Source organism: Chroicocephalus ridibundus, chromosome 3 (assembly GCF_963924245.1).
Source record: "Chroicocephalus ridibundus chromosome 3, bChrRid1.1, whole genome shotgun sequence".
Lineage (NCBI taxonomy): Eukaryota > Metazoa > Chordata > Aves > Charadriiformes > Laridae > Chroicocephalus > Chroicocephalus ridibundus.
The window spans coordinates 110,383,072-110,455,160 of NC_086286.1; the positions used below are offsets into that span (position 1 = coordinate 110,383,072).

Genomic DNA, 72,089 nt, shown 5'->3' on the forward strand with positions numbered 1-72,089 from the left:
CAAGCATTTCTCCAGTAATGCATGACCACCCCAGAGAATTATGAAGCCAGTGAAGGGAACAGAATTTCCAGACACGTCCCCAGAGCAAAGAAGTTAGTAGTGGTTTGCTTGTTTGAGCATTTTCCCTTCAAATAAGCCAGACAAGAAGTAACACCTACCCTCTGCAGTAGAGAGCAGGCAGTTGTGCAAAATGGCCAGCAATGACCTAGAAAACGCCTGGAGGCTTGTGTCCTCCTAATAACCTTTGTGAAGTCCCTAAAGCTAAATTTAAACCTGGCCTCATCAGTGAAACACTTGAGTGCTATTTTGCCCTAGTCAGCAAAATTGTACTTGCATCAACAGAACGGTCTCTTCTGCAAAACAGTGCCAAATAACTGACCTCTGTGGATCTGTACTTTTGCAATGGATTTCCTCCTTTTCACCAGTCAATTCTAAATTCGAAGAGATTTAAATTGTCATACACATTTTCCCTTTTATTTTTTCCTTTTAATTTGTTACTCTTAGGTTGCCACCAAGGAACTGCATTCAACTGTGTTAAGTGGTGGCTAGGTTTTCCCACCTCACTTCTCATTTTTATTTCCTTTAACCACTGTCAGCTGTTCACATGCCTCCTTTGCTCACAAAAGTTATGAAAAAGAAACAAAACGAAACAAAACACTGTAAATTGGCCAAACTACCTTTCCAAAAGTTAATGACTTCTGAAAAATTAAGAGACTTTCAGTTACTGTTTTATTTCTTTCTTCATTTCATACCCCACTGCAAGGTATGAAAAAGTTGAATAGATGTTCAATAGTAGAACGTAAAAAATGGAAAAAAACCCACCAAACACAGAAAGGCCTCTTAAAAAATATCAGGCATGTTTCATATTAATAAATTCAATACAAAAAGAAAAAAAAATACTTTAAGAAAATTTTCTGAAAAATATTTGACAAAATTATCAAGTGTTATGAATTTTTTCTTTCATAAAATTATTTACATGTCATTGTTCGCTGTTCAAATCACTGAAACTGAACAATTGAATTGTTCAGGTTTCTTGTCACCAGAAACAGAATTAAAATTACCTAACAGTCTTGAGGCAAACACAGTGACTTTGTAATGAGTAAATGGAAGACGCAAAAAAGATAGCAATGGACATGCAAATTATCTATTTTGCTTTGCACTTCCTTTTTTGGTTATACATATACCATACATAGAATCACAGAATCATAGAATTGCCTAGGTGGAAAGGGACCTTTCAGATCATCTAGTCCAACCATCAACCTAACTCTGACAAAAACCATCACTAATCTGTATCTCTAAGCACTATGCCTACCTGTCTTTTACATACCTCCGGGGTATGGAGATCTAGTTTAAAAAATTTTGAAAGTATCCTCTCTTTTGGAAAAACACGAGGAAAACATTCATGCTGAAACTCATCTGTGCATAGGTTGAACAGATCAACGGCTCCATGCCTTCTGCAGCACGCAGCAGCTAAGACCTCTGGCAGGTTCCCCAGCCAACGAGACAGGTCCATGTCTGTTCTCATTCGGGTGGGAAGAGTTCTTACAATACCTGAGTTCCAGTTGGGCCTGTCTCCTCTGCAGGTAACAGAGAAGGAGAGAGTTTCCCACCTTCCATATACCTACAAAGTTGGTAGGCAAAACAAGCGAGATTTGTCTTACTCAGCTTCACTATTTACAGCAAATTTTATTTTCTGCTGTACTTTAGTGATGGTACCCTCCTGCTGCCAAAACCTTGCCACATAAATCTAATTCAATACTCAAGTGAGAGAGTGACTTATTGGATGCAAATCATCCAATGTATTTCAGATATTTACTTTAGCACAAAAGCTGTAGCGTTTGATGAATAATATCCCAGAAGCATCTACTTCTTTCTACTGACTATTAAAATACCCTCAGTAACTACTCAGATGGAGACATTTATACGGCGAATCTCTAAAATAATTAAAATATATTCTCAGAAGTCAGGCACTTTCTACTGAAACATTTTCTTCTCTCAACTAATTCATCCCTTTCCAATGGCCTGTTCTTGATAGTATACTTCTAGATGCTTTGTGATGCTTAATTATAAATGAGATGATAGGAGTTTAATCAATTCCATTAAGAGACTATTTCATACTCAGATTGGTATCATGTTAAGATTTGCCTTGTAAGATCTACGCTAAATATTCACCTCGTTTCCCACACTACTGTGAGCATTTTTTTATGTAGTGTAGTTTGCACAGTTCCCTCCTTGAAGTTGCCGAGGGTTTTCAGGTCTTTATGGACCAAGAGACCTAGAGAACAAAAAGGAAAGTAGCCGGTCTGCTTTTCTGTTTCGGTGTAATTCAAAATTGCACTAAAATGACTATTTAAAACTTCTTCAGAATATGAGAATGATGGGTCAGGACTTCAGGAAAACGAGTCAAGTTTTTTGAGGGAATTTGCAGCACCGCAGCAAGAGTCAGTGTGCCGCTGGAGCTATCCCCTTCACGAGACATAAAACTGAGATCCTGGTTTCTTGGGGCTGTTGAAGGCTCCAGAGCCTTTTCTCCAAAAGTGAAAACGCTAGTGGCAGTTTTCCATACTGCCCAAGTAAAGCAATAGCATTCTGGTGCAGCATACATCTGAAGCGTCTAAAATGACTATCAAGGTAAGCAAAAAGATCGTGATTCTGAATTAAAAAAAGGATGGCAGAGAATCTGTGTCTTAACAGCAGCAGGAGGAAGATTAAAGTAGGGTGTGTGTAGCTAAGAGATTTCTTTGCACGCTGACGGTCACATGCACATCTATCATTCTGCAGACAACACACACTTCGTGCTCATACAAGCTTTTGTCACCTTCTACTCTTGTGTGTAGGACAGTCTGAGCTGCACACTATGGGTGGTTTTCTTCAGTGGAGGGGCATAATTTGGCAGTGGAATTTTTTTTAAGGTAGGTAGGTATGTATGTAAACCTGTTCACAGCCACCAGGTGAGAGGCTCCATAGGAAAAAAATGAATCAATTAAGACTGATTTCAATTACCTTGGGGTTACACTTTTAGAACATAAAATCTTTGGCTGAGATGTGAAAAAATTGTTTTGTACCTAAATAGTGGAGTTATGATGTTTATGAACCTCACTTCTTTTTATTAACTTCAGTTACCACTAACTTTTAGAGACAAAGATTTGCAAACTAGGAATTATTGCTCTTACAACGAATCATTATTCTGGATTACAGCATACTCTGAAGGACTGTCAAGCATGTGACAATTTTCATGGTGAGTTAAATCTTTCTATATTTAACCCTTTAGTAGTTTGCTGTAGCTGTAACGGTGTCAGACCGGTGTCAATAAAAGGGTTGTATATAGATGTAATATCTTGTATCAGAACAGATAATACTAAAACAAGCTTTCTGGCATACAGCCTCTGAGAACTGAAGACAATGTCAAAATTTAGTTAAATCATGGAAGTCAATATAATTTACACAGCTACATTGGCTGCAGCATCAGCATTGCCTGTTCTGCAGTGTATTTTGGGGACTTCTTTCCAATAACAGCACTGGCCAGCATAACTGTTGTGCAATACATTATTCTACAATATCTATTTGGAATAGTTTGTTGCAATTTCCTCTGTGGATAATATATTTTGGATGACAGGCTCTTTTTTTTTTTTTTTTATCGCTTGATGAATGTTGTGAATGTGACAATTATACCGGAATAAAATAATTTCTATTCTAAAATACATTGCCCATGAAAGGAGGTATTCCAAAGTCGCTACAGCTGATTAATTTATTCCACTAGAGTTATCCCAGTCCTTTTTCTTGCATGAGAAAAAACTTCTTTACGGTGAGGGTGACAGAGCACTGGAACAGGCTGCCCAGGGAGGTTGTGGAGTCCCCTTCTCTGGAGATTTTCAAGACCCGCCTGGATGCAGCCCTGAGGGATGTGCTTTAGGCAATCCTGCTCTAGCAGGGGAGTTGGACTGGATGATCTCCAGAGGTCCCTTCCAACTCTGAAAATTCTGTGATTCTGTGATAGACAAGTACAGAGACAGCAGGAACGAGTTCCAAATATTGTACCCCAATGTGCTAAATATATTTTATAGCTTTAATCAAAGTCTCCTTTCTGTCTTTTTTTTTTTTTTTTCAAATGAAACATAAGACTAGGTCCTTGTCCTGGGATTGCTTCCCTTGGGCTAGCAACTTGTTGTTATATATTTCATGACATTTCCCAAGAACTGGTGTTAACGTCAATGTTTTGGACAGATTGCAATTCTTGTGATTATATTCTACTTCTGTAAATTAGAAGTTTCCTGAAGCTTCAATTTTACGTTATCCATTTTTCTTCATTATTTTAAAATACTGGGCTTTGTTTCTACGTACTGTTTATACAGCTGAAGTTACCTGTCCTGGATTCTAGTAGTAGGTAAGGTGGTTTAAATAAATACAGCCTGTCTTAAAAGAGTAATATAGAGATTAACTATTAGACTGCTACTTTAAGGTCATCAGATGAAAGATGCAATCGTAGTACAATCTGTTACTATGTTCTCCATCGCACCTTTTCCACTTAAGCACAGCCCATAGAAGTTTACCCTTTTCTTGAGAAAATGCTTTTCTGCCTAAAACATTCTCCCCAAATGTTACAGCAATAAGGTAGGGAGAGAAAAGGGACAATACCCATCAGAATTTAACAGCTTTTCTTGCAGAAATGTTTTTTAATGCAGAATCAGAGCTGCTATAAGTCATGCTGATGATTGTAGATTGTATTGTGGTTGACTCTTTTTGCTATTTCCTAATTTCTGGACTAATGCCTATAGGAGAAGAGAATCTTCCCCATGAATACTAAGAATCTTCTCAACTGAAGAGTTATATCTCTTTCAGTATATATTGGGATGTATTCACCTGGGATGTATTCACCTGGGATGTATTCACCTGAGATGTATTCACCTGAGAAAGAAGAAATGGACTGGCTTGAGCCTTTGCAAGTCACAGTGTTTTACTGCAGAGTTGGACCAGTGTTTTGTAGATAGATAATTTCACCTTCCAAATTTGTTTCATCATTCTTTCCATGGCAAATTTTTTGTGTTGTTCGGTGTAGTAACTGCAAAAGAAATTTGGAACTGGGATTCTGGGTTTAAAACTACATCTGGTAAAAACTAGCAGTGGCGCAATATCTCATCCCTGTTGGTTGCCTCAACGGAATATAAGGACCAAAGGTGAAATCCCTCCTAGAAGACTAGATATTTAAATATCATTTAATTCTGGTTTTGGTGCATGGGCTGTCTTGACACAACAGTGAATTTTACCTCTAACTAAGAGAGGGAGACTAAATGGTTCCCTAGCGAGCTTTTGCAGAGCATAGCTGACGCATTGGCCAGAAAGGGAGGAAACGTGCACTCAGGTGATCAGCATTGTATCTCTTCTAAAAAGATGTCACTCGCCAAACCTGTCAAGATGCCCACAAACACAAAATCCATTATTGAAAATAAGTTCCAGCCAGCAAATAATGTCTTCTGTGGATGAAGGAGTCAAGAAAGTGACAATTGTAACTTGTGTTTTCTCTTGTTTTTATCTCATATTTGTGCTATCCAAGGGCAAGTAAACAGTCTCCTTGGAGAGTGATCAGCTGCTAGAGAGCCTTGTGTTAGCAAGGTGGGACCGAGTGAATTACCTCTGCCGTGTTTTCCGTTCCAACAACAGCAGGACAGAGGTCCTGAATCCGTTCCCACTCTTTAGGCTCCCCCTGGTTACTATGTGAGCAGAGCAGCGATAAGGAGAAGATTTTAATTCAAGATTAGAAATTTCATGCATCGACATAATGGTTCTTCAATTTGCTGTTCAAAACATGAGTAAATGGAGAACTGAGGGAAAAACAGACCTCTAAATTAGGTCTCAAGAGGAAGAAAAATTTAATCCCTGCACGTTGTAAATAAAGCCATCTATTCCAGCCATTATATTTGCTAAACAAAGGAAATGATAACACACACTTCATACACAACTGACTGAGGCATCCCGACTGACTCTTCAGAGCAAATGCTTTGGGTCTGCGCACAGACATTTGATGAGTGATAAGGTTTTCTCCTTGGCTGTGGTACTGTTGAGTTTCATGAACTTGTATGAACTTTGCAATAGTATCCCTGACGTTTGTTTAGGGCTGGAGGCAATTACTTCCCCTCCTTTATAAAAAGAATTTTTGTATTGACTGTGCAGTTAGCAAAGAGGATATCTGCACTGTCCTGGTTCATTTTCTAATTACAGCTCAAGAGGAGCTGAATTTAAGAGAATTTGAACCGCACTTCAGAGAGGACTGATATGAAAGCTGCTGATTTTACTCTGTAAATTTTCTCCAAGCAAAAGGATGTAAAAATTACAACAAATCCAAGCAGTTTATTTGGTGCGGTTCAAATCACAACATCCTTGCATATCTACATTATAATCCTTTTTGGGTCCCACGTTGTTTGTGGCTTCCTGTTCATCTTCTTTCCCCCTCAAATTTTCATCATTGCTTGTAATTTTCTGGCTCCATCACGACTCTTTCTGACAAACCTTCTGTTGCTGCAAGGTGCACAAACATCCATATGCAAGGAAAGAGCACGGAAGAGGCAAGCATTTGTCAGAAGTATGCTAATTGCTCTACTTAATGTATGCGCTATCTGCTTTCACATTAAAAGCATAGCGCCAATCATTTAAATTCAGGTAATCAGTAGGATTGTGAGAAAAAAATAAACACCTGGCAAGGTAGTCCATCAACTATTTTTTTGTTTTGTTTTCCAAAACAAGAAGATGAAGGAAGGGAATCCCTGCAAGGTCACCAGCTTAGGAAGAACTTATAAAATTTGATGACAAAATCCACAAGAAGAAAAGATTAAACACTTAAAACCACAAATTTTGTTCTGGGCTTGCAACATTTTCCTTTTCTTGGCTGCTGGTCTCACTCAGCTAAAACAACCGTGTCAAACATATATCTCAGTGCTGGCAGTTCGGAGGCTGAGTTTCCCTCCCATGACTAAGTGAGCGAGCGAATGGCAGCGAGTTTGTGAGCCTTTCCCAGTGGGAAAAAAGAGACGCTGGCTTACCACATTGGGAATCTGTGGTGAATTGCTTACTGCAGCTCTGTTAATTATTCCGCACACATTTGTGGACTTCACAAATGAGAAAAGAATGTAATTTTCTTGAAAAACCTGAATGGGATCAGTTAGTGATGCTCTCTCACTCTCCTTATTTCTTTCTCTCTCTACATATGTATATATGTATGCATGTTTATATAATTGCATGCCCTGAAGAGGGCTTCTTAAATACACAGTTAAAAGCTTGAAAGACACAAACGAAAATCAGTCAAAACTTTTTCGCAGGAATTTTAACTTTGATAGGAAGCTTGACAGCTACTTTCGAAAAGTGAATTTTAAAAAAGGATTATTTAAGCAAAAAAGTATCTTTCTTTTAGGGAAGGCAGCAAAAACATTTAAGTATTTCCTTCAAGGTTCTGTTATTGTACATTTTAATTATAACCTATTTCAATTTATGTCTACTGAAAAATGTCTCAAACTCTGTGAAATACTCTTTCTTCTGTGCAGATTTAATATATTTAGATACAGTAGGGTTACGCTTATTTTGAACTGGAGGAGGGCAGGAGGAAAGGAGAGGGGAATTTGGGGAGGAAGAAATTCAAAAATAAGACCTTTAAAATAGAATACTAAATATTACTGTATCTTGATACAGACTCCCATCCTTAAATTTCATGTACATCATCCTTCCAAGATAATCACACATTATCATACAAGTAAGATAATTTCTTTTTGTCCCCACTGTAGAACAACTGACATAACGAACCATAGTGGGAAATGCTAAAAATAGATACTGACCAAAAATGTAACTTGGTGCTTTTTCTTTTCTTCTCACTTGTCTTGCACACACATGCCCTTTTCAGTTGCTTGATTATTTTTGCTTGTTGCTTTTTGCTTGATTATTTTTGCATTGTTGTTTTTGAACAGCATGAATAAAGAAATGTTTCCATGGCCTTACTTTACATATACACGTGTACAAACCCACACATATGTATATATTGTAAATAAATAAGTGCTAGTATCTCATTATCGTCATCACAGCCCTACAATAATATATATTCATAGAGAAGGAGAATAATGCTTTGACAAAAACACAACAAGAAGAAACTCTAGTATTCAATCTGAAGGGCTCGGTTGCTTATTATAAAGAAAGCCAAGGTTAAAACAAATATTACTATTGTGATAGTCTTTTTATATCTGCAAATGCCATTATTGGGCTTGGTCTCCAAAGGATATTTCAGGATCTTACAGGTTTTGAGTAAAACTGATGTGGAAGAGGGGGTGTGCAATGGCATTTAACAGAAAGAGCATCCTAAATATGCAGCTGCCTAAAGAATCAGGGTGGGGACTCGACTGTTGTATATATGAGAAAAATGTCATACATGGGCAAAGCCATAACGCTTTTTGGCCATAGAATGAAAATGAGTGGGATTTTATACTACAGCAAAGAATGTACCTTCCATCGGTGCTGTGGAGTAAGAGTTACCCGCCGCATCACAGTCAGACAAGAGTTTTGGAAGCAGACCAAATACAACTTATTTGGAAAGGGTGCAAATGTCTAGAGAGTTTGTTTTCATCATAGCACCCATTTATGCCATTACAGAGCCACGATTCTAGAATAGCTGATAGGATGCCATCGTCCATAATGAATTTGTTGTTTTCGTACCCTATAGAGAAACACGGTCTAACCTCTCTGGCAACAAAAATGACTCCAAGAAAGCACAGGTTTGAACCCAGCCCAGCTCCAAGGCGTAGGCCACCTCCAGTGAGCCATGGCATTTGCCCCAGCATCTCCTGGTTCTGCCAGATCCAGGGGCAGCCTGTGCTGCCCACAGCAGCAGCTGGATGTGTGTCCCCCCCTGTACCCGGTGGCAGGAGCCACACCTGCACTAACCTCCCAACTGCTGAGCAAAGCCCATTTCCAGACCAAACCAACATAGCTGGTAATTGGGAAGGCGACTGTTATAGCCAGTATGAGCGCCGAAAACCATCCATTGGATTTTGGGATGTGCTGACGTGACTTTCCTCTGATTTATGCGGCGTGCATCTTTAGCTGCCCTTCCCCTGACAGATGAGTACTTTTAAAACTAAACAAACACACGATGTGTCCGAGTATGTCGTCAAATGACCTCCTGCTACCATTATTGATGAGTTACACCTGTTTGCCAACAAACACGCTCCTTATCACTGTCATGTGAGTAATCAGGTAAATGCTTGAGTAAACAAGCCTGCCCAGCTCGAGGCCCTGGCAGCTATCTCAGCCGGATGCAGATGAAGACCCTCTACAGCTAATGCAGAGGTAAGGCTCCCCAGAGACTTAAAGTGGCAGAGAAGCTCATCACTGGTGGTCTTACCACATTTCCAAAGGGCTACTGTGAGCACTAAGTTAAATTTGGAAACCGGACTTTCCAGGTCACAGTCATCTCTAATTCAGATGCTGGCATGGCACGAAGGAAGAGACATTTTCCCTCTACCCCGTATCCATGGCCATCCCAGCAATGTGGTCCCCGAGTAGCTGGGGCAGGCTGTGAACAGCAAGATGGATTCAGAGCCCCCAGGCCTGGTCTGTGAGTACTCTGTGCTGGCACGGATGGTGTTAGGGCAACCATAAATGAGTCCTTCTGCCTCCATGGGGAAAAATGCACTCATGTTTGGTGTTCACTCACCTGTGAGGGTACCTGAGGCATGGGAGCTTTACAGCTGTCAGGGCATTCCCTGGAAATGCTGTGGCTGGAGACACTGGTATTTATTAAAGGACTGTCTTTAGTAGGGTCAGAACTAAGGGGTTAAATAATGTTTGTATTTAGATGGTGAATGTTTGTCATGGATGCACAGAATAAAGGAAGGACTTGAAAGCCCAACTGAGCAAAGAGAGGAGTCAGGGTTTGGCACCTCCAAGGAAACACACTCAGAAAGAGGGTGGGCAAGAAAAAAGGAGTAGTGGGGCTCCTTCCCCACCCACCCCCACACACCTCAAGAACACACAAAGGAGCAATCTCTGTCATCACAGGCACTTTGTGCAGTCTTTTTCCAAATATTCCCAGAGGAAGTATGGCTCTGCCCTGCCCCTGCTTTAGCCCCTGTCTAAATAGCACCATTTAGCATAGCATAAGCAGAGTCAAGGTTGCTCTTTTTTTTTTTTCCCTTTCTTTCTCTCTCTCTGCAAATTATTGCCGAGTTCACCACTGAAAATGATACAGCGAAGTGTTTGTTTTGCTTACCTGCTCAAAGAGCAAGTAAAATATTATCTGAAGTTCACGCCACAAATATATTTTGTTCTTATCTTTAGTAAACATTTAGTAACAGTGAAGCTCTCATTATCAACAAGAGCTGTGTACCTAAATCCCTTCCCTCCCACCCCTGATGTCTTTTACTCCAGAGCTGATAAAATGCTTTCAATTACAGAGGTCTACTCGCAAGAAAAGGCACAGACACGTGAAAAACGTGTGTGTCGGTTGTGCGGCAGAGACGCTGTACATTACATTGCATTAGAGGGCTCATAATAAAAATTGGTATGAATGATTGGAATACCGGAATGGGAACAGCTTAGAGGCTAGTGTTCATAATTGCAGCATCTGCTGGCGCTGCTATAAATAAAGGTTTCTAAACAATTCCATATTATGAACCCCTAATTTCAGGAATTTATAACCTAGATGTGAAAAAAAATCCCTCTCAGTTGACGTTTAGAAAAAGAACAGATTTGGATATAAATGCCTTTACTGAGTACATACTCGGACAGATATACAAAATCTCTGTTTGTAAATCCATAGTTTTATATTTATCAAAAATATTGGTCGTACTGTCTTCAGAAACTCTTTTTAAAATCAGAGGGAAGACACTTGAATTTTTAACTGATGTTTTTAATAGGAAAATCCAGCACTGGACATTTGTTTTGTTTACATATTATGTCATGGTGTCGTGTTTTAAAAAAAACAAAACATTTTCTCACATCTGAAAACCTGGAACTCCTTGGTACTTGCCTTGTAGCTCACGAGTGAAAATGAGCCTGTCCGCTCTGTTTCTGCGTTAACACTGGAAACGAGCTGCACAGCGGTAACCGGGTGTTACCCTCCCTGCGAGAGAAGCCCAGGAGTGTTATTATTCTCTATACTTAGAGATTTGGTGCTACAGAAAAGGTATGAACATTCAAACCAAACCACTCTCTTTAAAAGTAAGGGGCATAATTGAATCTCTGGATTTGTGTATCTTTGTCTGTTGTTCTAAATGAGGCAGAGCGTCTGCCGTAAGGGACGTGGCCGCGTTATCTCTCTACTGACTGCGCAGAAAGCCAAGGTCTGTCAGCCCAGGCAGTGGTGGGGACAAACCCTTCTCCGCAGCCTCTGGTAACAACACCTACGGCAGGTGGTGGAGGAATAGGGTAGTCAACATCTGCTCAGATTTCAGACCAAGAAGCCCTTAGTCATTGTGTGGATTGTAGTAAGATCTCATGAGAGCAGCACGCATCCCCAGAGATCTCGGGAGATGGTAGCTACCATGCTCGTGTTGTCTCTTCTCCTGTTCCTGCCTGAGCTCCTGTTTGTGTAAATCAATCTATCTTTGCCACTGATTTCACAGGGATTAGCATTTCATCCTCTCTTAACTACTGCCTTCTCAGCCTACTACCTGCATCCTGCTCAGTAAATTCAAATTTTAAAAAATGGGAGTAAAAGACATACTAAAAAGGTCATTTAATGGCATTTTGATTCACTAGGTGCAGCAAAGGATGCAATGGATTATACAATAAAGTGGTGCAAAAGGCAAACGGATCTCCTGCAATGTTCACTTCCCAAACGCAATGAGATTTTTCTCTGTTTGTGTCTTCTCTTGACACTGGAATCCAAAAACTGCGAGGAACAAGTGTCTGTAGCCTGATTGACCTGACCCTCAGGAAGAGAGTATCAGCAAATGTATGAGAATCATTTCTAAAATCAGCACAGGAATTCAGACAAGTTACTTCAAAATTGGATTGTCTCAAACAAACAGTATGATGTTTCTTTGCTTGGAATTATGTGAGTATTTTGGGTGGCACGTTTTTAACATATCAACTATTCAGAACTATTATTTAGTGTAAAAAATATTTGGCTTCCTGCAACCTTTTAATAAATAGTAAGCAAATCAGGAAAATATTTGCAGTAAAACCTAAGAAAAGAGGATAGGCTTAATAATTCTCTTCAAACTGCCAAATAGCAACAAATCAGTGGGTAGAAAACAAAAAAAAGAGTAGACTGATTTGGGAAAAAAAAAAAGCTATATCAATATAACTTAATTGTTGAAATCCACCAGGGGAAAAAATGTGGTTTAGCCACTAGAATTAGAAGTGCCCTTCAGGTCCCATGTGGAAGGAAATACCTGTGACCCATCAGGATGTGGAGGGTCAGGCGTTCTGATTGCAGATAAGGCTGAGCGAGCCAACGCAGGGTGCAGAAGGTCAAAAGAGGGAGGCGTACTTAGAACTGCACGCTGGTTTAAAGAGCTGCTTGTAGAGGTGTCGATATAAATGGTCCCTTGCTTTTCACACGCCGTCTCCATATCCTGCCCCGGTGCTGGCAGTAGCAGAATGAACGATTTTGTGGGAGGGGAAAAAATGGGAAATGCAGGATTTGACATTGATGTCTATTAAACAACGCAAAGTTGCTTCACAACAGACAAAAAAAAAAATATCTGTGCATTTTACCCACAGATGTCCAACTGCAGCTTTAGTCGTACAGTCAAGGAATATAAAAAAATGATCAGTCGAGCATCCTGGCGAGTCTGAATGGTATGCAATTCAGTTAGGAATGCCATATAAGCAAAAAAAAAAAAAAAGTTAGCAAATGCTAAAATAATGCAGATAAGGGGAATCTTTTCTGGCTGAATCACAAATTCCTCAAAAGCTAACATTTATCCAACGTTTTTGGTTCAGAAAATAATATTGCTTGACCAATTCTACTTTTCATGCTTAGCTTTCAGAGTTTTAAAACACTTTTCAAAAGACAGCCACTTTCCTATACCTCGAGCAGGGTCTATTTCTATTTTGAGCATATGCTTTCCTAGATAACACAGAAAAACTCCTCACAACACTCAAAGCATTGTATTTTCCTGAAAAATGGTTTAAATTAGGAATTGTTCCGCATAAATTAATACAACTACACAGGCAGAGCCGCAGCTCGCATCTGTGTATTCAGACTACATATTACGTTAAACAGTTCTGCCTTCTTCCTCTGCCTACTAGGGGAAGGCTCAAACTAGACATATCTCTACAAATTTTATGCAATAAAGATGGAAAATTTAGGGGAGCAGATAATGAACTGCAGCGTTTTTTCAGTTGGGGTTATGATAGCTTCTCAATTTCCTAAGCAAAGAGGTACAGATCCTATCAAATATTTATTCCTGCTCCTTGTACTTGCTGTTCATCACCTAATAAAACAATTTGTAATAGAAGAGTATTTGGTCCAATGATCATGAATTTTGTATCAAAGTTATCAGTTCATAGCTTTAATGCTCAAACAGTTGCTCTTAGGGTTCTCAGCTAATTGGAGAAACATTTTCCGTTTAATTTAGAAAACTTGTGATTTCTATGACAGCCTCAGAAATGTTCTTTTGAGAAACGGGGCTGTTTTTGAAGCATCAGAGGTAAGGGAAACCCTGTGGCCCAGCAGCTACAGAAGCAATTTTAGGCTGGATAGCATCCCCACTAGCTGGCAGTTTTCTGTGTGCTTTGCAAAAGGGAATTCTAAAGAAAACCAAAACAACAAACAAAAACAACCAAAAGTAATGGGTGCTCACATGTACTCAACACAGGAATAGGAAATAAACTGGGGAAATAGAGGTAAGGAAATTCAGAGTAAGGGTTGAAACTCCTTCTCCATCAAATGGCGTAAAGTTGTTACAACCCCAGGTGAGCACTACTGCAAGACAGCAAATGAAAGCATCCCTATGTCCAACATCTCTTTACTGCAGCATCCCTGTCGTTGCGCAGGATGGGGCTCTGCGATTGTTCCACAGATGTGTGCTCCAGCCAACACAAATCACAGAATCACAGAATGGTTTGGATTGGAAGGGACCTTAAAGATCATCTAGTTCCAACCCCCCTGCCATGGGCAGGGACACCTCCCACTAGACCAGGCTGCTCAGAGCCCCATCCAGCCTGGCCTTGAACACTTCCAGGGATGGGGCATCCACAGCTTCCCTGGGCAACCTGTTCCAGTGCCTCACCACCCTCACAGGAAAGAATTTCTTCCTGATATCTGATCTAAATCTACCCTCTTTCAGTTTGAAGCCATTACCCCTTGTCCTATCATTACACTCCCTGATAAAGAGTCCCCCCCCATCCTTCCTGCAAGCACCTTTTAGGTACTGGAAGGCTGCTATAAGTTCTCCCCAGAGCCTTCTCTTCTCCAGGCTGAGAATAAATCAGAGCACCCAATAATACCGTCTTGTACCATCTCGGTAACCCAAGCTGAATGGGGACGTGAATAACCATCAAGTTGATGGCAATGGGAAGCTCAGCCTGAACCAGTCACTCCATCCTCCTCCCGCTTTGCTGGTGTTACTGGTTGCTCTCTCTGGGTGTGCTGGAGAAGAGGAGCTCAGCGAGCACTTTGGCATTCTGCACATGCCCTGCCACAGGGATTTGGCATCTGGTCGTTTGGCTAACAGTGTTAATGTTAGTGCAGAATAGCGCAGCATGAAAAAAGGTCTGCGAAAATATATGACTATTGATTTGGTAAAGGAAAGTGAGCATATTGGTTAAATAGATACTCTGGTATGCATACTTTTGTGATAACAATCATTACTTATCCCTGAGACTTTTATGGCTTCTTTAGAAATTTTATTGTTGTATAAATTCATACTTGGGCACCTTATAAAAGTAGAGTTTTGACAGCGTAATAGTCCATAAAGAAAACACAGTTTCAAGAACTGGACTACGGATTTTGTGGTTTGCCATCTTAATGCAGTGCCATGCAAAAAATACCCAAACCAGGTTTTGAGACCTTGAATGGCCTTTCATGATACGAAACCAGGCCACCTTCCTTCCTAAAAGCACTCTTTGAAAGTGGATCATTAATTTGATATAAGGTTAATCCAGCTGCTTCCTCTCCATATATACATTTGGTGAATGTGAAAGCCTCTCTAAAACATTACCAACAGAAAACGCACTGTGAAATTCAGAAGATTTCCAGTACGGAGTTTCAGCTCTGCAATTTTTACCCTCAAAGTACAAGAGATAACGTATTAATCATTTGCCAAATTCCTATTTTCAAATCCAAGTTGTTTATTTTTATTTTTTTTTTAGTTATTTGGTTGCATGAGGACAGAAAACGTCTTTTATCACTTTCTAATACACTTCATACCTGTTTAAGATAAAAAGCAGAGCAGGCCAAATGTTCAGCAAATTAGAGGAAAAACATTCGCTTTCATGTTGTTTACAAGGTGAAGTTCAAACCTGCAAAGATATTTTAAGGTAAAAATACTGTCATTCACTTATACCTAGTAAATAGCCCAGGCAGACTACTGTAACGAGATGGTTGTGTATCATTTTGAATAACGTATTAATAAAGCCAGTTGTAAATCGTGATGGTGGCTGTGCAGGATAATTGTGAATCTTAAGCACTAAGACAATAATTAGTATTAAAAGGAGCTGTGGCTCAGAAGATTTACTACTGCACTTGTAATTGGTAGGTAGAGTGTATAACAAAATAATAATAACCTGAACTGAAAATCCACAACAGTCTTCATACTTAATCAAATAATGCTGCACTAATTATGTTTGTCATAAAAAGTTCATTCCTTGGAAAAGCGGTTTAATGTTTATAAAAAAGCATTATGAAGACAACTTCTTAACCTTATAGCATTTTAGTCACCACTAATTGTTGAGTTCTGTGTGAAACAAATATTGGATATTTAAGGGAATTTCTTATACCTTTTCCACAGCGCTCCAAAGTGAAATTGCTGCTGGTAAGATCCCATTAAGCTTATCTGAAATATAGCGACGCCAGCAAAAATACGTGTTTGTGAGTTTTTAGGTACGTGTAGTTGTGGTGTTAGGACCCTTCAAAGAAATTCTTTTTTTTTTCTTTTTTTTTTTTTTCATTTTTGCTTATGCTCCATTTACAAAGGGGCAAATGATTGAATTTGCTTCACTGAATTGAACTTATACAGCTTCCTGCTGGGTTCTGGGGAGCATTTATGGAACACCACCTGGAGGGCAGCTGCTCTTTTCTCCTAGCTCTGAATATCATTAAATTTCAGCAGCAACATGACACACTGTAGAAAATTTTGTTTTAAGGCTGCACTCTTCTGTGCTGTTGTTGTCAAGAGCAGAGAGAAGCAGGGGGGAGTTTCTGGAAAGAGAGAGTGATAGATTTCATTCCTTGTCAGCCAGTGCCCACAACCAGGAAAAGTAGAAGGAATGGAAGGATAAAAGGGACTCTTTTTTTTTATTTTTTATTTTTTTTTTAGGGAGGGGAAGCCACTTGGAAACATGATTTCAAAACAGTACATTGTCTTTGTGTAAATAAAAGTATTTATGGCCTGTGCTGAAGCGTTCACTATATAACTCATATTTGGGCTGCAGAATGTCTTTGCTTGGAAAAGGAGAGCAATTGCTAACCTTATCTTGCACATGTGGGTGACATTGGAGCTGCCCTAAGAACTCATTTTCTCGTAACTATTTGCTTAAGCATTTCGCTACCAGATTAAGCCTGAAGACAACGTTGCAGTGAAACGCCGTCAAACCCTGCTTTATGCCTGTGCCTTCCAAAGGGGCAAGTAGCTGTGGCTCGGACCCTTTACGGGATTTACACCTTTTGAACAGGTTGGTTTTTTTTTTTTCATTACAATTAAGAAACCTTTTGTATCAAGAGAAGAGTAAGATGGGACCGACTTATGGCAGCTGACCTCTATTGCTGTGCTTCAGGTTTTTTGTCCCTCCTCTAGTTTCCAGCCTTTAAGTGCCAAACCCACTATGGAGAGAGGACTGCATTCCCCTGGGAATTATAGCATATGGCCCAGCTATCTGCATGCTTCCCGTATTCCATGAAGTCCACATCAGTCATCTTGCCGATGCTAACAGGAAGCTTGGCACAATGATCAGAAACAACAATCTATATACAGTAAATGTTATCAATGTGATTTATCTGCTCAGTGCCTTGTTTTAAATATTCAGTGTTTTTTCAGTGGAATATGACAATTAACTCCTATTTCTGCACATTTCAACCTCTGCGTTCGCTCCCTCTTTCCAAGTTGCACCTTTTACCCTCACTCTCTTTGCACTTTGCATCAGCTCCCGATTCTCGTCTCTTTTCTCCTTAGTTCACCATTAAAATACTTAATAGCAACACTAGTGTGGTCTCCATAATGAGCTGGAGTGTTGTACAATTGGTCACCAATTAATATTGTTGTGTAATATGAATGATTGACACTCTCTTCTCAAAGAAAAATCCAGAAATATGTGGTTTTGTCAGAATCATAATGTTACTCGAAAAGCATCACTTTCAACAGCAGTGAGAATTTGCTGTTACAAATGAGAAAATCTCAATAAAGAAAATCTGAATAAACTTAAAATTCACATTTCTTGTTGATTTAATTTAAAGGTCTGTTTCAAATAGAACAGTTGACAGAAAGTTGTATCACTTACTTTCAAATTGAAATATCTATGGTCTCACACTGACATTTCTAAATCAGAAGCTTTCATAATATTCTTCGTGAGCAGCATTTCAAACAGCAGTGCCAGTTTTGTCTGGTACTTTTTCCAAATGTGTCCGAGTACTTCTTCCAATTTCCACAGTGACTACAAGTATTTGCACTCTGTGAACAATGAAGGGCCCCTGACCTGGACCAAAGCGTCACTTGTATTACCCAAAGTTTGAACAAGACAGAGGCACCAGGTCATAGATATTGGGACCAGTACTGTTTAATATCTTCATCAATGACATGGACAGTGGGATCAAGTCCACCCTCAGCAAGTTTGAGGATGCCACCAAGCTGAGCGGTGCAGTTGACGCACCTGAGGGATGGGGTGCCATGCAGAGGGACCTGGACAGGCTCAAGAAGCGAGCCCATGTGAACCTCATGAGGTTCAACAGGACCAAGTGCAGGGTCCTGCGCCTGGGTCGGTGCAACCCCCGGTACCAATACAGGCTGGGGGATGAAGGGATTGAGAGCAGTTCTGCTGAGAAGGACTTGGGGCGAATGGTGGATGAAAAGCTGGACATGAGCTGACAATGTGCGCTTTCAGCCCAGAAGGCCAACTGTATCCCGGGCTGCATCAAAAGAAGCATGGCCAGCAGGTTGAGGAAGGTGATTCTCCCCCTTTACTCTGCTCTCGTGAGACGCCACCTGGAGTACTGCATCCAGCTCTGGAGCCCTTAGCACAGGAAGGACATGGACCTGTTGCAGAGGGTCCAGAGGAGGGCCACAAAGATGATCAGAGGGCTGGAGCACCTCTGCTATGAGGACAGGCTGAGAGAGTTGGGGTTGTTCAGCCTGGAGAAGAGAAGGCTCCAGGGAGACCTTATTGTGGTCTTTCAGTACTTAAAGGGGAAGGAGGGGGACAAACTTTTTAGTGGAGCCTGTTATGATAGGACAAGGAGTAATGTGTTTAAACTAAAAGAGAGTAGATTTAGACTAGATATAAAGAAGAAAGCTTTTACAAAGAGTGTGGTGAAACAGTGGCACAGGTTGCCCAGAGAGGTGGTAGATGCTCCAGTCCTGGAAACATTCAAGGTCCGGTTGGACGGGGCTCTGAGCAACCTGATCTAGTTGAAGATGTCCCTGCTCATTGCAGGGGGGTTGGACTAAATGACCTTTAAATGTGCCTTCCAACCCGACACATTCTATGATTCTATGATAAATATTTTGGGCTCCCTAGAGAGATAGTGAGAGAGCGACTGTACCTAACTTGGCCTAGGTGGCTTAACAGTGTAATCAGGACTGGTTTTCCCTCATGACCACTGGAACTGATTAATGCTAAACTTTCATACAGGAAGAAAATTTTGTATTTGAAACAACTTTAACCCTTGAGTATTAGTTGAAGGATGTGATGAGGATCAATGCTGGCAGAGCAGCCCTCATCACTGAGATTACACTCAATAGGACTCCTCCAGTGCAGGACCAGCATTTCCAGTTGATTCAGGATCCTAGATTGAAATATAAAAATATTTTGTTTTCTCATGGGAACTAATATTGGCCATTCTGAAAGCCAGGAGGGGCCCAGGTAGAAAAGAGGCAGATTCCAAGCAGGAGGTGAGGGTGCTAAAACACCCACTGAAAACAAACCATATTTTCCAGAATCGGGCCCACACTTTCCAAGCTCAGTGCTCAGGGAAACTAGAAAGGCTTTTTCTATGTTACAAGAAAACTCATACTTAGTGAAGCCATTGAGTTTGTCTATATTTCTTCTGCCACAGCAATCTTGCTGGAAATGAAAACCTGCATACGATGAACACCAAATAATGGATTTTCAAACTAGCACTGAAATGAAAAAGATCTTTCTGGGTAAGACTGGTGTCTAGGTAAAATGTAAATTCAATCTCTCTGCAAAGCAATTCCGAATAATCAGAAATGCATACAGTCACTAAAATACATTACCAGAATAACAGAGAAATGGAACAACATGACAATGTATTTTTTTTTCCTGCTTGAGAATAGAAGTAGATGGTTCTCCCAAATAATTATCTATTTCAAGAGAAAACTGTTCGCATGCAAAAAAACGCATGCTTCCATTTCATATATCTCGCTCCTTGGGTTAGCTCCAATTCTGGTCTTTGCCCTGGTCCAAAATGGGAGCAATTGCTTTGTACAAGCTGTCTTTTCAAACGTGACTTCTCAGCGTACTTATTCATTTAGTCTCAAGACTGTACGGGGAAGAGTCCACGGGACTGTAATGGGGAGAATGTCAGGGCTATTCCTGTTCTGCCGGGCTTATTGTGTAGCCTTAGATAAATTACCTTAGCCCTGGTTCAGATCTTCCTTTCCTGCTTTGGTTTGTTTATGCCTAACCTGCCAGGTGACGAGCTTGGAGAGCACTCCGAATTTGTGTGTAGCTGGTCACCTGCCCCACTCTTCTCTTGCAGGTTGGGAAGTGAAAGAGAAAGGAGATGCAAAGGTATGTGGAAGGGGTTGAGCAAACCTCCGTTAATCTTGTTCATGAGATGATTCTTTACAGTGAATTTTCCCTGCAAGGTGAGGAACACAGTGGACTGAGTTTGTAGCTGAACGAAGGTTTTGGGCATGCACTCAGGACCTGGGGCAAGTCTGTGCTTGAAAAATGGTTCCCTCCATACACTGCTTAACTGGCAGCGCAGATATTGCTCTGGGTCACACAGCCAGTCACATCAATCAGGCTTTTCCAGGTAAAGAAGAAAACAGAAATCGGGAAGAGGTTTCTAGCTCCCTGTGCCATCCTTTTCTGACCAGTAGTGATGGTATGGGGAGAACTCCAAAACTGCAGCTCCCTTCTATAAATTACTGATAATAATTCCTTATCTCAGACTTCGCCTTGTCGTGAGATACCAACTGCTGTGCAAATCGCAAGTACAATTAATTATTAATTTCTGGTTTATTATTGATTGACCATTTTGTCAAACAAACTATATGATAAGCTGCAATAAACTCTTTTTGTTTGCTGCTCCGACTCACAATTCCTAGTGCGGTAAAACTGAAAAAAAATAATAAAATGAGATCAAGTCTCAGCTGACTTACAAAGATCATTAGTAACCATGTCTTGTATGCAAGAACTGGATTCGGGCCATGCTGACACAAGACAATCAGTTTTCTATACTTGCAGGATGCTGTAATGAAATGCCTGATTTGATGAAGTTAGAGGCGTTATGATATTTTCATCATTGTGTAATAAAGCATCAGGAAGCCTTCAAGCCTCTAATGTTATTGAATACCTTGGTGGTGTTAATACTAAGAGTGTACAGTTTGCAACGTAAGGGAAGGAGAAGGAGGGAAGCGGAAGGACAGTTTGGGCTCTTGGTTTAAGGTGAACAATCTTTTCCCAAGTAATGTGTTCTCCACCATCATTAAATGACTGTCGGGGTTTTGCAGGCACCTGGAACCTCGTGGCATATTCATAAATAAGAAATAGTGGATGGAATAAGTAAATTTTTCTCATTTTCACCACAAAGCAAAGGTTATTAGAGGGAACGGTACGCTGGTTTCTTTGCAGTTACGTATTTTTTGTGAATATTTAGTAATATTGCTGGATATTCTTTCAGGAACCAAAAGAACGCAAGGTGATTTTCATAGGAATTAGCAACATACTTTTATATGCATATACATTTGCAGTTCCGTAGTGTCTTTTATTTTAAGGTTATTATCCAAATTTACAACAAATTAATAAAAATGAAAAATTAAAACCAGTATTAACTGAAGTGTTGCTTTCCCAGAGTCCCAGTCACACTCAGCATATTTAATTCATTGCTGGGAATTCAGCGGGGCTTTGTGTAGGAATAAAACAAACAACATTTCTATGTGCCTTCATTGTTTAGCTACTGTACAATTTCTTGTGACTGCTGATATTATTTATAGCTAGGAGGTTTGTTTGTTTGTTTTCCATTTGGAAAAAAAAAATAGGCAATGAAACATTTGTTAAATTTATTTCTTTTTAAAACAATGGTAATAGAAAGATTTACATGGGCATAACAAAACAAGGACATAAAGAGCTTTGTAAAGATCATCGTATAACCTTTTTTTCTCCAAATATATACAACCAATAGGAATGTTATGTGGTTTGCTGCTTTGTTCAGTAATGAAGCTCTAATTTCCATTTCCACTGTACAGCTGTTGCACTTCTCTCCCTCGGATTTTGCCAGCGCAAGCCCAAGCTCAGGATTGCCAGCAAGAAAAGTCTGCCTAGAGGGAGAAGTCAGGGCAGCCTAAGAAGCCCGCATCCATGGCTTTTCCAAGCCCAGCTCCACCAAAAGCGAGCAGAGGTAGCTGGGATGGGAAAACAGCCAGGGCACCTGGTGGATGCCCTGACTGGATGCTCCACATCGTTCCTGCCTGCGCTCTGAAGCTTCACAGCTCTCCAGGAAGGAGACTGCCCTGCACAAAGGCAGCTTGCACACCGCCAAGCTCATCCGTAGGACAGGTCACATTATGGCCGTGCCCTTGGGTATCTTCAATTTTGCAATAAGGGGATGACATGGGGCCAGGTAGCAGTTAGGGCAAGGCCCTTCTTAGCAAAACCCCTGCAGAATTTTGCAGGATCCTCCTCATTAATTAAATACCTTTCAGGCGTATGCTGCAGAGTGGCTTTTCGCTTGCTCTGTAATAGTATATACGAAGGGCAGCTGCTCAGCAGGTCCCAATCGGGCGAGCACGTGGGACACAGGACTTGGTAAGTGTCTTTTCTTGCAGGTCATGTTGCTGCCTCCTTCAAGGCAGCAGAACCAAAGAAAATACCCTGCGTCCACTTCATCAGTTCAAATGTTATTTGGTTGTAAGTGAGGTGAGGGCAGCTGCAGCCCTGCACTGTTCTTCAGGAGGAAGGAAAAGGTAAATGATAAATCCGTGTGTCTGCGTCCATTCGACTGTGAACATGCTTTATATCTCTAACGGGTATATTGCTGTGATGTCTAATGCATACATTCTGCCAGGCATTTTTTTCATGTCTTTGCTAAATTTTCACTTTCTAAGAAGCCTGCTGGACTAAATAGACTTTCCAGCCCCCTAAAAAAAATAAGAAATTCCAATGCGAGAACTATGATTATAATTTTAGACTTGATAAAGAGAAGCTTTAACCTTATTGCATAAATTAAGTACATAATGTAACAAATCCTACATGAGTCGTAAATAGCTTCCACCTAGGCAGGTTAACTGGCCCACATATGAGTGTGAAATATTATACAGTGAAACCCGTGTGCCCTAAGAGACTACCCTAGGGTACTGACAAATACTTTACAACATCAAATTACCCATATTAAGCAAACCGGCTCTGCAGTTTATCCAGAGATGGCCTATAATTGGTTCAAGGTACAACGCTTTTTCCTAAAAGACCTGCTAAAACACTATGGATTTCAAGGCCAACAATATATACGTACATTATTATGAATAAACTCTGTCGCTTTGAATTGTTTTGAATTTTGTGGAAGATTTCATATCCGTCAAAATAAAAGCTGTTAAAAATAATTGTTTTCTTTTTAATTTCATATAACTGGCTGCTGAATATTTAATTAAAATCAAGTTAAAATTAAATTTTTGTGTTAAATTCACTCATTAAGTTTACATATTTCAAGTTTTCAGTAGAAAGAAGTCAACATTTCCATTTAAACAAGCTCAGTGACAGTAATTTCCAATATCAAATAACTGGCATATAATCTCTTATGGGATTCCCTTCACTTTTTTTTTCAAGTACAATTTTCAGACGCTTTTAATAAGAGACACATCTCTTCGAAATTGTTCTCCTGCCCTAAAAAAGCGATCTGGTAAAAATGGCACTGGGGGGCTCTGGATTCATTATCACACTGGTTTTCCTACCCAATGAGCTCCGCTTGCAAGTAAATTTCTGACTGCCAGCTGCACAAACTCAGCCCGAGTCCTGGATCCCTTCCATCTCATGCATCACCACCAGTAATAAATATCCTGTATGCCAGAATATGCCCTCCATGGCATCTGTGCAATCCCAGTGCCATCCGCGAATTTGCACAGGTGTTGCTGGGGGGCAGACGCTCAAATCAATAGGGTTACACACAAGTGGCCGAGGAAATTATCTGTCAAACACAACTACCCGTACTACAATGATCCATGGGATGGAAGGGACCCCCTCCGACTTGCAGAGACGGGTTTTAGTCTCACAACCAGGAAGAAAAACGTGTTTTGTCTTGCAAACAAAAGTTCTGAGAGGGTTTCAATGTACGTGGAACATCCCCACGTTATTTTTTATGCCGTTTCTTAGAGCATAAAATGGTTTTGCAGCATATGGGATGCCCAAAAAACACATTTGGATTTTTTTTTTTTTTTTAAGAAGCTGCACTTTGCAATCAGGATGTTATTATGAAAAATGGCAAGTGATATCTTGGTATCTTAAAACATCTCCTTGTGTAAGACGGCGTGGCTGAGAGGAAATGGCCCATCCATGTAGTCCCAGTGAGACAGCACTGTTGTCCAACAATGTCTTAGGGGAGGATGGTGGAGCAACAACACACTCCAGGATGCCAGACTTACACACACAACATACAGAGCTGCAAGAATAAGTTTACTTTCTGCCCAGTTTTTAATTCCTAGATTATTTCAACCCATGCACACAACCTCTGTCTTGAGGTGTCTTTGCTGATCATGTTTTTACAAACAGTGGTCAAACGTCATTTCTGGAGGTACCTATGGGCAGCGAGCAGTTCAAAGGCAGTTCTTTTATCAAATTCCTGTTACGTGACCAGGAGGAGAGTTGTGTATCGGCTAACTGAATACTCAGCTCTGGCAGGAGGTGACTAGGAGGAGCTCTTGCTCCCACCAACAGCTTCTCTGGGCTCCAGCTGGACCCCTCCAGCAGCAGAGGCTGCACCTCCTGGAAGGATGCTACAGGCTGTGGTGGGCAGCCAGCAAACCACCCCCCAAAGCTGCCCTCACCACGGCTGTAGCTGATGCATGTACTTTTGGCAAAATAAAGGTTTCAGCACAGAAAATCAAGGTTAAGTACATCTGGATACCTTTGTCTACATTTAGTTTCAAACTGGATGTAAATTGAGTTTTTCTGGATTTTGAGCAAACTAGTTTATCTTCTCGAATGATTACTGTATTTCAGTTAAATGACAGCACTTCACCTCTCACTCTGAAATTCGGTTGTTACGCGTGTCAGCTCCTGGCACCTACATACTTTTATTTTCGAAACAAAACCCTTGTGGAAACCACAGACTCGCGCCATCTCAGCTCCAAAAGCATGTGGTAACTAGCGTTCAGTAGCTGAACAGGATGCCAACCTCTCAGCGATGACAAGGAAGTTGAATTTTTCATGTGAATTAGGAGCTTAAGATAAAAACTCTAGGGAAGGGAAGACTCACCAAATCACAAAAAGGAGAGTCGGTGTGCCTTTTCACTGTTTTACCCTGCATTAGCTAACACGAGGTAAGACCACAGCTTATTTTTTACCTCATGACTGCAAGACTCCAGGAACTTATTCCAGAAAAGATTCCTAGGAAACGTGTCTGTGATCTAACCTCCGGTGTGACCCCCTCCGTTCAGAATTCATCATGTGTTTCCCGTTAAGACAAAACTCTCTCGGCGCTGTAATTCTTTCTTCCTCAATTTTGGATCTACAGCTTGTGATTGAAACCGCTTCCCACACCTTGCAGAAGGTGCGTAACTCCAGTTTTCCCACACATTCTCCATGCAAAGTCATTTCGGGCTCTCCAGACAAAAATCTGCAGCACAATTCAGAACAGGCATGAAATAAATAACCAAAAGAACACTGCACTCATAGTACTACTTGTCTTTGGAGTTAGCACAGTAAAAATCTTGGCTTTTCAGTTCACTGAAATCTAAAAGAGAGCAGGTACTGTAAGGAGAGGGAATGTCCTCTGTTTTTTCTAAAACACCGTTTCTTTGACAGCAAACTTTTTTTGCCCATATTTAATTCTTGTTTGGTAGTCAAAACCTTGCAAGAACGGCATAAGGTCAGCCTCTTGGAAAGATGGATCCCTTCACCTTTTTTAAGCACCGATGGGGGCAGACGTAAGCACATTCAGAGGGCCTATATTCCTGCACGAAGCGGTTTCTGCTGGCTATCTTCAGGCCTTTGGAGGCACCTCACCAGCTTCTAGACTCGGAGATCTCAGTGCTTTCACTGGCACGTATATTCATGCTGCACTGCACTCAGGATAACAAGTCCACTCCGAACTGGAGCACTAGGAAGCCCAGTGTAGAGCCAGACTCACAAAAACAGCCTCCTTCCAAGGGGGCAGGCATAAAAAGCTCTCCAGTGAATCCTGTTTTACCTGTTTTCTCCCACTTCCTGGGGTAGCCCAGCCTTCTACTGACCTAGATAATGAAAAGATGATTATTCATTCGAATTTCAAAAGAATGAGTAGTGGGCTGTTAGCTCTAGCTGTTGCGCTCTAATAGGAATATGCACGCACACATACAATTATTGAACTGCTTTTAGAAAATTATTTCATTTTAACAGTAATATCTACTTATTCACGTACATGTTTTAATCAGATTTCTAAAATCCTCAAGATTTCTTTTTTTCCTGAGCGTGGTTATTATTTATCAGCCTGTTTTCAGCTTCATTATCTTCCTAACACTACCCTTCAAAATAAAACAAAAAACAACATAACATTAACAAGCATGAGAAAACAGTAATGCCGTTTATATTTAAAAAATCACTTTGAGGAAAAAATTGAAATGTTGCCAAGACACTTCAGAAAACGAGATATACCAGAAAAATAGAAAAATGGGATTTACAAAAGTTATGTGATGTCCATAGTGTTAATACGCTTCTTCACAGGGACACAAATGAAGGAGAAGAAACATCCCAGACAAAGTCTGTTGTAATGATGGTGGCTTCAAACTACACCAAAGCAATATTAGAAATTATTTCTCCTGATCTTAATGTGTTAAATGACAGATTCTGTCACCCTGGTGGATGGAGTTCTAGTCACCAAAATGTCTTATCAATATTGATTATATGGTTTCCCTTGGAATTGACTGAAAATTTTCCAAAACAGTTCATGGCTCTTGGAAAATGCTGATTCCACAAAATAACAGTATTTTATGGAATTTTTTTTGTTGTTGCTGTTGTTCCTTTCAGAGGAAATTGAGGAAACATTTAATTTTCATTTCATCAACTTGAATTTTATGCAATTATCTGACATAATGAAATCTCCCATAAAAGTTGAAACACCGACAATAAATTAAAACACTTCAGTGTGTTTCACTTTGCAAAACTACACCATTATTTCCACCTGGGTTCAAAATGCATGGAAAAACCTCAGCATTTCTCACAGGGGTAATCTTTTATTTTGCAATCTGAATACTGATATTTACAGGAAAATACTAATAAATAGGATTAACTGAGATGCTTTGTATCCTAGTATCGTTTTAGTAACAGAGTCCTAGCAGCAGTCAAGCTGCCTTCCCTGGAGGCAGCCAGCCAGCTACGTATCTCCCTAGGCCACACCATCATTATACGAAACATACCCTCACCCTTTCTGACACCCTCACCACACAGACAGCTCTACAGCGTGCCCCATCGCAGCCGGTCCTCACCCAGACGGGGCGGAAAGTGCCAAATTCGCAGCCCTCTCGGAAGGAATGCCCTGCCCTGCCAACAGCCTTCCTCAGAGAGACCACAGCTGACCACAGCTGCGACAGAAACTCGGGCGCTCCCGAAGGTACTGCACCCTCACCTCATGTGGTTTCTCTAAATTGTAACGTTTTATGACAGGTTGAGAACCCTGCCAGGCAGATTCTCCATTTTACCTGCCATCTCCCAAAGGACAGGCATTATTATGGGGTTAGATGGGACCACCAGGTGCAATCGCAAGGGGAGAGAGAGGTGGCAGCAAGCCTCAGAGGAAAAAAAATCCCTCCTGGGGGCCCTCATGGAGAGGTAGAGCAATATTTTTAAAAATCTATCTTTACAATGAAGTAACCGAACCTTCTTCAGCTATGCCCTTTCCTTTCCCTCTACTCTGTGCACCCAGCTGGGGTCAGGCAGGGGAAGCGACACGACACTATGTATCTGCCTCTTATCCACTCCTCCAAACTCCTCCTGGCTCCCGACAAGTGCAGCTGAGAGCTGGGAGCCTTAATGTATCCATAAAGCTAAAAGAGGTGAGTGACTCTTTTTTTTATTATTATTAATTTTGTTCTTGTAACAGCACTAGTCACTCCACAGCCCTATGATATCATACTCACATCATCCAAACAGTAATTTTGCTATGGTCTGAGGAAAATGAACCACTGTGCTAATTAAAGGATGATGTACCAGGGGACCTGCTGCCCCATTAGCACCAGTTCATGGGATGCGCTCTGACAGTGGAGCGGCTGTGCCAGGGCTCATCCCTCTCACTGCCACCATGGTCGCATCCAGCCAACAACCGTCACAAAACTTATTAAACTTTTGCCTTGCTAATAACTGTAAACTGTAGCTAGAAAAACACAAAGGGACCCGCAGAACAGTGTGCAAATTCATTTCCAGCACACATTTTGCAAAGCAAAATGACCACAGATGAGTACACCATTGGCTTTGGATTTCACAAATTCTGCGATGAAAACAAACATGGGATTATGCGGAAGAGCTGGATCTGCCACGGGCGCTCTGCAATAATCGCAGCACTGTTGTTGATAACTGGATGCTTTCTGGAAAACAAACAAACAAACAAACAAACACACAAAATAAATCAGAGGTGTTTGATGCTTTCTGTAAGTTTTCACCCCTCACTTTGGAGAAGCCGCCGTTATCCCTGCCCACACCACGCGGGAGAAGCCTCCAGGTGGGTGCCACGACCTCCCTTATTTGGCTCAGCGCCTGTGGGCAGCCCGGGCCTTCCCTGGGCGGCCGTGGGGGTGGGGGGCTGGCCCGGCCCCGAGGAGCAGCGGTGCCCAGCAGGCCGGGGCCGCCGAGGCACCGACCGATCCCCCACGCCCCGGTCTTTGCCCCGCCAGCCCCGTTCGCCGCCGACAACCCCACTGAGGCAAGCCCCGGGGAAAGCGTGAGGCGCGCTCCTCCGGCGGGGGTGGGGGTTCACGGCCCCCGGCCCCGCTGCGGGGCGGAGGAGAGGGCCGTGGGCGGCCCCGCTCCACCGACGGCGGCGGAAGGGACTCCCCCCCCGAGGAGGGCCGCCCCACGCACCCGCCGGCCAGGAGCAGGGGAAGGCGACGGATCCCGGTGCGGCGGGAAGGCGGCGGGGACGGCACCGTTGAAGCGCTGAGGCGGCCGCGGAGCGCCAGCGCCCCCTGCCGGCCGCCGCCCCTCCCCGCCCGGCCTCCTGAGGGGAGCGGGACACCGGGGAGCCGCCGCCGCCCTCCCCGCCTCGCCCCGCTCTGCTCCGCTCCGCTCCGCTCCGCGCCCGGCGGCGGCCGAGACCCGCGGGCGAAGCCCCCCGCCGCGGCGCCGCCGCCGCCTCCCGTGAGGGGGGACGAGCCGTCGAGCGGCGGCAGCGGCCCCATCCCCCCGCTCCCCACCGCCCCCCGCGCGGGGGGTGTGTCAGCGCGCGGCGGCGGCGGGGGGGGGGGCGGGGCCGCCGGTAAGGCGTGTGGGCGTGTCCGGGGGCCGCTGATTGGCCGGCGGCGGGAGTGATGTCACCCATATGAAACGCTGATAACGAGTCGGGCGCGGAGCCGGGAGTTTCGCAGAAGGGGGAAAGAGAGCGAGGCAGCGCGCGCGGTGCTGCGCGGCGGCGCGAGGCCGGGGCAGAGCGCGCGCGGCACCGAGCGCACGAGCCCAGCCGCGCCCCCCCCCCCCCTCCCCCTCCCTTCCCCCCCGCTCCCAGCCCGGTCCGGCCGCCGGGGCTGCGGGCGGTCGCCCCCCCCGGTCGCCCCCGCCCCCGGCAGCGCGGCGGAGAGCTCGGCTGGCAGCGGGGGCAAGGTGCGGCGGTGGGGAGGGGGCGGCGGCGGCGGCGGCGGCGGCGGAGCGGCGGCTTTGTTGGGCTCGGAGGGGAGCGCGGCGGCGGGAAGGAGCCGTCGCTTCGGGCGAGAGCCCCCCCACCGCCATGGTGCAGCAAGCGGAAAGTACGGAGGCGGAGAGCAACCTGCCCCGGGAGGCGATGGACACCGAAGAGGGCGAGTTCATGGCTTGCAGCCCGGTGGCGTTGGACGAGAGCGACCCGGACTGGTGCAAAACGGCGTCGGGGCACATCAAGCGGCCGATGAACGCCTTCATGGTGTGGTCCAAGATCGAGCGGAGAAAAATCATGGAGCAGTCGCCGGACATGCACAACGCGGAGATCTCCAAGCGCCTGGGCAAGCGGTGGAAAATGCTGAAGGACAGCGAGAAGATCCCCTTCATCCGGGAGGCGGAGAGGCTGCGGCTCAAGCACATGGCCGATTACCCCGACTACAAATACCGGCCCAGGAAAAAGCCCAAAATGGACCCGTCGGCCAAGCCCAACGCCAGCCAAAGTCCGGAGAAAAACGCACCCACCAGCAGCGGCGGCGGCAGCAAAAGCGCCAAGAGCTCCAGCAAGAAGTGTAGCAAGCTGAAAGCCGCCGCCGCCTCCTCGCCCCCCAAGCCGGGCGCCAAAGCCGCCCACCACGGGGACTACGCGGGGGACGAGTACGTCTTCGGCACCCTGAAAGTCAGCAGCAAGACGGTCAAGTGCGTCTTCATGGACGAGGAGGAGGACGAAGAGGAGGACGAGGACGAGCTGCAGCTGCGGATCAAGCAGGAGGCGGAGGAGGAGGAGGAGGACGAGGAGCCGGGCCCGCAGCAGCTGCGGCGGTACAACGTGGCCAAAGTGCCGGCGAGTCCCACCTTGAGCTCCTCGGCGGAGTCCACCGAGGGGGCGAGCCTCTACGAGGAGGTGCGGGGCGGCTCGGCGGCGGCGGGCGGCGGCAGCAGACTCTACTACAGCTTCAAGAACATCACCAAGCAGGGCCCGCCGCCGCCGCAGCAGCCCGCCGGCCTCTCCCCGGCCTCTTCCCGCTCCATCTCCACCTCGTCGGCCGGCAGCGAGGAGGCGGACGACCTGCTCTTCGACCTCAGCCTCAACTTCTCCCAGCACGGCCACGCCGCCGCCGAGCTGGGGGCGGGCGCCGCCGCCGGCAACCTCTCCCTCTCGCTGGTGGACAAGGACCTGGACTCCTTCAGCGAGGGCAGCCTGGGCTCCCACTTCGAGTTCCCCGACTACTGCACCCCGGAGCTGAGCGAGATGATCGCGGGCGACTGGCTGGAGGCGAATTTCTCCGACCTGGTGTTCACGTACTGAGCCGGGGGCGGCGGCGGAGCGGCGGCGAGGCAGCGGCGGAGCGGGAGCGACGCGACGCCGGCGACGGTGATGATGATGCTGATGATGCTTAAAGAAAAAAAAAAAGTCTTGTTTTCTTTTAAAAAAAAAAAAAAAATCTCGAAGTTAGTTCCGAGCCCGGGAGTTGTGATTTTTATTTTTTTTATTATTATTGTTATTTTTGTTTTTTTTTTTTTTAATTTTTATTGCATTTGGTGATCACAACAACAACAGCAAAGGCAAATGGGACTGGGGGAAAAAAAATAATGATACAGAAGGCGCTGTTTGAAGCTTGTCGGTCTCTGATTGAAGTCTGGAAGATGGTCTGCAAAGAAGTCTTTTGGCAGCACAACTGTTACTCAAGGGGGTTTGTGGATTTTTTTAATTTTTTTTTTTCCCGTGAGAGATCTTAAAGAACTGTTCTGATTTTTTGATTTTTTTTTTTCTGAAAGGGACCATTGCAACTTTTTTTGGAGGGAGAAAACTGATGTCTTCTATGCATCCGATTCTTAACAAAGCTGCAGGGAGCTTGAAAAAATGCAGACTGTACAAACGCTTACAAATAACTGAACTGACTTAAAATCAGAGTTTACTTTTCAGATCAAATTGTTTATGGTTTTACAAATGTGATTTCTACTTGCCAACTTTTTTTTTTGTAACTTGTTCCCTTATACCTCCTTGATTGAATACCAGACAGCCTAGACCTCAGTACAAAAAGGTATTGAAACATTTTTGATACATAACAGACCTCAGTCTTTTTTAAAAATTAATATATTTTCAGGCGTATTTTTGTACAGTGAAAAGGGAACATTCTTGCTGTGTTTTTTCAGTAAGACTTTTCAGGCACTTCTTCCCTTTTATTTTCTTTTTTTTTTCTCTGTTTTTAGCATGCAAGTTTGTTGGTACGTTACGTCCTGGTTTTAAAAGGATTAAAATTTTAAAAAAATAATCCTTGCATCTAAAGGCCTTGTGGTTTTAAAAAAAAAAAAGAAACAAACACTTTTTTTGTACAGCTATAGTTCAGATTTGTTCAATATTTGTAGGTAAAGATTTATTGAAAATGGTGATATAGACCTCAGAGCTGTTATCTTAGTTTAAAAGATTGTATATGTACTGTACTATAGTAGGACTTTATGTATCTCATACGCTGTGATATGTGGATGGGGCCCCAGATGGAAGGTATGAAACTGGATTCTCGATTTTAGCAAAAAAAAAAAAAAAAGAAAAAAAGGCACATAGTTAAAAAAGTTTCTCATGTTGTGCAATATAATCTAAAGTACAGACCATCTACATATTTTGTAGCAAATGATGGCAAAAGCAGACTTGTGCACTGTCAACATCATAGCCTGTTTTTTTTTTTTTTTAATGCTGAAAGTCTGTATCTTGACAATTTTAATAAATCAGCTGGAACTGATAGAAACTCGTATCGCTATTAGTGTCTGTAGAAGTAACGCTGGAGATGCCATGTTGTCACCTCTCGCCCGCGGAGGAGCGGTAGCTGTAGGCTGTTGTGCATGACCAGAGCTAGGGAAGGACTGCTTCTTTTCTTTTTTCCTCTTTTTTTTTTTTCCTACCCCCCCTCTCCTGCCTTTCCGCTTCCCCCCCCCGATTTTGCTCGGCGGGTCCCCGCCGGCGGCGGGGGGTCACCGTCAGGCGGGGCCGCGGCTCGTTGCGGGATGGGGCGGGCCGGGCGGCGGCAGGTTGGCTCCCCCCGGGTATTTTCGGCTCTCCCGCCTTTCTCCCCCTCCCCAGCCAGCCGGTGATCGAGCCCCGGCCCCCCGCATGCGCTGCCCGGGGAGGTGGGCTGCGGGCGGGGGGCGCGGCGGGGCCGGGTGCCCGCTCCCGCCGCCGCTGCGGGGGACGCGGCTCGCTCTCTTCCCCCCCGTCCTCCCCCCGCTGCTCTTTTTTTCCTCCCCTCTCCCCTTTTTTTGATGAATAGCCCGAGTGAGGCGGAGATGCTGGGAGTAGCGGTGCTGCATCTCCTCCGCCCCAGGCAGCGCTCGGCCCGGCGGGGCGGCCCCGGGCGGGGGCGGGGGAAGGAAAGAAAGGGGGAGGGGGTACGAGCTTCTGCTATAGGTGAGCAGACTTTGTCAGTGTGCATTTTTTTTTTTTAATATATTTTTGACCTTAGGAGCCATCAGATCTCAGTTGCGCGTTCTGAAATAACCGCTGATGGCAATATAAACAAACTCACAAGGTGGAAGTTTGTTTCTCAAGAAGTTTACTTTTTATCTGATAGGCATTGGTAAATTCTTTTTTTTTTTTTTTCCTCCACTAATTAATGATCCAGCTGTTTACAGGGACAATTCACTGTGCTGGTATTTTGGTGGCAACCACTGCTACAGGCTTTCAGACTTGCTGAAATGAAAATCCTGCATACACATTTGTAAGGCATAATAAAACATAACATTAAAACCTGCATGCATGTTATGTTTAATCAAAGACAACTCTTAGGCATTTAAGTGGTGAGATATCTTACTTTAGGTTAGTTAAACTGGTAGTAAAATGATTAATATAATCTGATCTCTTTCTAATAATAATAATAATAATAAAACACTCATGATTCTAAATAAAAGTTGTTTGGCCTAAATCTTTGCTATCAGAAAACAGATATAGCATATCTGGGAACTCAAATTTATGTCTTGCATTGTGATAATTCTTTATGAGAAACTGTGTTTTAAAACAAACTTAATTACGATATACAAGATATCCTTGGCAATGGATAGTCCTCAATAAAACAGAGTTTCTTGAATTTTCAGTTTTTGGTCTCAAATGATTAGTGTGTTCTCCATGTAATAACTTAGAAATCAGATTGAAAACAAATGACATTTATCTCTTCTAAGGCAAAAGAGTGAAAGAAAATAGATACACTGAAGTGCTCTAGCCTAGCCATTCACTATCCTGCTATCGAAAATCCGTTCTTGGGCTAGGGTGATGGAGTAAGTTGATCAGGTTCTAAGTCTTAAAACTGAGCCAAAATTCTCTTAGCAATTCTTCAAGCTATCATGAGAGTGTGGGGACTTGTTCTTCCAGTCCCTTTCTTCTGATATGCATCCTTGTTTATTAAAGTGATAATAGGCAGTGTCATTAAACATTTGTGCTTTACAGATGTTCAATGAGTTATGAACGATTATGGTCAAATACGGGCTGCATTTAGTTTGCATTGTAATAAGGTCTGTGTCTCAGCCTACAGAAGTTTTGACTTGCATATATTTTTGGAAGATGTTTTTTAAATTACCATTTAAAATATTAGTCAAGGATGACTGATTTAAAGGATCCAAGTATAGAGCAGTCAGGCATATTTTAAAAGAGCAACAGGTCTACTTTAGTCAAAGAATATAATACTCACTCAGAAGTATATCTTTTCTTTCTTCTAGATGGGAATTATACCATACTATATCAGAGGAATATTTTGAGTGAAGGTATATGGTGCAGGGAGACAATTTTTGTCCAGACAGTTGAGTTTCTTTTATTTCAGAGTTTATTGTTGCATATTGCTCAAGGAAAAAATTAGGTAGTGTTCTGTTGAAGCCACTACAATGTTGGGGCTGAAGTTTGATGCTGTTGAATGCCTAAGCTCCTGCTGATCTCAGTGAGAGTAGAAAACAATCTTCTAATCACAAAAAATAGCATCTGCTGAGCTACTCTCTTATTTTTTGCTTTTGATAATATTCATACCTCCTGTTTCTCTTTCCTTTTATATTTTCAGTGTACATAGGAATCCTTGTTGACATGCTAGAGCAGTCCTGTTGCAGGCTTAGTATCTCCTGTGGCCTTTTTTCCACATTCTTTGCATTTGTCTCTGTACAATACTACTCTTAAGTGTAATAGGATTCAGTGATAAAAGAGAGAAAAATGAGCTTTTTTATGTGGAAAGACAATTTACTTGGTAACGCTGAGGATGTCAACTCAATGTAAAACCTAATCAAACATGCTGATTCTTTTTCATTTTAAAGTGAACATTTTCGTAAACTTAGCATTTTTGTAAACTTACCATTTCCCCCCTTTTGTTGTCTTTATTATGTTTTCTCCGCTCTTCCTTTTAAAAAGAACACAACTAAGAAATATTATCTTCCTTTAAGTGCGGTCTTTTACTAATGTGGTAGAAAGACTCATTCCAAGCCTCCTTTAAGTGCTACATGCTCTTTAGGCATTCACTGTCGTTCAGATGAAACTTCTTCAAGTCTCTTGAATGTGATCTGCACGCGTGCAGTCTGATCCTTCACTCATGCCTGTTTGAGAAAGTGCAACTCTGTTGTTACACCGAGGGAAAAACTGGTGTGGGGTCAAAGTCAGGGCCATAGAATTTTTAGGTGTTTAATAGTCAACACAGTTCATGAAGTTCCTTTTTTTACATCTTCACGATTGTTGCCTAGTAAGGCCTTAAACCTGCACTGGTTAAAAAAAAAAAAAAAAAATTCTCATTGAGCTTAATGGGAGTTTTTGCCTCAAGGGCTGCTGGCAGGATAGGTGTCTTAGTTCCTCCTAACCTTCGTTTGTAAGCATGGCCAGGAAAAAAAACAAACAACAAAAACTTAATACAATGAGTTGCCTTACATTTCCCCTACTATACAGTTGTATTCCTTTTCATTTATTTCCTTTCCCCTCACCCACATCGAAGGCTGTGATTGTTTTTTTTTTTGTTTTTCTTAATTTTTTTGCACACTACCTATACCAATTAACTGCCTAATTAGTTTTATCTTCTCTACATGGATGCAGTGAATTTGTAAGAGAATTTCACAAGCAAGTAGTTTTTTAGTGAGTTTAAAGTAAATAGAGTTTTAAAGACCTATTTTTATATTCAATATAAAGCACAAATGTGCAGAAAGTGTAGAATGACTTACAAAAAGGGAAACAAAAGTTCATAATATTTCATGTATAAAAGTAATACCTTCTTTGGGTTGAGATTCTCTTAGAAAACCCAATACTTATGCCAGTGCAAAGATAGGAATATTTTAAAAACTCTTAGAAAATTGTGATTGACAGCAATTTCAAAGGAATGACTTCTGTAGATACAAGGAAACCCCTAAAGCAATATGGATAAGAAGGGGTGAATGGTTTTCAATGATGAACAACAACCTGGAAGTGTGAGAATGGAGGTTTCAATCCTTATTAATTAATCAAATTTCTTCTTTTGTGGTTAGCTACAACATCTGGATTTTCTGTGAAGTGCAATCTTGCAGGATGAAAAAGCGCAAGGGCGCCAAACTTCTAAGACTTGCGAATACTCAGAAGCAGGTTTGATTTAGAATTATTTGTTACTAATTAGGGCTTTAGATTTTGGTAATTCCCACTTCCAAGAAAATCAAGACACCGATTTACCGCTTGAAGAAATTTGATCAAATAATAATGATTAATCCAGGAACTCCCATTGTCACAATTTGTTTTTGTTTCCATCGTCCTGCTTATCTCCAAAACCAACTTGCCTCAACTCCTGGCTGAAGCCAGGGAGAAGAGTTATATGCCATTGTTAGTTCATTTACAATTTGTATCTGGTTTTGCTCTTGTACATATGTTGGCGTTTTGGAGTCTTTACATAAATGCTGTGATACTTTTTTTCTTCTTTCCTTTCATTTTTTTGGTGGGCTGTTTTAAAATGGAGGCCTGTTTTCCAGTGTGGGACTTTTGATGGTTACAACATTTCAATGATGTTGCATGATGGCCACAGGTGGGGGAAATTGAATGTTTTAGAGCAGTTTTTCAAGCATGACACTTTTAAAATATGTAATTTCAAAGACTTTTCAAGGCCACATGAAATTAGTTTTCATAGCCACTCCAGGTCTTGGGGGGAAAAGCTGAAAAGTACTTTTGTTTAGAAGTCTGAGTGATGGTGGGGGGGAAACCTTTTCTTGAGGTTTTTGCATGCCAGTGCACGGCCTGTTGCTGTGAGAGAAGGAAGATGGTAAGGCTGCTTGAGGCAATGCACTGGAGGACAAAGTGTTTTCTAGCACTAGAAAAAGAAAATGCATGGCAAAGTTTTGTCTTCTAGTAGACTATATAGCATGCAGAGTTTAGTATGTGTCAAAACAGTGTATGACATTGCTGTATCAAAGTTGTAAAATTAAGCATTATTTATTGAAAACTATGTATTTTTTTTGTAAAAACCTGATCACCTAGAGGATTAATATCAGTGACTTGTGCTAGTGCTACAAATTTAACCAGCTTCTTTACTACAGTACTTGATATGCAGTGTTAATGCTCAGGGTTGAAACCAGTCCACTCCAATGTCTTTTTTTGCAAGAGTTTTTAAATAAAGGAACAACATAATGCAATTGTTCAAAAGACTCTAATAAAATTGTGTGATCAATCTTCCTACGTGTTTTTATGTGGATTTTTTTCCCCCCCAGCGTTGCATTTGGTAAATGCAGTTCCGCTATTACAGCGAATCCACTTTTCATTCTGTGGGCACCCAAGGCTTAAAGTCAATGGGAATGTTATGTCTTTCAAAAAAACCTTTGACATATAGTTATGGTCAAGGCAGCATGTACAGATGGTGCAGACCCTCTCTGCAGTGCTGCTCTGGGCACGCCTGAGGGACACTGAAACAGAGAATAAGCCAATTAACTTCCTTTTCTTTTCTTGTGGTTAAGACTCTGGATAAAACAATAAAGTATTTTATGATAAACATTTTAGATATTGCTTTAAAGTTGACCATGAAAGAACGAAATCAGATGGATTATACGCCAGCAAACCCCATTTCTCTCTGTATCTTTTTCTACAAACAATTTACCATCTAAATGTATTTTGGCATAGGAAAAAAAAAATCATTCTGTATTAAGATTCTAGTTATGAAAATGTTTTTATGAGAACCCTGTAATCAATTCTTGGAACTATAAAAAGGTGTTTTTAATGTGTTTATGTGGTGAAAGTTTGTTGTATATTAAATATTGTTTTATAGAAATGATGGAATTATATTGTTACAAATTTGAAATTTGCAATTAACACAAGCCATCTATTGCTGAAATTAACCTTCTAGAGCTCCTGCCTGTAGGTATATTCCCATATTCCAAAAAAAGTATACAAGGCACATCTTTCTCTTGCTCATATTTAATGTCTATACTTTTCCAAGTTTACATATCAACTGATATGTATAATATATCAACTGATAATATCTTCCCCCCCACTGGGGGGTTGTTGATTACTCCTAATATCCAGGAAATAATAGAAAAAATCTAATCAACTTCAGCTGTAGCTGATACAAGCCTTTAAACCTGGGAAGTGCCAATTCACTGAATAAAAGGTTCCAGATAATTTTGTGTGACTCCTGAGCACAGCTCTTCCCATTGTTCCTGTTCTTTCCTTGTCCCAACAGAGTTAGCTGAATAGCTCCTCTCTCTAAAAAAACACTTCTTGGATGACAAGTACTGATTCCTGTTTAACTTATCAAACCTATTGAGAACACTGAAAGCAATCTTTATCATTTCAAAAGTCTGTTGTAGTAGTATTTTTTTGTGTGAATGGAGATGTGTAACTGATGTGAAGTAAGGGTTTGAATGTGACATGTCATAGTAAAAATAGGAAGTTTAAGCTGGTCATTGTAAATCAGTGAAATAAAATCTTTATATACAGACATCATACCACTATCCTTTCTGTACGTATCAAAAATGTTTCAAAAAGCATTTTTTAAGGTATTTTAGAAGGCTTTGAAAAAATGCACTGAGAGTATTCTGTGGTGTTTTGTTTTGTTTTTAATTCCTGTAGAGTTTGCTTATTCAGGTCCCATTGTATATAACCAAAGACAAACTAGAAATCTTCTAGAACAGGCTAAGCTCATCCCCGTACTATCTCAAATGTCTCTAGTTGAAGTCTTCTGTTTGGTTCCTCCTGAGTGAGAAGGGACACTACCGCGTTAAAAAGTAGAGTTTCAGTTCTGCTGTATCAGGACTTATTATTGCCCGAGGGAATTTCTTCAGGACACATTGGGAATCTTTCCTATCCAGTGTTTGAAAGTGTTTTTGGATTGGTAAACCACAAGTTATCCCATCTTAAAGCTATCATTGCGGAGGTATTATGCAGCCTGGGTGTTGGCTCAGTTTTGTATGAAAGAAAGGCCAGAAAGACATGTTTGGGGGAAAAAAGAAAAACATTTACTTGGCATTTCAGTTCTGATTAATATGTTCTCAAGTTTGAATGTTAGGTCTAACCCTAGAAGAAATGCATGAAAACATGGAGTGTAGGTAACCTAGACCCACGCAGATACCCAAACACATTTGCATCATTACAGAATTAACACAAGCACGTATGTATGTAGTTGTGTTTTCATTTAAAAGCTTGCTGGCTGGACCACTCTAAATGACTGGAATGTAGTGTCCATTAAAATCTATACTTTAAGGTCCTGAGAACTTCAGAAGATTTTCATCTGTTGTATTTAAAGTGTTATCCCTGGAGTTTCATAAGTTTTAAGATAATCTTTTCATAGCCTATTAAAATTTTGGTAGAAAAGTAAAAAAAAAAACAACAAACCCACACAAATATCTCCAGTTCTAGAAATGACAATTCCCACCATAGTCAGAGTAAAAAGATCTTGGCCCTTTCCCTTGAAATCTGACGTTTACATTTATTGGCATTACTCTGACATTTACATAAGCTAAAGTGTCTGTGATAGATCGCTTCTTCTACAACTCCGCAAATTCACTTAAAAGATGATTATTATCTTCAACCAAAATTGACTCATGTATATACTTTAAAATACAAGTCTTACTTTCTCAAATTATAATGTTAACAAATACTGAAGGGTGCATAGGGAATGAGGCAGGATTCATCTGCACGCAAGCACGACAGGCAGTCCAAGAAATGCATAGCAAAAAAGAAAATCAAGATCTCAGTTATAATTGTTCCATTAAGTTTCATTTTAATGTGGTATTTTGGCATTTCATATGCATAAGTAGTTGTGTTTTTTTTCTCTAAGACACCAAATATGCATCGAGTTAAAACTCTGCAATAAAGTTATGTGTGTACAGATTGCTTTCTTTAAGTCAGTACTATAACTAAGAATTTCTATTTTGTGCCTAATTGTTTGTAAAGTAGCTTGCGCTTGCACCTAGCCTTTACTTGATGAGACTTCATTTGTCTGCATAATCTTATTGTAATAATATTCCCTAAATCTCTGTAAAGCCTGCCTTTCATTCACCTAATTTCATTCACCTTGTTCATTGAGTTTTAGCGCTCGTACTCGTTAGAGATCAGAACCAAACTGCCCCCCTGACAGTAGCATTGCTGTGCGTTGCCTTTCGTTCTCTTCTCAAGGGTAGAAAAAGGGTAGACAAATCCCTGAGACCTGCCCACCTGCCACCCCTTTATGTCCTTGGAAATTTTTACTTCTATCTCATTTTTAGGCTATGGACAGCCATAGCCTAAAATCAGCTTTGCTTTCCTCAACTGTGTGTGGTCATTCATCAGCTGTGGGTTTTCAAAGCCGGTAGTTCTGCAGGCGGAAAGATTCATCTGAAGTCAACTACATTTATGAAAACTGCCTACTTAAACTGTTAAAACGATCCACCCTGATTTTGCCTGAAGCTGATGTGAATTCCTCCATAAACAGAATAGTGGGGTATTAGTCTCTGTAAAAGGGGAAATAGCAACAGCAAAAATACAACACTCACCCCCTCCTGATAACTGCCTCTTTGAAATGTGAATCTTGACGTAGCCGTGATGACCGGTCTTCTCCAGCCCCAAAGAAGAGCTTTTGTGAGTAGTCATTTTCTCTATATTAGTCAGTCAGACAGAAAATACTGCATTTTTCCACAAATGTATTATGCATTTGGAAGACAAGCAAAGATATATACAGTGTAACATACAATTGGAAAGTATTTACTATAATACCAAAAACATTTGAGAAGACTGTGGCAATAGATTTTCGAAAATACTCATCTTTGCTTTCCTTATGGCAATCTCCTGCACACATGTTCTCCCTCCAGCCTTTTCCTGAGCGCGTATTTTATATATAAAAGGACAGATGTAAATATTGATATATATCACAGTCTTTCACTCGCAGATATAATTCGACAAACATTCCTAAAGCTGTTGTATCGGTCATGCAAAGTTAAGGAACAATGTAGGAAAAAATGCATTTTCAACTTTATTCAAATCCTTTTTAACGAATATTCAAATCCTTTTTAATGAATATTCTGACATGAGAGCAAGTATATCAGGTGATGCAGTACCTAGAAGTTAGGCACCTGGCTCCAGCTGGCCATCCATGGCAGATTTCAGAACTCAGCCTTCGTGCTGGGTGAGGAGCTGTCTGCAGCTCGACTGCAATAATGGGATGTGTTTGGTGTCTCCGACACCTGACTCGGGATTTCACGGTAGACATTCTGCCCACTCGAGACCTCAAGCGAGTTCATAGTTTTATTCTGATGACAGTGAACAAACTCTTTCCACTGATACGGTATCCTGTAGGTAAAGCCTTTGCTCAGGAAGTAGAAAGCACGGGGAAGAGACAGAAAGCACATCTAGATTAAGAAATTAAAAGAGAGTCAGCACATAGGCCAGGCACTGGAACTCAGCTGTCTGTATTGTTAAATTGTTAGGGAAAAAAAAAAATCCCTGACATGGTTTTGGCTGGTGAATGCTAGCACTCTTCCAAAAAATCACTGGAACAATTTGGAAATTAGCATGGGCCAAAGATCATTCCCAATAGGCAGTTTGGATTCAGCCACTCTGTTTTGGAAAGTAAGAGAGTTTAATAGCATAGATGTGGCCAGATCATGCCAGCTGGCCTCAGATCCGGGGAACAGACCCTGGTTTAATTTACGAGCATAGATGTAGCTGCAGGTTATAAACCTTAGTTTTGCAGGACTTTGACCATAAAGCCCCTATAATTTTGGAGAATACCTTAGGCTCAGCCTATGGAATAGTCTTGGAGAGAAGCTATCACCACTGTCGACAACTGGAATGCAAAAGTCATGAGGCCAAAGGCAAAGCAAAAAGGAATTTGCCCTAAACCCCTTTCCGCTGTATTACTGATCCATACTGCCTCTCCTCACACGCAGCATCCGTTCTACAACTGCTGCAATCCTCTTTACACGGGGGCTCATCTTTAACAGGAGCACCACAGAACACCACTGTGGCTACACATTCTTTATACTGGGAAATTTCTTGTAGAATTTGGGATGGGGAGAGTGCTCCAGCTAATGAAAATGGTAACTATTTACACCACATGCTTTCACTCCCAAGAATCCAAAAGCACTTTACAAATACTGTTGGCCAATTTTGTTCTCCCCTTGTAGTCAAAACACCTACTGAAATCAATTGTAGAATCACTTCTATTGAATCTCCTCCAACTGCAGAGCTGAGTGAGAATTTTATATGTGGAACAGCTGTAGAACTGGAGCCTTGAAATTGCTATTTAAATTATACATAAGAATCATACAGTGTATGTTCTTCTAGCACTCTCACAGTTAGTTTAGACAATATTTTCACAAGCTTCACTCTTAGGAAAAGAAATCAATCCATCTGGACAAGATAAGAGGGAGTCATTAAGTATTTTTCCTGCTTAAACGTTAACATAATTTAGTAAAATTGATTTAGTGTCCTGAGAAGGGAATGCTCCCTTGATCCGCACAACAGTGTTATGGCCAAACCTCAGCGATCACTGAATCACAGAAGTCCCTGCTTCAAAAATGGATGATTTTTTTTTTCTTTTAAATGCTAAAGATAAGAGATGAAACTAAAGCTAGGAAAGCATAAAGGCAAATACAAGTTTCAGACTCATTTGGGTTACACTAGTATTGAAACAAAATGGTACATCTGCAGTGCACCACATCTCAGTGCCTTTTCTGATGTTCAGTGGTATCTTGCTCCATGCATGTTCAGCTGGTGTAACGGTGTTAATCACAAAATAAATGCCATATAAGTTTGAATTTAGACACAGACTCTACAGGGATAGCAGGAAAAATAGAGTAGAGAAGGTTTTACTTGGGGGAAAAAAGCCCAAGAAAGTTAGAAGAGAAAGACAAGACAGAGAGCTTGCCTCCAAAGAGCTGCCCACTGAGCTCTACACTCTGGTTTTTAGCACCTGTATGAGAGGGTTGCCTCAACAGGATAATTTCCAAAGTGCCCTGAGCACTGGGGAGCTGCCTCTGCTGCTAGGTCTGTTGGGATCAGTCCTCGTTAATTAGCATTTCCAAGAAATGAATGCGCTCAGGGCAGCAGCCAGCAAGATGTGCTGTGCCTGCCTGATGTCCTCCCTGGCTTCATATGGGACGCAGAGCAACCCCAGTCTCCACCAGCCTCTTGTGGTGAGAGAGCTGGCCCCAAAGGGAGGACGCGTTGCCTCTGGAAGTTAAAACTTGGTTTTACAAGGGACGAGGACAGCGATATGCGATCCCACATCCATGCTGGCATTTGTGGACAACTCCTCTCCTAAACCTGTGGAGGTGCTTGGGGGGCTGTGTCTCCGCACTGCAAATTTGGAGAATGAGACCTTGAGCCTGAGGGATATTCCTCCCACCCGACACCAGCATTTTCCTTATTCACCATTTCAAGAGAAAACTTAGTTATGAAAACCGATGAAAAATAAGTATGACATTTTTTTGGATGCAGCTTGATAAAGCTGCTTGATTCCCTGTGATCAGTTAACCAGCACAAAAGTTAGAACAGCAGCAGATTTCTTCTTTTATATCCTAAAGAATTCAATTAACGTGAAAATACCTTTCTCCAGTCACGCCCAGAAAGTCACTTTGTATGAAATTGGAGACAATATCTATCAAATAATGATCTGATATCGAATGAAGATTCCCACTAGTGGAGGATTAGTGGGCTTAACCATTAGCAAGTTTCACAAAATGCTAATAAAATATTTATTTGGCTATTACTTTTCTTGACCTATTAGTTGAGTTCACTAATGGATTCAGGCTTCCCAGACAGAAACTTATACATTTATCTGAAGCTTAGCTAGCTATTTTCCTCAGTGATGAGACGTGCATCTTTCTGTCACATATATTTTTAATTTGCAAGGTTAGAAGTGTGTAAATATATCTAATGTTATGAACATTTAAGAAGTACAACACTAATCAATTTTACCTCAAACATTTTCAGGTACAGAAGATTTAAAAGAGATATTCACCAGTTGGTCCAACAATCATTTGTTTTTAAAAATCATTTGTATTAAAAATCAGAAACTACTTACTGTATACCTTATATTAGGATACCCACTGAATCCATGTTCACTGAATAATTCCATGATTTTTTTTCCTCTGTCTTAAATTCTCCTTTAAGACACTTTTAATGCATCTTGTTTCTGAGAGTGTCTTCTCCGTACAAGTCACTCTAATTCTTATTAATGTCATTTTTGCATGTAAGAGAACTGGGATGTTGGAGCTGATATATATCAAAAAGGATTTTTGAGAAAAGATTCCCAGAATTCAGAATTCTTGTCCTTTGTGGGAAACATAAAGCAGCTACTTGAGGTGCCACATATAAATATATTATATATTATCATAAAAGTTCAATTTAGTTTATATGAACTGTAGTTTAAAGCAGGCAGCTATTCATGACGCCTTGTATGTTACAGTTTTAACAAGCCTTGAAACAGAGAGAATATCTGGTAAGGACTGGCAGAATATCAATGAAATAAGAAATATTTTCTCCAAGGGAAACCACAGCTTATCTGCTGAGGACCAGGTACCAATTCCCAGCTCACAAAAATTAGCAGGGACTGGAAATTCTCCTTGCCTCGCGAGAGGTACTTGTAACGTGCTCGGCTGGGAAGCTAATGCGTGGGATGGATTTCCCAGCGTCATGTAGAGAAATAGATTGCCTCCGAAATACAGAAATATATTCTAATTGCTTTTTGTCTTCCTCCTTTCTGGTGACTTTGCAATGTGATTCAGGGATTTACATATTTCACATACGTAATAAATAGAATCAAAAGTAAATAAAGTAAAATTAAAAATGTAAGCATTGACCTCCTACTGAGAAAACCAGACAGATATTTAGCAACCCTCCTTTCCTCTTCTTTTTATTTTCCTTTGGGAAAGGGGCAGCAGGAGAAGCTATGGTTGCTTTTTTTTTTTTTTTTTTTTTTTGTAATTGTTTGTCTTCTCCAGTCTTTTTGCTACTAGCTTTATTTCATGCTATCACCATTTAGCCTTGGATTGATTAACCTCTCCAAAGCTAAGCGTTAGCCATCAGACATGTAAAGTACTATGGGAATAAGTTGCAAACAAGGCTCAAGTGAACGACAATAACAGAACAGCTTGTCTGCTATCTGAAATGTCAGTAATAGAGAAAACAAACTTGAACAGGCATCTGTAATTTCCTCTCTTTTTCTGTAAATGTATATTTTTTAGTAGATGCGTCAGTGACAAATCAAACAAGTATGTATATAAACTATAATATCCAGTATCTAAGAGGAATGAGAAATAGTAGAAGGTGAGACACAGTGCTGCCTTTTTCCCCAGGGTGTAGCATGTGTAATACATGAGAAAGATGACATCATCCACAGAAGGGACTGGATTCACAGACATACTATAAATAAATCATTCAACAAAATGAAGAACCAGCAAAAGGAACAGCCGGAGTCATATTCTTAAACATGCATTATTTACCCAATAATCTGGATCATCTCCTGCAGTCTTTCCAGTTCCACAGGTAAAGGCAATAAGCATTATCATCTGAAAAACAAGCAAAAAAAAAAACCCCTTACTTGTATTTCTTCCTTTAGATTTACAGCTAACATACACAATGAACTTAAAGAAATCCAACTCTATACAGTCGCTTTCATATATCATTTTTATAGAATCGTACTTGACTATGGTTTTGGTGTTTTTTCTTCAAATACAAGACAGAAATAATCCCCCGGTCCCAGCAGGTATGGAATTACTTGTGGTGTGTAAGGACTCGGTGCTCAGAGGCTGAGCGTGGCTGGACTCCAGCAGTCCAGGAAGGAGGTTACTGTACGAAGCCACCAACTCTAACTCCCTGGGATGCAGGACGAGCCTCAGGAAACCAGCCTTCCCATCTGGTGAACGCTCCTGAGACTGGCCTCAAAAATCATTTTGGGATTTAGATGTCTATGTCTCTTGGACTTTGCAAATTTAGGGTGGGATTCAGGCTCTCTACACCCACCCACGTCCCTGCTGAGAAGGTTAACTGCTTGTGGTGTCAGGCCATTCAGCCCTAATCACTGCAGGTGATTAGAATCCCAGGCTGGGACTGCTCAGCTTTGTCAAGGAAGCTCAGCTTTGGTCAAGGAAGCACTGCGGAAAGCAGGCGTGTGGGTTTTCTGGTAGTTCAGAAAGGTTAAAAAAGAGAGGTCAGCTGGGTCACTATGTTTAGCACAAAGTTACATCATTCATATAGTTCCTTCCTGGCAAGATCGCTTCTCTAAGCGAGAGATCTCTCTCCGGTGCCTTTCTCAGGCGGCAGCTCCTGAGCGGACTCTCTGGAGATGGTCTGGGCCAGGGCTGGGGCCGATCCCCGATTCCACTGCCGGAGTTGGGCCAGCAGCACCGAGCACAAGATCCGTGGGGGCAGACGAAGCAAAAATACACACAGCAATATTTACTGTCTTACAGTTATTTGCATAAATCATGGCAACATCAAGGAAACGTGTCTTCCTCTTGGGGTAGAGGCTGATGAGATTCCTGTTTAAATTTAGTGCCTGGGGAAGTGCGTTCACAGCCGAGGCCTCTGAGAATGCTCTGTCTCCTTCGCAAACGAGCTTCACTGCTATTTCCAGCCTCCAACCGACTGCCGGAGACTGCAAGCTGGTAAATGTAAAGATAAATTGGGACATGCCCTGCTCTGAATTGGGACCTTGTATACCGCTTTTGAGCTGGTCCATAGATCCTGGTCATAGCGAAGGCTGAAGTTATTAAAAAAAATACATGAATAATTAAATAAGTGGAAATTATGTTTCCTTTTTTCTGTTTTTTGTTTGTTTGTTTGTTTTGTTTTGTTTTTACTTTATAGTGCACAAAGTGATATAATTTTCTTTACACACCTTCAGATCTGATTTTCATTCTATCTTTTCCCTATCTTTTAGCCCCTCAGCTTTCCCTTTCTACAAGACATACATTAAAAATGGTGACCTCTATTCTCCCTGTACCTTATTTTTCCATTTTACTTTTTTTCTCCTCTGTAAACTTAAAAACCTCTTTAGCTCTGGAAAAGTGTAAAGCAACAGAAATCTGAAATTCTATAACTCTGTCTCTCTGTTACATTTTAAAAACTTTTTTCACTTTTTTGAAAAGTTATAGAGTGCCAAAGTTACTGAGTTTCATTTTACTTATTTTCTCTTTACTCTTTCCAAAGTTGAGGAAGTTTTGAAAAGTTACAGAGTGTCAGAAGGAAAATGGAAAAAGTGAGAAAACATCCCAGACCCCTTTCGTTAATTCATTCACCCAGGAGAAAAGTGAAATAAATAAAGCAAAATTAAATAAAACAGGGGAAAGAGGAAAAACAATAAATATTTTTTAAAGTATCTAGACAAATAAGGGCATAATAACAGTACAAAAGTTTTATTTTCAGAACAAGTAGGGGTTTTTTTCACTGTAAGATGTTTAAATAAAAATATTTGTCAAGCTTTAACTGGTCCCTGTGGTGCTACACAATGCTTATAAGGAAATAAAGATATGATCTCTCCTGCAAAGAAACACTATCCTTTGGATTTGATTCCTCTCATCCAGGCCCTTCTAAGTGCTCCTAATTCCACTTATAATGTACCAGCCTTTTTTTATTTTATTTTTTTAAACATGGCTAGAGAAATTAAGCGAAGGATGTGCATAAGGCAGACTTACATACAAACTTAAAACTAATTAAAAGAAACATGAACCTGACATATGAGACGACTGGGAGGAAAAGTATTAAATTTAAAAGAAAGGTGAAAAAATCAGGAGAATAACAAAATTTTTTTTAAAGACAAGATGAAATATGTGTATAACAACAAAGCAAGACTGCAAGTCAGCACGTGAGGAGGAAAGTTGTGGGCAAGGATTGTAGGAGGACAACAAGGTCTCAGAGCTGATGCATGCTCAGGAATCAGGACATCTGGAGATAGTCTAGCAGCAGGAGAAGGACAACAGTAAGGAGTTTATGTGCTTGACCTACATGTGATCTCTCTGGAGAAATCCTGGTTATATGCACTCATGTATGGTGATGATAGCTCTGTGAAGGGACAGGAGCTCAATAATCCTGGTTATATGCACTCATGTATGGCGATGATAGCTCTGTGAAGAGACAGGAGCTCAATGCTAAGGCAAAGAATCCTTCCTCTGGAAGATCCCCATTAATTTTCAGAAAAAAAATTAAAAGAAATCAGGTTTTGATAGATTTCAGGGCTCATGTGAATCATAGGTATAGAAAAATAAAAGGGAATGCATATTACCATTCACTTGGGCAGGACTCAAAGAACCATTATACAGGCAAAAATATAACATGCTTAATAGAACCTCTTCCCCAAGGATATCATGAAAAGTGATATAAATGTCCTGCAGATTTTCTTCTGTGTACCAAGAAACAGCTAGGATGAAGCGCTCTGACTGACGTCCTCCCCATATGTCACACATGCTTTTATCCTGTTGTCCCTTCTCTGAATAGGACAGAGCAGAGACCAAAGCAGGTGGTTCCTGCGCAATCAGTATTGTGGTCTGCGGTGGAAAGGAAATGTCTGAGGAAAAGGGTTAGAAAAGAATGGATGAAGGCACGTGAGAAGTGGAAGAAGACTGACTCTCATGCTTTTTCTGTGCTCAGAAGGGTGCTTCAAGTAGTGCAGCCACCAGGAAGGTGCTGGACCAGACTTCGATCTGCAGGTGGGAAACAGAGAACCATAAGAAGCAATCCTTGTTCACGGCAGCGCTCCTTTGAGTTTTGGAAGGCATGGTATATATCTGTTAGATCGATGTTTCCTAAGTTGTTGTTTTTTTTTTTTGGAACCCACCACCCTCCCCACTGCCTATCACATTTCTGTGGGGCTCATGAACCTGCTAATCCTAATTGCTCACAGCTGTGACCTAGAGTTTGGGAATCACTGAGTTGGACAGACATAAACATTTTCCTTGTACTGTACTCAAGAAAATTACTTTATCTACCTATTCTGGGATAAATTATTGAGCCAGGATAAAATTTAATTCTTTTCCATGATCATTTGTACTATACACATCTCCCTCATATACGTTACTTACAAACAATTCTCATTCTTCTTGACATATGAACAATTTGTGGATCTCTCTACTAGGTATGCCGTTAATAAAAACTGTGTAAACCCTTGGGCAAACTTAATACTAGAATTGTAGTGATGAATTGTAAATAATTCAGAAGAATATAATGTAGAGGAGAAAGAAACTGGGAAAATTGTTTTACAAAGAAAAAGGTGAAGAAATATAGATATATTTAGATTGTCCAAATGAGACTTAAGATGGGCATGGTAACAGATCACAATTATTTGCAAAACGGAAATACCATGACTGAAAGGAATGGTTTATTTTGGCACAAGGATTATAAGTAAGCATGACAGGATGAAACTTAACACCAGACCTGTCAACCTACTAGATGAAGGCAGCTCCACAACCACTTCTATTAAAAGCTGGATTTGACAGAGAACTATTCTAGGAGAACATTCTCTACTGGCATGAACCATGTCCAAATACAGCTCTCTTTGCTTTAATTTCAACAGTTCAAGTTGAAAAAATGTTAGCATATTGTGCAATATTATGTGTGTTAACAGTACGGTACGGTAGTGTGAATGAGATTGAACGGTCTGCTTAAGAATTTTATATGACTACTTTTATTCTGACTTTTAGCAAACTGAAGAGGGGTAATGAACCTGTCAAGGTTATCAGAAAGACAGGGAAACAATTGCTACCAATTTTTTTTAGAGCAGGGGAAGAGGTGCTGAGGGCCAGCAGGATTGCTAGTGGGATTCCCTGCGGTTTCCAGTGATCTCACGGTAATCTGTAAGGGGCATTTAAATCCTAAATTGAGCACTGGTGGATGTAAGTGGGAATAGGAGGTTCATGCTGCACTCCAGCTTCCTTAGTTCTTCGCAGTGTGAGCTGATGAAACCACACTATTGCTGTCAAAGGCCAGGTTAACATTTAATAGCCCTGTAAAACTTTAAGCTTACTTTAAGAAAGTCTTAAAACATTGTTATAGCCTGGATTAAAATTCAGTGGAACTACTAGGCTTAACCACTACCTTTCATTTAAGATAACTTTAAAAAGTCATTAACCTCTGTTATAAGAGAAGGAAGTTGAAGTAGTAGAAATCTCCAAGAGCAAAACATAGTGAGAAAGCCATCCAAGCTGGAGGCAAATGCAAGGCGGCTCAGAAATCTGCTTTATCTGAATAGAAGTGTTTGGATTTTCTCCTTAATGCACAGACAGAGGCAGGGAAGAGAGGTTGGCACAACCTGAATGGCCACTGCTCCGTGGCCCTAGGGGCCATGCTTGTGTAGATAGGATGTAGGATAAAGCTTTTCAGTAGGAAGCTGGCTAAAATCCATAATGACTGTGAACGGTGAAATTTGTGTTCTGATTTGTCGTGCTTGAGGAAATCGGATTACATACATTATTTTTGTAACTAATACTGTCCTCATCAATGATTTCTCTTTCTATGTAAAATAAACTGTTAGATACCAAATTTCACCTAGTGACTAAAACCACTAATAGTGATGATAACATGATAATCCTTCCTTCCCTTTTAATCTCTCTGTCCTTCTGTTTTAGCTAAGAATTAATCTATTCAAAATTGGACATACTGCACCAAAATTAAAAAAAAAAACAACTTACAATAATCTAAATGAATATCCATAAACCACATGTAACACTAATTATAGGTATGCTTCAGACCTCAGGTTAACTGCATAAGCAGCAACACTTGTTCTTTCTTTCCTGGGACCCAAAACTGCTGGTACAAAACTCCTGACACAAGTGGATGAGAGATACAAATTTTAAACACTGACTTTCAGATTTTCCCTAAAATGAACCTGATGTATGAATTTCATCATAAATAGCTATGGTCTCCACGGCTGTAAGAGCTAAACAGCTTTTTACAGGTGCTGGGTGTTCCACAGCACTCTATGCAGTGCTACCACAACAAGGTCCTGCTCACACGACTATATATTCTTCTGTTCAAGGCTTCTCAGGAAAACGGGTCCTGAATGCGCAGTATTTCCACGACTTGCTCATATAACAGCTGCAATTCTCCTCTGGGAATTCAAGGCAAAGACAAAGTATTTTTGTGGATCTGCTTGCAACTGTTAAAAAGTTGACCTGGCTACTCATTACCTGAAGATTACTACCTCCACTACAACAGTATTGCCATAGATCATTTTAGTATTCCTTGCCTTATCCAGCAAAAAAAAAAAAGAAATCCTCTGAATTTGTTTAATTTTTCATTGAAAGACATCTCCTTCCAGCAGAGGGAATAGGCAGGTACATCACAGCGGTCGGTATTTTTGAGCCTCTCAGCTTGCAGTATTGGCTAACGTGAAAATAATTGTGCTGCTTGTGAAGCATACAAAACTGCTTTGGGAGCTACCAAAAGAAAACAAAAAGGTAATCCAAATATGCAGAGCATATTTATTTATGTATCTCATCCTAAAACATTATGAGTTCATTAGGCATTATTTGCATTCTTTTCACCCCTCTCAATTAAATGCCAAACCAAGTCCAGCATGGAGATTTATGTCATCTACTAACACCCACTATAAGGCCTTATGCATTTCTCTCTTTTTCTTCCAGTTATGCAGTGTTCAGTATATCCTCTGTGTAGGTTTAATATCATGAATATATCTCTGTTTGCAGATGGAGGGCACACAAAAGCTGTTAGGCTCGGGGAAGTCTCAGTCCTTACCACTGCTAATTCCACCATGCAGCCCAACTTCCACATTCCTTACAAACTGTTGTTGCCAAAAGGGGATCAAAAATTTGGTTCCAACATAATGTAATGGATTCAACAGTCGCATTCATCTTCACGTCTGATGCTGTTATCAGGAAAGATGGGGAGTGCCTGGTGGCCTTCTGCCAGTGGTCGTCCAATTGAGGAAATAACACATAGACACTGCATTGATTTCATAGAGAAGCTCGGGGTGACCTCCTGTCTCCAGTGAGGATGGTAGCAAAGCTCACAATGGCTTGGAAGGTATCAGTATTTATTTCATCCTTATTCTTTAAACCACTCTAATGGGCTCTTTTTGTAGAGGTCACCTCATCTTTGCCTTCAAAGGATGAAGGGGTTGTCCCTGTGGGTAGCATTCATCTCACTTTAGCCATTTAAAAGTTAGGGGTCTATCAAAGTGCATCATTCAGGTTGCTTCATGTGAGAAAATGATACCTAAAGTGGGTAGCCTAAATTGTCCTCCAGAGTGTGATAACGAACTCTGAGGTGACACGACTGGATGTCTAGATATTAGATCATTAAAGAAGGTGAAATGAATACCGTCTTATGTATATATCATGATTAGCTCATAATTAATATTAATACCAAGAAAAATATAGTGAGCAATGAGATTTGTATTGTGAAATATCAAACCCAAGGCTGATAAATAACTAATGACATATTAATCAAAGGAAGGGAAACTATTAGAGCTTACCTTGTCAATTCAAACTCACTGATTAATCTAATCAGATAGAATTTTAATACAACTATACCCTTTATTCTGTGGAAATCTCATCATTACTCTGTACAAGCCTTCTGTTTGTTGAAGACTGTCTGTCTCTGACACACACCTTGCCATTGCATGATAAGGCAGCTGTCAATTATGCTTAGGTGTCTTATTGCTGGTGGCATGTGTCTAAATAATGTGAACAATGTGTTTCTAAAACAATCTAATGGCTCAGCTGAATTGAAGCAAGCTTGCAAGGTAACACATGGGAATCTGACAGGCTGTCTTAATTTGTTGGACACGATATATTGCAGTAAGGGTATTTTACATTTGCATATTTTAAAAACACAGTGCCACACGGCGGATGAAAATCTGAAAATACCCATGTGTGGTAGGTACAACACGTTGTGGTCATCCATAAACTTTTGGTAGCTGCTACTTAAACACGAAATGTGCCTTTGGCATTTCTACCTTTCAGTTATTTGTGAATGATTTGCATGATCTCTTCAAGTTTGGTGCTACAGAGCTTGGCTTATCTCTTCAACTCTAAACAATATTTCTGATTGTCACTAAAAAGCTTTTCAGGTGCTTCACAACCAAATAACATCATCTTAAAATCCACTACATGCCAAATCATTTTCTTTTTATAACCCAAGTATAATTTCACATATATATCTTCTTTGACTTTTATGGGATTTTTTTTTTTTTAATGTCTCTGGATTTGTCTTCCAAGGACAGCATGAGGTTTGGGATGTTATGGTGGCTCTGGTCTACAGGAACTTTTCAGTCAAACAGCTACAGAAAATGATACAAAGGTACAAGTGAGATATATCTTTATATATATAGCACATCCATACAAATGATACTGTTTCCTGAACTTTCACCAAGTTACAGGCTGATTTTTCTACCACTTGCATGGAAATTAATTTCCTTTATTGCTCTATGACATCCATTTTGCTTCATGAACCATATAGATTCAGAACTATGAAGTCTCATAATATGTAGACTTTTTTTTTGCCTGTTTCAGCTAGGGAAAATATACAGGGTAACTAATGGTATTGGAAAACTCATCTCACAATAGGGATGTAGAGGTAAACAACTACATTTGCAGTATATAATCTCCTCTGTAAGATTTCTAATTATTGTTATGCTTGTGTAGTCAGGAAATCATGGTCTATAAAGCAAGCCTAATTTCCTGTGGCTTGCACCTGAACACGATAAAAGCTCTTGATCTCCTTTCCTTCTCCAGAGGCAAATCACAAAACTGTGACATTACTGTTTAATCCTACAGTGAGTACATACTTCCACCCATGTAATCCTGAAAGTGTTACCTTGATGAATGCTTGACCAGGGTCTCTCTGGATTTTCTGTTGCTGCCTTAGTATTTCTTTGTAATAAAATGAAGATATGCTACATTGATTTTTTCTTTTTTTTTTTTTTTTTTTTTGGTAATCTCAGTAATTGCATGAGTTTGGCAAAGGACACTGATTAGTTTAGGCAAAAACTGTTTTTCCTCTTCTTCTTCAGACTTCTATGCCAGCATGAGAGTTTGCTTGTGTTAGACAGAAAGTTAATTACTACTTCTTCCTATAACAAAGAGAAGACTATATTGATTAGATGTAGCTGTGAAAACATTTAAGAAAAAACAAAGCTCCAGGTTTGTCCTATGTAATGTGAGCTTTAGTGCTTGTGACAGGTGCCAGATTTACAGCTCTAGAGACTAAAATTCTCTTTACCCAAGGCAGGTACGGCTTTTCCTGGCCTGTCACTCAGCCGTGCTCCAGTGGGAGAAGCACCAGATGTGCAAAAGCACTTCACTGCTGCTTAATCCTTTGGTGCTGACTTAGTGCGATTGAATTGGGGACATCAACTTATTTCACACAGGCCAACAAATAACATCGACTTTCCAGCCTCAGTCCAACAAAGCTGTTAAGCGCATACATAACTTTAAGACCTGCCATAGCCCCAATTCCATCAATTCCAGTGCTTTAGGTCCTTATTCACTTCTGCCCTGGAGAGGATTTGAACCAGTGACTTACAACTAAAATGTTCCATATCCTTTCACTAATCCTCCCCAGTCGCTTCCTAACAAACCCTTTGGAGGCATATAAACCATACCTTACGCTGAATGCCTTGGCGATACAGTCGTGTTTCACAGTGTCCGGCATCTAACGTTATCCTGTATCAGAGGAATCACTTTTATTTTACTGATGTTTGTCAAACTTCACATCATGACTTCAAGTCTAAAACCCTCACCTACTCTGAACAGTACTTCTTTATACATTTAACCCCATGAAAGCTCATGATTTACTCAAGTGAATTAGGTCTGCACACTCATACCCAGCCTAGAATGAATGCTTATTATTTTGCAAGAAATTAAATACCTTCAGCAACATGTCCAGTCTTATATACTAACAACTAAGTTATACCAAGTTACACTAGCTATACAACTAAGTTATACTAAGTTGAGCTGCTTGTGATAAAAGGGAAGAAAAAATAAGTGTGTGTCCAGTTCAAGAAAGACAAGGAACTACTAGAGAGAGTCCAGCGGAGGCTACAAAGATGATCAAGGGACTGGAGCATCTCTCTTATGAGGAAGGGCTGAGAGACGTGGGTCTGTTCAGCCTGGAGAAGAGAAGACTGAGAGGGGATCTCATCAATCCCTATAAATATCTAAAGGGCGGGTGTGAAGAGGATGGGGCCAGACTCTTTGGTGGTGCCCAGCGACAGGACAAGGGGCAATGGGTACAAACTGGGAAACAGGAAATTCCATCAGAACACGAGGAGGAACTTCTTTGAGGGTGGCAGAGCACTGTAACAGGTTGCCCAGAGAGGTGGTGGAGTCTCCGTCTCTGCAGAGATTCAAAACCTGCCTGGACGCGTTCCTGTGCAACCTGCTCCAGGTGACCCTGCTCTGGCAGGGGGGCTGGACCAGATGATCTCCAGAGGTACTTTCCAACCCCTGCCATTCTGTGATTCTGTGTTTCTCTGTGTGTATGTATACACACATATATATATACACAAAAGTAAATATGAAGAAGGGATGAAACTACTGAAAGCAGCAGTAAAGTTTTGCTCTGAAAATATTGTGACCAGAGACCAGAATCACATTAATATACAATTATAACTGTTTTCATGCTATAAGTTACTTGTAAACTAAGCGTATATGTAAAGTAGCCACCAGAGAGGTGTGATTCACACCTTTGCAAGCCCTTTGCAGAAGCGAACATCTCTTTTCAACTGTGGGGAGTCTCTCCATCTGCATCCCACGTGCAGGGGATTCCTCCTGCGTTAGGACCTTTCCCTCCCCATGGCAGCAGGAGTCTGTGCCTCTGTGGCACTGAGCCTTCTGGCTGCAGCTGCCGCAGTCTGCCCTGGGAGAGCTCTGGGCACGGAGCCATGGAGGTCTGCATCACGTTACACCAACGCTGCTTCTCAGTGTGCCCTGTCTCAGGAGCACAAGAAGGCAAGGCAGCTACTGCAGGTCTCATGAGGGCTGCAGAAAAAGAAATCCTTCCGAGCCGAAGGCTGGAAAAGGTTTGCTGGTCTATCAGGTCCTGGTTCCTCATATTACGAATGACTTTATATATACATATTACATAAGTCTTTCCATTATTTGGTCAAATTCCACCTCAGCAGATCTTGCTGCTGACAGAAATTGTTTGAGCGCTTCACTGCTCTACTGATTTTAAGTATATTTGAGTTTTAACCTAAAGTTATGTGTGCTACTGCTTTTTTGTACTGGCACTGACTTTGAGCTGGAACCAGTTCCCTACTGCATGAACCTGCTCACCGCTTCCTATTGCACATAGCCACGAGCTCTTCCCCCTATCACACCATCCTTGTGCCCAAGGTTTTGGTTCTAGTTTATCTCTTAGGGTTGATCAGACCTGTATGCAGCATTCCCAGCTCAGAACTGACCACATCTCTGTTTGTTCCATGGCTCTATTTTTCCCTATCCGTACTAGAAATACTGCCCCTGTTAACACTGGCCTTTTTGCAACTGCATTACTTTGATAGTTAATAGTTATCCTGTGACTGGCTAATATACCCAGGTTTTTCTCTTCCTCAGTCATTTCTAACAAATGAGCTCTTAGCCTGTAGCAGAGATTTTTGTTATTAGTCCGTAAGTGCATGACCTTGCATTTTCTAGTATTGAATTTCAGTTACTCCAGCTTACGACGTCACACAGTTCTTCCTGTGTGCTTCTTCCCAGCCATCCTTTAGAGTCATATTCCCTCCCAACACTATCTCTAGGAAATATCAGCACCACACCAACTACTTTTCACCCAGGGCATTAAAAAACACATGCAAAATCAGTGCCAAGAACCCAGGCCTGGGAAGAGCAGCAGGAACCTCCCTGCAGTAAAATACTTTCCACCCCATGCTTAGTTCTTACGGCAGCACTAAAACTTGGCTGGTCCCCTTTTATACCCCTGTCGGGTCAGGGATTGCTGTTTTCTCCAGTTTAACCAAAAAATTATGGTGTAATGTAGTATCACACAGTTAATTACAGTATCACATAGTTAACTGAGGTCAAAACAAAGCAGCTGTGCCCCATACGCTTTTCTAAGGAGAAAGCTGCCTTTTCAAAGACAGGCTACATACATGAAATTAATAGATATATAGATCTAAATGTATGCATCTATCTAACAATCACCTATCTCTACATGGTTATATAGAATTTAATTATTTTTTTTTCCTTTTTTCCCTCAGTGCTTGTTTTCTTAAACCCTGAGTATCAGGTGACTAACAAGCCACATCACTTGCTGATGTAGCCACATCACTTTGTCCTCTTTCTTAACACAGTACTGCTCATATGGGACCACTTCTGCTTCAGCCAGATAATTTACTGAAAAGACTGGGAGATTTTTGTGCGTGTACTCTCAGTGCATCCAGTAGTCTGCCGAATTACTCATTTCCTTCAGTGGGGCAGTCCTGTTTTCCGCAGGGGCGGGGACTGTGTTCTTACAAACCACCCATTTCACTTACTGGCTTTTTATGTGCTTATCACTGTGCTGTTAGTCCCAGCTACAAATAATCCTTAAGATAAATTCACCTAAATGTGCAGCAGACCAGGGGAGACTTCCTCCTGATACACGAACTGGAACAGGCTCAATATGGCAGAGTGAGAGTTTCGCTTCCAGAAGATGCTGTGGGCTGGTGCTTGTATTTTGCTCATGTAATTGTAGGCAGGATTGTATGAGAGTTTCTAAGGGTCTGCACTTTTAATGGCAGAAAATGTGACAACTAGATGTCTAAGTCTCCTTGGGAATCTAAAAAGCTTTTATTTTTAAAACAGATTTGGCACCTAAAAGGTATTTGTTACAGCTATGGATGCTGTATCTCTCCAGTCTTTTTTTTTTTTTTTTTTTTTTCTTGGTGTGTGTGTATCTAGCCCTTGCTGAAAAACTATCTAAATGGCATACAACAAGGGAAAAAATCCAGTTCATCTTTCCCTACCCAGCCGTGACTCTGTGGGCTGTGTTACGGCACCCTATCCAGTTTGGTTTTAGGCCACAAATGGAGAAATGCTTATTTTTCCTACTGATTTAGGGTAGACCCGTGTCACAAGACTGTCGCCTGGAGCCCTGTTTCACGCGCGTGCATACATTGCGTACGCTGCTTCAGCCGCGCACCCGGGGAAGCAGGCTGAAAAGGGTAACCGGAAAAGCTAAGCTTTGAGCAGGTGCACAGAGGTTATCTGTGCTGCCAGACTGGATGTGCTCAAGAGGAATGAAGGGTGAAGGAGTCTCCACATTTCAGGGAGTGTTTGGGAAACAGTTCAATAGTTCAACAGAAACTTTTTCCTTTTTTTTTTCCTTCCTTTTTTTCTTTTTTTCTTTTTTTTTTTTTCTGAAAGCCGATATTATAGAGTAATAAGGTATCATAAATGATTTTTATCCTTTTTTAATATATATTTTATTCACAGGAAAATGTCATTTTAAGATGCGTAAGCATGTTTTCTTACTCTTTGTGCAACCTAGTCCTCGTCAAGGCTTAAATGGTTCAGATCAAGCCCTTGTAAAGAGAGAAGAGATGACATATAGGCTATGGCATATATTGTTATAGATCTATGGTCCCAGCTTTGCATTTTCATTGTCTCTACCTAATTAGATCGACTGGCAGTTTTATGACAAGGAAAAGGTTATAATTGACTTATTTGAGCAGGAAATGCTTATTTTTGCCTACTTTCACTGACGTTCACCAACACGCCTGCCAACTCAGTTGTGATCTCCTAGCAGCAATCATCTTCTAAATATCACTGTGTCTGAACAGTGCTTGGATGAAACCTTTCACCCAAGTCTAAGTGATTCTCTAGACAATTCCTCCTCTCAGCCGTGAGCCCCACGGGTACCTGAGCATGGATCACTTTGCTGTTTTCATTGTTTTCCTGCCAAAAGGTGGCTGCATTCTCATGGTGGCTGGGATCACCCCTGAAGGAAAGCAGTGTGTGGAAGGTGTGCTTTGGGACCTAACCAAGACTGATGCTGTGTGAGCCGCAGGCACGAGTGTCTTCCAAGGCACCCCCGCAGCAAGGGGACTTTACTGTGGTAAATGCAATGGTCCAGGCAGGAGGACGGCAGCTGGGTGCAGTGTACGTGGCAGAAGCCATGTAAAGAACCAAGCAGGCAGTGTTTAACCGAGGAAATAAGAGATCTCATATTCAGCAAAGTTCTAAGAAAACTTGGGGAAAAAAAAGAAAACCTGTCAGGCTTAATATAACTACTGCTTACATTTGAAATTAAAATTGTCAAACTAGGAGAAAAGATTTAAGAGATAACTGAAATCCTTTAGAGCAAGACTTGAAAAAGACTGTAAAAAAATAGAAAGAGGCTTGTATATATTAAAGTGACTTCATTTACGTTAATGGATTTTAATAATCGACTCCTACATAAATAAAGTATTTGTATCCAAGCATGTCTTAAGAGATGAGTGGGACAGCCGTAGCGTGCCTATTCATTTCAAACAACACATGCTAAATAACAGGGCAAAATAACATGTGTGAAAATTATACACAGTTTCCTTCATCCCTACAAAGATTTAGTTCTGTTGCAAAGGAAACATAAAATTCCTGTAAATAATCTTTTTAATGCTCCAAATCTAAATTCAGGACTTTAAAAATCAAATAATTAAATATATCCATCTTCAACCACAAAAATGTGTATGCAGATTCAGAGCTATAGAGTGAAAAATATAATTCAGTGATGTCAGAAGAGGGGTAAGAGACAAAACCTCTGAGTTCCATCCCTGATGGGGAACTGTTTTGTTTCTCTCAATTCAGCCAAGTTATTTAACCTTGGTCAGGCTGTGTGCCTAAAAAAACGTGGATGAGATAATTCATCTTCTTCATAAGAATTTTATGGGAATTCAGTTAATTTTTTAAAACTGCTTGAAGGATGAGAATTGCTAAGTGTTGTGGTGCCCTGCGGCAGGAGGGGACCACAGTGAGTACTAGCACGCACTCCAGCTCTGAGACTGAAGCAGTGACCGAATTATTAATCTGGAGAGGGATTATTCTCAAAGCAGCTCTGGATCTTTTTTCTTGTTTGAAGAAAGATGATGGTTAAAGCAATAATTTTGTGGGAAATTTAGTAAGAGAAATGGTGGGTTCTTTGTTTCTTGAGGACTCCTTGGCATAAAATACAACAGAGCAGACAAGGCCAAGCACTTAAAAACCACAAATACATCCCAAACTTGTACGTATCTCTGCATCACGCTAGGCTTCTAACTTTCAAGGCCTGCTTTTGTTTTTCAGTTTGATCTGGATTTTCATATTTCCTCTATCTACTTTGATTTCCTCAGCCTCTTTTATTTCTTTCTTCACAGAGGTAAGATTATCCATACCCTCTGCTCCTGCAAACTGGCACGCTTCCTTTGAAGTCCATGAAACTGTGCCAATTTACACCACTGCAGACTTGTTCAATATTGTGTTATAACTACAGATGGGTCCCAGCTGCAAATCTTGGTTTGGATCCAAGCTCACCCCAAACTAGGGAGTGTTTGGATTCATGGTTGTGGTGCAGACCCCTCTCTATGGGTGTGTTATAACAGAAAGAGAAAAATAACTTTCTGAATAGAATGGAGGGCCAGCACCTGTCAAGAAGGCTCCTTCATTATAGTTATCTGCCTGATCCTGGAGAGCAATTTTTTGAAAGTCTCCAGCAGTGCTGTCAAAGAGGGGAAGAACTAGACCAAAAAAAAAAAAAAAAAAAAGCAGCTAAAATTTGTGTCTGATCTAATGCAATCTCAAAATAAATCTCAATATTCCTGAATCATTGCTTATTGAATGAGGTTATATGCTGCATGTCACTGTCCAGTACAAGAAAGAAAATCCCTATTAAAGTCCAGCAGAGCAATGAAAAATACATAAAAGCTCAGAGAAATTAGCATATATTTCATTCTATCAAAGTAACACTATTAAATCCCACATTGTCTTAGTTTTTCCCCTCATTCCAAGACAGAAATGAGCATGGTTTTTTTCTATTTCATTTAGTAGATCTATTGCTAATTTAAATAAATTCATAGTATTTAATTCATGCTTGTTGAAGGCTTGTTCTACTTCAGTTTTGACCTTGGAAGTTGATTAAAAGTATGTGGGATGTCATTGCCGGTAAAGCAGAGAATTCCTGGAAAGCAACTTTGATTTGAGGAACGAATAAGGCAAAAAGGACTTCCTTAAAATGCTGAAACAATTTTGAGATGTTCCAAATATAAGTTTTCTTTTGCCACTTAACCCGCCGCCCCCATCTTGATTAGTATTGCCTATAACCATTATTGTCAAATATCAGATGAAACAGCATCAAAGATCAAATAAAAAATTCAGATGAGACCTTCGGAAGGGTTGCCCAGATGACATGGCTGGTAGGTCAAGGTCCTCTACAGATCAGAGAGAGAAGCATGGCAGACTTTGCCACGTTATCTTCCCAACATGCTCTGATGAAAGATGACCAGTAGGAGGGTTTGAGCAGTTCTCGTCCACACAACTTGCCACTACTCTGCCAAACGCGTTACCTCCAGCTGTGAAGGGATGCCAGCTTCCCAGTGAGGAGGACATGGAGTCAGAGCTCAGACTCCTAAATAGGTTACTGTTACCTAACAAATGCTTGTACTGTACCTTAAACCTTTTTTAAGTCACTTGACAGCCAACCTTCACTCCCAAACTTCACAGTCTATTAACCACCAGTTTCAGCAGGCAGTACAGACACAGATTTAGTGAAGAAGGAGGCATAGGTGAGCTCTGAAGGGGCACGTTTACTGCATGGGATGTGGCAGAGCATTGGCCAAGCAGTTCTGCCCTCGTCTCATTCACATCAGAGCTGCATTTACGAACCCCTGTGGGAAGGAAGTGTCACCATTGTGAATCTGGATGGAGTCTGAAGCAATAACCTTTAGACGCTAGACTCTATAAACATATGTGTCTTTTGTACCTTTACAACAGCACATTGAAGCTAGTGAATAATTTGCAGTCCTGAAAATTAAATATTCTGTATTCTGGTCCTCTTATTGATCTTATATGTGTGTATATATCTGCCAATTTTTACATCACTGCAACTAAAATTAAAATTTCATTAATAAATAAAAAATGAGATCATTGTGAGGTGCTATTTTTCTGAGCTCCAGAGCCCTCCAGTGCTCTTTGCTTTCATGATACTATTCTGCTATAACGAATAAGCATTATGACTTGTGCCAGATACGCCAGCATTGTTAACTCTTCATGAGCAAGTGGAATAAACAGGGAATCCTGTGAGTTCAAATCACACTGAAGAAATTTGGCTTGAAACAAATGCCTACATGTTAGTAGGCAAAATAACTTAATATACACTTTACGTTTTATAAGAAGATTACAGTCAATATTTGCATAAATTTATCTTCCTAAACTGTAAGAAATACCACTGCTTTAGTTATATCGACCTTTTTCTAAAAATAAGTGCTATTTCCAGAAGGTATTGCAATGGCATTTCTCTGTCTTAATGAATGCATTATTAGTAAACCATCACTCCCTCAACTGAAAGAAAATAGCTTAAGTATTTTACAGAATATTTAATTTTGATTAAAAGTTGAGCATGCTGGGAGGGGGGTATTTGGCAAGATGTTAATATTCCTTTTCTTCGGTAATCATTCAGACCCCAGAGCCATTTCTTCTGCAGTTTTCATGTCACATGGGCCTTCCCTCCAAGAGAGCGTGGTATTCATGCCTCAGGTGGAAACTAAGTTGGGCTCTTCTTCCACCAACTGAATGGATGGCTTTTACTACCCACTGCCTAGGATTTAGTAGCAAAGGCAATCCCCCAAGCATTCTCCATATAAAACAGCCTTAAGTTTGCAGATTGCTTTAAAGAAGTACATACATGAAAGAATATTTTGCTGGAAGCTCGAAGACCCTGTTCCGTAGGGGCTAGATCTGAAACCTGAGATTTAATTGTCCCTTCCATTATTGATGCAGCTTTACACAGCATTGCCCATAGATGCAATTCCCAAAACATATAGAGCTGGTGGCTGGGGATACCTGATGTGACTAAATGTTTGAGCACAGCGCTAAATCAACCCACAATGTCCTGAATATCTCTTAGGAGCATCTGCAGATCAACCCGGTGATATATCAGACTTGCTGGCAACTGCACACCATATGCAGAAGGAGTCCAGTAGAGCCCCACTGCACATAGGGAGTGGAAGTGATCTGGGTGCGTTTGCCCAGGAGCTCAGAGAAGGCTTCCAGGCTTTCAAAAGCAGTTAGAAAACATGAGGCAAAACTTGTAAGGTTGTAGATAATTGATAAAATTGTAATTTACTGCCAAAACAGTCGCAGTAGGATAATCTGAGTGTAGGGGTAAGGTTAAACCTGATATTAGCCTAATAAATTTTGTTACCCAGACAATTTTTAAATTATTCATCAAAGTGCTTTTTGCACATTTTTTCATCATTTTAATATCTCCATGTCTAGCTTCTTCCTCTAAGTGCTCTAATTCATTTTCTTTTGCATCTGTGGGATATTTAGTGGTAACATAGACAGTTGTATTCACTTGGGGATGGATTCTCCAGTCTTACTGACCTTTGAATCCTGAAATATCTGTAGGTCCTGTCTCAATATTGTGCACAGGAAGAAGTCAAAGGTGCTTGGCACAGGAGAGCCCCTACTTACCTGCACCCTGAGTTGCGCAGCTGTCAGTGTGCCGAAAGACGCAAGTCTGGTCCTGAAAATATGGCTCACATGAGAAAAATGTATTCACAAGGGGCCTGATGTGGCAAGGCCCCAAGCAACTCTGGCATCTGTCCAAAAAAGCACTTACGCATACGCTTAGAGCTACAATTCAGCTGTAAGTATGTGAGCAGGAGTATTGCCTTTGATTGACACTGAATCAACAAGATGTGAGAGGTGATTAACAAATTTATCAAGTGAGGACAATATTTGGCCCAGGACTGGACTCCTCTTGTTCGGTTCCTGAATAAGCAAAAAGAAACTATTTGTAGGGGCTGCACAGAATTTCCTTGACACAGAGATTTTTCAGGCCGACACAGTGACAGTAGTCACAACAGTATCAGAGTTTTTCTAATGTTTGAACAAAACAGAAATGTGCTGAATAGATATGTTAACACTAATAAATAAATCTAGGAGCTCTGTTCGCGGACTACTACAGAAGAAGTCTTAATGAAGAAAACTGAATACTTTCTGTTTACTTGTGCAGTACCATTCCCCTACATGGATAAATTTGGCAGAATCTGGTCTTTTCCTAAGCAACACCCACTTTATAATGTGCACTGTTTTATAAGTGGCAGATCAAAGGACCAAGACAAACAACTTTTCCCAAGATTTAAGTAAAACACAACTTCCCAAGTCTTTATTCAGATTCATAATCAAGAAATGCCTCTACTAATTTAGGGTTGAAAGATGTTGAACTTGTTAGAAAATGGACCCATGTATTTAGAAGTTACATTTTCTGCTTTGGAGTACGTGGTTGATACATAATTTTGCTCCCAGTTCTGGAAGCAGGAAAGTGTGTGAGGGTGGTAATCATCAGGAAGGAAGGTGTCAGAGGGGGAATTTATTTTGGAGAGGAGGCATGAAGCAAAGTTGTTTGGGACACATTAGCCCACAAGGCAAGTTTTCAAAGGCAAAAAGAGAAGTTAGTGTAGTTTAAGGACTTGTACATACCCCTTCCTGTTTTCTGGGTTTCTGAACAATCCTGTCCAATGGCACAGAGGTTCTTGCCAGTAATTTGGAGTTCAGCTGTCATTAAAAACCAGTGGAATATAATTTTCAGTTGTTTTTTTGAAAACCTTTTCTTAAATTAAGATTTAGACATTTTATTTTAGATTTCTAATTTGGGAGGGGGAAAAATTGTCAAGATGTAAACAGATTTAAAAGCACTGCTTCTTCCCCAGATAGAAATGTATAACCCCCAAACTTCCAGTTTGCATGATCAATAGCTTGTACTATCATCAGCCTTCTTTTTTTTTTTTCCAGTTTAGTTTTTTTAGCTTTTTAACTGATTATATTGAGCATGCATTTGAGGTTTCAAAGGAAATTTTTAGTCTATTGGGTAATCAGTTCCTTAGGTTTACATCCAAGCCACAAAACATGTATTTCTGTCAAATTTTGCCTTGCTATGAGAAGCTGTTGAAAAATCTGCTCGAAATGCAGTTGGCCAGGTTTGCAGCTAAATTATATACATTAAACCTCATCTCTTCATGAATAGTTTGTGTTCAGCATTTTCATTGTCTTGAAGATCAACTTGAACTTTATAGACAGCTATTTGCAGGAGAAAATACATTTAACTCCCCAACAGTTGAAGTAGATAGAAAGCATATTGTAGACACAGGTGTCAATAATAACCCTGTGTTGTATATTGTTTCTGCCCTAGTTTAACGGCACACTTTATTGTTAACCAGTTTCCTCTTTATCCCTTCTAGCTGCAGATTTATTAGCAGAAACACGTTGTGCAAATGATGATTTATGATGGAATCCTGTTGCCTGAGAAAATGTATTGATTTAGAATGAAGTTGCAGTCCTTACTACAAAGGCAGAACGAAGGAGATGAGAGGGGTCTGCCTTGAGTTAAGTGAAATTTCTCTGACTGCCCTAACATGCGTTTTCTTTCTCGTGTAAGATTTTACATGAAAGAAAAGGTTACATTAGGCATTTTCTTGTATTCAGTTCTTGTGATCTGCATTCCTCGACATGCCACAATTACTATGATTCGTCTTTGTTCAATTCTTTCATCAGTTCAAAGCAGTCTGGCATTTACCTTAGTAGCATTTAAAATGAACTAATCAATAGCTAGATGTTTGCTATTAAGAATGATGAAGAAAGGTTGAGTGGGAAGCAAACAAGGTTATCTACTTTTAATATATTACCTAATTCTTTTCTGTGTTGGAAGGAAGGCATGCCTTCATTTAATTGATTCTAATACACATACATGCAATTTAATGCGAATGACCAAGGGTGGACATTACAAATGCTGTTCATTTTTTACTGCTTTCATTTCTTTTTTAAGTGCCATGTCTTCTCTGAAGAAAATACATTGCTCTCCTGTTTAAAGTGAAGATTTAAAACAGATTTTAAAGATAGCTAGCCAGCTTTAGCATATAAAAAGGAGGAAAAATTGTATGTTTATTGCTTAAGTCAAGGCTGAGGAAAGTTATCCTGTTGTTGAAAGAGCTAGCTTGCTTTTGATGCAGCATTTTTTAGACATCTGTGAGGTTTTTTTCTCTTTTAAGTTCTGTTGCAGTTTCTGCGTAGGATTCATTTTACTTGATGCTTATGTTGCAATACAAATTTCAAACAGTGATTTTGTTAAGCTTTCTGAGATCCCAGAAAGCCTGAGTTTTTTTCAGAAATAATTTGGGCCAACTTATTCTATTCGTTATTTCATGAAAGGATTCCTCTCCTACTACTTCTTCCTTTTTTACTAAGCAATTCCTTGGGTGCATAACCAGCACCACTATGCCTAAGTTTGCAACAGCATCAAAACTAGAGCACTATCAATAGCCATGCCTCTGGGTTTTGTCAGAGCTCTTTATGAAGGACCATCTCCTGAGCTCCATCCAGCTTCTTTTCCATCCGCAAAACCACATCCTTTGACTGCCTCCAGCTTGCCCAGAAACCACACTCCCTGCCCTCAGGCTCTCCTCTGTTTGTGAACCTCCACAGCTTCCAGAGCCTCCTCCTGCTCCTTAGATGCCAAAATGAAGTCTGAGCATCTCTGAAATGATAGGCTGCGTGCAACAGCAATAACATCCTGAAACAGCATCTGGGGAGCAAATTTACAGACGGGTGCCCTCAAATTACAAAGTGACAAGGAAACATTCAGTATACAAATGATGGGAGATGCAAATGAAGGAGGAAATTTGGTGCTAATAACACCCTGTTATCCACCCTGGCCTGATCCAGTTTTCATTGGTTTGCGTTATCTTTAATAGAAGCTGAATCAAGATCAAAGAGGAAGAAAATAACACAGTATACAATGTGGGAGAACAACCCAACAACAACATTTGAAACAATATAGGGAGTTCATTTTCCTCTTGCTGTTGATACTACCCTAATGCATTGGTTTTTTTACATAAAATCAAGGCCAATATGTACCTTGAACACTACGCAGTGCCACTTTCTTCCCTTTTGTCAATACTGGTGACCATAACAAGAAACATGCTCCACTTCTTTCTGAAGTCAGGTCTTGTTCTAGCTTCAATTGCAGCTGTAAAGTTTTTCTGACTTTTCTTAAAGAGCATTCCCTTTGCTTCTGTCTCCTCTAAATAATATTTTGGCCAGCATTATACAATTATTAGCATTGCATTTTCATTGTCGGCCATATCTTTGCTGACATACCAAACCTTCTGGCACAAATATTACACTTCTGATTCAGAAGTAGTTAAAAAAAAACACTTTCTACACAGACAGAAATTTTTCTGTCCCTCATATATTGCCAAGAGATAGCACACTGATACTCTGGTCAGTCACTTAGCACATTTACATTGTTCAATATCAAGGTCACACATGACAGAAAGAACAGATTTATTTTTAATATTCTTGCCAAGATGCAATGATTCTGTAGCAACTTTGTTCAATGTTCATATCTCAACAGGAGCTGCTTAGGAGTGTTTTGATAAGATTGGAGCTCTAACTCAATCTACAGCAATTATAGTAACAAGGGTGGTAAAGAAGGGCATATTTCAAATGTCCACTTCTCCTTGAATTAGATTCCTGAAAAGCAAATCTCACTAAATAAAATAATATGAATGGAATTTCAGCTCATTTATCTAGCAGAGTGGCATCAACTTCAACTGTGACATTGGCTGTAATGTGTAAAGATAATGTTCCAAGATTTAGTATGTGACTCAAGACTGACTGAAGTATTTCATGGTCTCAAGTATTTATAAGTGGATGTGTTCATTCCTTGCAGCTAAATTCCTTAGTGATAACTGCACTTCAAATTTCTGCTGCCAGTTTGACAGTAAAATGCCAGTTCTAATTATTATCCATAATTGTAATGTTCTTCATCAGCCACAGATAAACCTTACTTTAGCATAGAACAACTATATTCTGTCAATAACAGATGATAAATGAAAGAGAGAAAGGAACAACTCATTTTAGTCTCAGAGGTATACACTTTTAATCAGATTTGCTTCAGCTCAATACAACAGAGGATTCATCGAAAGTGTTATTGATTTAATTACAAATACTAAGTCATGTCCACATTATACATATATGTATATATAATCTCAGCTCCTCTAAAAGAACGGGGAAACAGAGGTGTCACACCTTATTCAGGGCAGAATCCAGAGCAGAAATCTGACACTGTCGTTCTAGAGTTCTTTTCCATAGTCCTGATGAAGCTACGCTCCTGGAGTCAATTTACCTGCTAAGTGTTGTATGCTGTATCACCAAGGATCGGTATAGTTCTTGAACATATGTCTGCTCCTAAGCACTGGAATGCTTAGAACTAATGAGCTTAAAGTTAGGTGAGGACTTAAGCACTCTCCTAAATCCATCACTAAACTTCATAATTCTTATAGGATTGGATCCTAATGCCGATACATAACAGATAAAGACACAAGGCTTACCATGAAAGCAAAAGCGAATCGGCGCTAGTAGATAACAGCAAATCAGAAAACACCGGCTAGTCTGAATGAGGAACTGACTGTTAACCATGGGCCTGGGAAAGGGTAACTGCTTCCCAGTTAAGTAATATGAAGGCAAGAGTAAAAGGCACAAACACATAAGCACCTAAGTAACACCATTTGCTGTGGATTACAGGATGGAAAATCAATGCAGAGCATTCAACGGAGAAACTTTTCCTGTAGAAGATCCCTCAAAGTAAAATGCCAGTTTCAGAATTTTGTTGTCAAGATAACTCTGTCAGCCACTTTTTGAGATTGCACTGTTTAATATATTTAATAGTCCCTTACTGTGGTGTGTATGCACATTGTTTACATTGACAGATGAATGACAGATGATGTCCTTTTCCTGTGTGTCTCCCTTCTTGAGATGAAGCAAGTCATGGAAGGCATAATTACAAACATGAAGGACTTTGCAGTTGGTTGAGTAGCTCAGGCATTTGCTGGGATTAGTGAGTGCATTTGAAGAGTTACAAGGTACTTGTTAAACTGTTTTGGAAATAAGAACATGTAAAAAAAGAAAGAACTATCACTACAAAAGTTTTGATTTTATGCAGCAGCCCCAAAATAGCAAATGTGTTCCCCAGGCTTTTTCCTAGATGCTTTTGAAGAATCACTGAAGGCTGAGAAGAAACACTGGTTTGTTATTAGCAACAGTCATTATCCCACAAAGCAATAACCAAGCAGCACAAAAATATCATCCTGAAGCTGGTAGCATCTTTTGGGACTTTATTCTTCTTTGGAAAACTGACTGTAATGGCATCGGAAACTATAAGCACTATGCTAACTCCCTGACTTGTTTACTCAGATACAAAATGCTTTTTCCATCAAAACTCAAAGACATAGGTTTGTAAGTTTGCATATGGACATGTAGGGACTAACATTTCCCATATAAATCATAAAATTGTAGAACACTTGTGGTTTACTGTGCATAAAACAGTAACTCTTTGGAAAATACTAGCTGAAATATTGCTGAAATATTGAAATTCAGGAAAAGGAGTGTAGAATTGCTGGTATATTCAGTAATAAGGCAGTTGCATTATATATCACTACTTCAGGAGACTAAAAATCCTCTGTCACCAGGGTGGAAAACAAACTGTGCAACTGTGATGAACCATCGATTTGCTGTCAAAGTCTTCTCAGTCTGACAATGGTCCTCACTGTTAGAACCGAAGTGGTGGCATCTGATAAAACTATGCAGAGGATTAAAGGCGTTTAGGAACCCTCTGACCTGGTCTTGATGGTCATTTAATTAAGTCTTGTAAGACCACTGGAAATATTTCCCCATTGACTAAAGCGCCTAGAAACATTTTCAGTATATGAAAGTTACTACTAGGAATATTACTTTTTCATGGGGTCTTTTTATTTTTGTTAATGCAAAATGTTTCATAACAGGGCATCTCAAAGGCAGACTTTCAGTTGGAACTAGATAAAAAATTGACATTTTCACCTTTGAAAATCTTCCTCTGGATCCACAAAGAGAATTTCACTTCTATGTTGCCACGGACAAAAGTGCTGCCTCCCAGAGTCCCCAGACTAAGTTTGAAACTCTAGTTCCCAATATGAGAAGAATGTTTCCCCAGTGAGGAACTGACAACCCAGATTTAAACTACCTGGGAGAACTGTCTGAGTCAGAAAGTTAAGAGTGAGATGATACGTGGAGTAAGGGTTACTGGGAGTGAGCACCTTGACATTAAGCTATGGTATTTTGCATCAAGCAGCATTGCAGTACCATCACACCTACTACAGGGAGAAGGTGCTTGAACTCAACAAACACTGAATCCAGGAACTGCTTTAACAACTTGGCAGCAGATGCAAAATTTCTCCATTTTCGTGCCTTAGCCCTGACTCTCACGTTTCAGGCTGCTTAATGAACGGATAACAGAATCAATCATAGAGTGGCTTGGGTTGGAAGGGACATTTGAAGATCATCTTGTCCAAACCCCCACCATGGACAGGAACATCTAGGAGGTCATAGAATTTATAGGATGGAAGTTATGCCTGCCTCACTCTGAACTCAAGGTGCGTAATTACAGTAGTCCTGGAAAGTGAGCTTGAACACTGTGAGTCTAGATCAGGCACAGAATACACCTGCACAACGGGGGGATGTTCTCCAGCCAGATTATCAGAGGTAAATAATGCTCCCTCCTCTAGTACATATATACATATATATGGGTATATCTATATATACATATATATCTACATCTGTATCTATAAACCTTATGTGAAGCATAACACCCAATGTGGATTACAGGATGGAAAATCAACGCAGAGGCATAATTGCCTTATGTGAAGTTCCTCATGTTGCTACAAGCCATCAGAATTAAACCATCCACTTATCCAGCTGGGACAGTCTGTATTATACCAGAAGCAGGACAGGCAGCTTTGGTCATTTCTGGAGATTTTTATGATTTTAACCTTCTTGCCATTAAAACAAATCTAAGAAATGCTTGGATAACTCTGAGCAACAGGGGAACAGTCTGGTGTCTGTTTGGCTTCAGAGCCTTTGGCAATAGGCAACCAAACCTCATTAATTATGCTCAGCACTGAAAGAAGGGGGAGACGGGACTGGGTCCCCCAGCTACAGTGCTTAAAACATCTGCCTGGAGACTCACATTCAAGTCTTCTGTAGAGCAATGATTTTAAGCCATATTTTTTTTGTTTTCTAAGAGACTGCTGTAATTACTAGACTATGAGAGAAAGTTTGTTCAGTTCTATTTTGTGCCAAACAATAATAAATTCAAGAAACGTGAAAATAACCGTAAGCTTCTCTAGTGCTTGCATTTGTCAGAGAGCCTTGGAGTATAATCCTTGTTGATAACAACACTACCACAATAATAACAACCACAACAGTAATTGCAACCACCCTGCTAAAGAGCTGATCTGTTTGGATGATCTACCATCAGATACATTAGTCACTAAGAAAGAAAATAAACACTGATCATTTAATCCTAAAAGTTTCTTGTTTTGTTTTTTTTTTTTATTTATTTGGTGTGTTTTGTTTTGTTTTTCATAAGGTTCTGTATTTTGAACAATATCCTCCATGATCCAAAACTAGAATAGCCCTCAAAGTCATGTTACATTGATTACACTTCCTAAAGATCCTTTCTTCAGAATGTAATAACGCTCCACCACTCAGAGCATCCGTAGGCCATGATAAAACAGCCAAATAATGGGAACATTTTCTAGAGTGCAGCCAGGCAGCCCAGGATATATATGAACATTACAAACATTTTGTGCAGCTAGATATGCTAGCCAAATTTTTCACTTAAAAGCAGATTTCAAATTCTGCCCCTGAATTTGTCCACTAGCAAAGAAGTAGCTCCTGGAAATAATAAAATGAGATCACAGTGTTTTTATTAACGGGTGAAACTTTTCTGATAATGATGAAAGCAAAATGTAATGAAATCCACTTGTCCACCTTGATGCAGTTAAAGTCACTGATCTGCTTCTTAGATATCAAGAAAGTATTTGACCAGGTCAAACAGACCTTCCTTTCCTATGTATTGTGAAAGCTGGATTTGATGA

The 72,089-nt window shown here is 40.8% G+C and overlaps 1 protein-coding gene across 1 annotated transcript; it reads left to right on the forward strand.

Annotated features, from left to right (window-relative positions):
- Window positions 1-29,288: 29,288 nt before the first annotated feature.
- Window positions 29,289-30,910, forward strand: SOX11 (SRY-box transcription factor 11). The gene has a single exon (XM_063330433.1). It carries the CDS (start codon window positions 29,663-29,665, stop codon window positions 30,875-30,877), a length of 1,215 nt encoding a protein of 404 aa, XP_063186503.1. The 5' UTR covers window positions 29,289-29,662; the 3' UTR covers window positions 30,878-30,910.
- The last annotated feature ends 41,179 nt before the right edge of the window (window positions 30,911-72,089 follow it).

Bases quoted from the DNA above. Each gene is read 5' to 3' on its own strand.
- SOX11 (XM_063330433.1), top strand. From the start codon at position 29,663: ATGGTGCAGCAAGCGGAAAGTACGGAGGCGGAGAGCAACCTGCCCCGG.